Source organism: Lactuca saligna, chromosome 4 (genome assembly GCF_052625555.1).
Source record: "Lactuca saligna cultivar CGN05327 chromosome 4, ASM5262555v1, whole genome shotgun sequence".
NCBI lineage: Eukaryota > Viridiplantae > Streptophyta > Magnoliopsida > Asterales > Asteraceae > Lactuca > Lactuca saligna.
In genome coordinates, this window is record NC_136420.1 from 222,924,794 (window position 1) to 222,996,882 (window position 72,089).

The following is a 72,089-nucleotide window of genomic DNA, read 5'->3' on the forward strand; positions in this document are numbered from 1 at the left end:
TTCTCGGGCTATAAGATCTTAACTATGTACAACCATGATGCATACATTGAGAAACTACAGTAATGATGCCAATTTCATATAAGGAAACCCCTAGGCGACCAGGCATCAAATAATCAGGCAATTCTATCGTGCAATTCTTGAAGTTCCCTAGCCTAATACTAGCATGATGTTCTAACATATCTCAATATCAAATAAGTGCATCGTATTTTGGTGTTTACCTACTGCCTTTCGCTGATCGTACACTTTGGCTGATCGTACACTTTGCCAAGGCTCTTATATCAACTTATAACAACAATAAAAATGATGACAATTTTAAACTTTTTAAACACCTAGAAACCAATAGTTATTACCAATTTGATATCAAAATAGTTCTACATCAAAGTATCCTAGTACACAAAGTCATAAAAAGTGAGGAGTTGTACGATCACGAATTTGCTTTCCCGTGATTATCCAAGGTACCTAAAACCAAAACTGAAACAGTAAGCCCGAAGCTTAGTAAGTTCCCACAAAATACTGATACATAACAAATAATACACATAATAACAACATGTAATGGGTCTATAACTCTACAGACTGGATTTCCCCCTAGGCCTATAGTGTGAGTTTGGCTTGCCTTCCAGGCCCACAGCTCACATCTAGCTAGCCTCCAAGCCCACAACTTATGACTTGCTTGCCCCCCTTCATTCCTAAGACTAAAATATAGCTGATCAGCCCTCATTGCGAGTCTGGCATGCTCCCCTGCCCCTTAGCTCGCAATTGGAATGTTGCAATACCATTAAGCCCTCAGTACAAGTCTAACATACCACTTGGTCCTCATCTCGTATCTAGTATGCTAATGAGTTCTTAGTATGAGTCTGGTATGCCTTCCCGACCCTCAACTCATATCTGACATACCCCAGTGTTTGTTGGTCACCGAACGAAGCAGTGCAACCTCAACCCTACCCATACAACATGTCTACACATATAGCTAATTGCACATACAAATAATCAAATAGTAACACATGTAGTCCTACAAATCTACCAAATTGGCATAGCGAACTAGCATGTATAACTATTTCATACTGAACAAATCATCAACTATTGGGATATCAAATCCAATGGGCCATCATTGGTGCCTTTGACCCCTTAGAATAGCAAGGTTAACTCACCTCACGAGTAATGCTGAAATGAACTAGAAGTCTCTGATCACTGACTCACCGAACATCTAGAACTATCCAAAATAATAAATACTAAGTCAATACATGGGATATCAATCTTGACTAAGGGTCCACATAATCCGTTTTGTCTTTTCTCTCTATTGGGCCAAGGCCCAAATGCCCAATCCATGGTCTTAAAGTCCACATATCCAAAGCCCATCAATGGCCCAATTTTCTCAATTGGGCGCAACTTCCTAGTTAGGACTTTTTCCAGGACCCCTTATCAAAATTGGCCCAATCCACAATTATTCAGAGATCCTAGCAAGGCCCAAGTCCATTTAGTCCAAAAGCGACCTAATTCCAAAGCCCAATTTGTCAAAAGTCCAACAGAGGGCGTTCACGGGGGCGTACTCCTCTGGTAAGCTGGGCGTACTTCCATTTTGCATTAATCACCATCAGGGTGGTAGAGTTAGCACGTTGGGCATATAGAAACTACACGGGGCCTATGCAAGTTTTACCAAAACTCTAATAAGTGCTTAATGGCATAAGCACTTAAGCCCAAACTTCAGATCCATTGACCAAATATGCCTAAGAATCATAAAGTCTCGAACTTTAACACTTTAGAAATATAGAAAGTTCTTAATACATGGTCTTAATCCATTAAGACCTTTCTATTCCATGCATGAGACACATTTAACTATTGGGACATCATTTTTATCACTTAGGACCTCTTCAAAGGCCTGAAAGGACAGTTTATCTCATCCAAATCATATCATGCACTAATTTGGAGACTTTTGGGACAAGAAATGGTTCTATAAAGCTAGCATGGCAAGATCTATATCATACAAGCATAATGTTTGAAGCTTTTTACCTTCTGGGGATTCTAGGCCACAAAGCAACTTCAGATCTACAAGTTTGTTCCCCTTCTCCAACATCTTGATGCAACACTTTCTTCTCCAACTACTCAAAACAGAATCTATAAGCTCATACACTCAAGGAAAGGATTAGGGTTTGCAGAAAGTAGCTCAAAACTGTGGAGGCTGAGGTAAGGGACGGCTATGAGCTCATAAGGATGTTTATATAGCACTCAAACCATAAATATTAAGGTTTGCATCTGATGCGGGTACGCTTAGCGTACACAAGTGTACGCCCAGCGTACTAAGGCGCGCCTACTACACTTAGCATACCTTATGTACGATTAGCATACTAGTCTTGTTCTCAAAGTTGCAACTTTAGCCCTTAGACTTCTCATGGGTCGACTCTTCTAACCCCATGGACTACAAATGACAATATAATAATAGAAGAGAGGATTCGGAATACCTACAAAATCTTGGGATGTTACAAATTAGGTATGGGCCTTCCCATATTATTCTCAACTTTCCTTGTGGTTCTTATCTACTAGTTTCATTATTCCTTAATACCTTCTCTCCTATCTTGAAACATCTTCCCTTGACCCTTTTGGGTGTAATAACTTACCTTCTGTTTTTATAATGTTGCTATCATATTGTTGTTACTTCTCTTTGTTCCATGGAGAAATCTAGGTTTCCTGTCAAATCTTCATACTTGTTCTCCATATCTACATTCGATGTTCAGTTCTTTAGGACGATCAGTTCTAATGGTAGTACTCTGCTTTCAACCTATAGACTATGCTATAAGGTGTCTCCTTTGTCGTTGTACATGGTGTTACCCTATATGCCCATAACACACTTTATAACTCGCTAACCCATCATCCCTTATCTTCGTCTAGCCTGTTGCCAAACTGTGCACGATTGTTCTACTGGTGACCTTTGTTTTTCCGTTTTCCTCTGGGTATGCTACGAAAGTAAAATTTTTGTTAATTCTGATTCCTTAGCACCATTCTTGGAAAGAATTATTTGTGAATTCTGTGTCGTTATTGGAAATTAGTGTGTGTGGTATCTTGGTGCCTCTACGATAGGCCCTACTATATTTATACATAACTAAATGAAGGTCCAGGAGCTACTAATGCTAATCATTGGTGTAATTGATTTTCTTGGTATTGGTGCATGTTTTGGCATTTCTTGCATCTATAGATTATGCTTTTCGTGTCTTGATACATGGTTGGCCAATAGTATCCGCTCCTTGCTATTTTTCGTACTATGGTTCGTCCCTATTCGTTCACTCTGGAAACTCCTTCATGCATCTCTCTTATAAGGTATTCCGCTTCCTTACCATCCACGTAACACAAATGAGGTGTTAAGTAACCTTTTTATACAACACTCCATTATCTACTATCAAGGATGGTGCTTTAATTGGTAATTCCGTGGCCTGTTTATCGACATCATGTAACTTGCCTTTTATCAGGTATTCGATTATTGGTTTCCTCCAATCATTTGGGTCCGTTGTTACTAACATTACTTGTGTTTCTTCTATTAATTTTGTTCTTACTATTTCTACTAACACTTTCTTGGTCAGATGAGGGAAATTTTAAGATGCTAGTTTTCTTAATGCGTTCGCTCGTTTGTTCTTTCATTTTTGTACGTGTTCCAACCTGAAGCTTGTGAACTACTTTGTTAATGCCTTTCCTTTCTCTACATATTGCACTATATTTGTTTTCCTCAAATCTCATATAACCCATTTGTTTGGTTGGCTACTACCATTAAGTCTATAAAAGCATGTATGTCTTTGCATCCTTTTTTGATAGCTAGTGTAATCATGCAATGAGTGCTTCATACTCTGATTCCTTACTCAAAACCTAAAAATCGAATCTCAAAGTGTAAGTTACTTTTTCTCCTGATGGACTTGTTGTCACACCCCCAAACCAGAACGGCGGAAACGTTCGGGGGCGGAGGACGTCATATTCGGTATCATAACAGTTCATAGAAAGGAAAGTACACACCACCATATATATTAAAGTTTCCAAGATGTTTACATAGTTGTATTCATTACATGTTCAAAAGATAAATACATAAACATCATTCAAAAGAAGTAATTAACGCCAGCGCGTTAATCCCAAAAGTTGATTCCCAAACCTGCTTAGCGGTTCCCTGAGAATACAAGTTATTTCAAAGAAAAAGTGTCAACAATTAAGTTGGTGAGTTCATAAGTAGTTTAGAAAAACTGGATGCCATTCCAAAATGGGTGTATATTTTCCAGAAAACGCAGCATTTCAAATGTAAAGAGTTGTGATTTGTTGTGTTCAAAGTGAACGTATTAGATCCAGAAAATCCCATATTTTCCCTAATGGTTGAAATACGAGTTGTTGTGTTTTCCAAGAAAAACCCTTATTTTCTTATAAAAGCATGAAATGCATATAAATGTTCGTGTTATAAGTTGTAAATAATTGCACCAGGAAAATCCCTTATTTTCCTATTAGTTGTTTGGTTTGTATGCAGGAGAAACCCTTATTTTCCTAACATAAATGGCAGTCTCTAAGACCGAAAATCGCAAGAAACCGACGTTCTCAAAAGTTGTGTCAAAGTTTTATATAATAAAACTATACGAAGATCGCATTTGTTAGATGAAGAATAGTTTTAATAGCTACTCGTTCATAAAAGCATAATACCATAATAATTGTATATCCGATGAGTTTTATAACCATACTAAACATAATATGCATGTAAGGATGTTCTTCAGGCATCGCAGCGTTATGACAACTATCACCCCAAAAGATGGACTGTAGCTAACAGTCAGGGCGCGGGATCATGACTTCCCGTATAGATCTATACACATTTGACACGTTCTCCGAACGGGAGACTTTGGTTATAGACAGGACTTGCAGCATTACTTTCTAATAAAGAAAAGTAACGTTTGAAGATATACACGTCTCATGGATTCTCAATTAAGCCCGTATTAAAGTGATAGTTTTCTATGCAAAGTTTATCCTTTTTCACAATGTTTGACAAATCAAAATCATAAGTTTTTAGAATGTATAAAACGACTTAGCAATGAAAGGTACTTTGAAATCGTTATATACTTTGTATAAGTCTAATGCACACAAAGTATGACAAGAGTTTTCCATAATAGTAATGAGTTCCAAGTGATTTATTCGGTAAAACAAGCTAAGTGAAACTTTATAAAATACACGATAATAACCATATGTTTACTTGTATTCCCCCCCTAAAAGAGTATAAAAGCATTTGAAAATGTATTTAAAGTGTGTTTGAAAGGGGTATGAACTCACTTGAAAGCTTGAAGATAGCAAGATGGAAAACCGGGCAGAGTTTCATCTCGGGAAATGGATTTTTCTTGGAAATCTTGGGATCCCTCGGGAGAAAAATCGACCTTCGGGACTTGCACAAAATGACCAGGGCTTCGGGGTAGTGCGAGCACGGAAAACGAGGTAAAACGCAAGCAAAAGGAGAGAGAATGGGCCATTTTCCCGGGAACCCTCGCATGCTATTTATAGGGGGGCCTGAGAGGCCTCGTACGCGGGGCGTACGCTCGTACACAGCGCGTACGCGTACGTCATGCGTGACCGAAGCCTCGACTGCCTCGGCCTCGGATGGGACGGCTCAGGCAGTCGGGTCGGATGGGACGGCGGGTTGGACGGGCGGGTCGGATGCCTCGCATAGGGCGACATGGACGGTTTGAGGCCAAGTTCCTCGGGTATGCAGGGCGTACAGGGGTACGCAGCGCGTACCTCGGATGAGGACGCTGACTCCCCTTCGGATAATACCGAAGTTTTAATAAAAATATATATAAATTAATTATCAAACTTCGAAAATTCATATCTCCTTCATACGAACTCCGTTTTTGACGTTCTTTATATCCCCGCGAAGGTGAGACTACGATCTACAACTTTCATTTAGATTCCGTTGGCAAATTCCGGAATTATTTTTATTATTTATTTATTAAAATGACGTGATTAAGGAATTTCTTTAAAAATTTATAACTTATTCATACGATGTCCGATTTGAGCGTTCTTTTTATGCATGTTTGTAGTTTAACGATATCTACGACTTTCATTTAGACACCTAAGGTCGGAAAGTGTTTTATTGAAACTTTGCGTTTTTACGCAACTTCGTATTGCTGGTTTTTGTCGGAAAACTTAGAATGAGCATAACTTCTTCGTTATAACTCGGATTTTTGTGTTATTTATATGTTTGAAAACCTTAAAACGATAACTACCACATAGTGTATTCCAAATAGAGTTTTTGAATACTTCATTTTTCGATGATATTCTATTTCCTTTCTCAAAGAGGTTACAGGACTCGATTTTTACTGACTTGAAATAACGGGTTGTTACATCATCCCCCTGTTAGAGGGAATTTCATCCCGAAATTTCAATACAAAAGAAGAGTCTTAGGGGCTGGGGAAGAGATGTGGATACTTCTGTTGCATTTGATCTTCTCGTTTCCACGTGAACTCAGGTCCCCTCTTAGCATTCCATCGGACCTTTACTATTGGAATGCGACTCTGTTTAGTTCGTTTAACTTCCCTATCCATGATCTCGACGGGTTCTTCCACAAAGTTAAGATTTTCATTTAGTTCGATCTCATCGAGTGGAATTACAAGTGTTTCATCGGACAGACACTTCTTCAGGTTTGATACGTGGAATACTGGATGTACTTTGTTAAGCTCTATTGGAAGTCGGAGTTTGTAGGCTACTGGACCAACCCTTGAAATGATTTAGAAGGGTCCAATGTACCTAGGATTTAGCTTCCCACACTTTCCAAAGTGTATCATTCCCTTCCAGGGTGAGACCTTCAGTAGTACCCGATCACCAATCTGAAATTCCAAGGGTTTACGTCTTTTGTCGGCATAGCTCTTTTGCCTGTCCCTCGAGGATTTTAGTCGTTCTCGTATTTGCACGATCTTTTCAGTAGTTTCTCTGATGATCTCTGGACCAGTGAGGGTGCTATCAGGGACTAGACCTTTTGCTAGTTGTGTGTCGCCCACTTCCGTCCAGCACAGAGGTGATCTGTACTTACGACCGTAGAGGGATTCAAATGGAGCAGTATTGATACTAGTATGATAACTATTGTTATAAGAGAACTTAACCAAAGGTAAGTGAACATCCCATGCTTTACCAAAGTTGATTACACATGCTCGTAACATGTCTTCCAAGGTTTGGATCGTTCTTTCGCTCTGTCCGTCAGTTTGGGGGTGATAGGCTGTACTCATGTCCAATCTTGTTCCCATGGATTTTTGCAATGATTGCCAGAATCTAGACGTGAATCTGCTGTCTCTATCCGAGATGATAGACATTGGCACTCCATGGAGTCGTACGATCTCTCGGATGTAGATTCTCGATAGCTTTTCCATTTTATCAGTTTCCTTGATCGGTAGGAAATGAGCGGACTTGGTTAATCTATCGACGATTACCCAAATAGTATCTTGGCCACCCTGAGTTTTGGGCAGTTTCGTTATAGAGTCCATGGAAATCTACTCCCATTTCCACTCAGGAATTTCAGGTTGTTGGAGTAGTCCTGAGGGTTTCTGGTGTTCTATTTTGATCTTGGTGCAAGTCAAACATTTGCTCACATATGTAGCGATCTCTGCTTTCATGTTTGGCCACCAGTAGAGTTGTTTGAGATCTTGATACATCTTGTCTGACCCGGGGTGTACGGAGTATGGAGTCTTGTGTGCCTCGCTCATAACTACCTCTCTAAGTCCACCAAACATGGGCATCCATATTCGGTTCATGAGGTAGCGTGCTCCGTCACTATTGATTTCTAAATTCTTTTCCATTCCCCTAAGGGTCTCACCTGTCACGTTTTCGGGTTTCAGGGCCTCTATTTGAGCTTCCTTGACTTGTGTCGACAGGTGCGAATGGATTGACATGGCTAATGACTTCACTCTTCGGCCAGAGTACTCCTTATGACTAAGGGCATCTGCCACGACGTTAGCCTTTCCTGGATGATAGCGAATCTCACATTCGTAGTCGTTGAGCAATTCGACCCAACGTCGCTGTCTCATGTTCAACTCCTTCTGGTCGAAGATGTGTTGTAGGCTCTTGTGGTCTGTAAAGATAGTGCATTTGGTACCATATAGGTAGTGTCTCCAGATTTTAAGAGCAAAGACCACCACCCCAAGATCTAAATCATGAGTGGTGTAATTGACCTCATGCATTTTCAATTGTCGTGAGGCATATGCAATAACCTTTCCCCTCTGCATTAGTACACAGCCCAGCCCTTGCTTCGAAGCGTCGCAATACACCACAAAATCTTCGGTCACTTCTGGGAGAGAAAGGATGGGCGCACTGCAAAGGGCCTGTTTCAAAGTCTGAAATGCAGCATCTTGCTTTTCTCCCCAATTGTAGGTCACACCTTTTTGGGTTAAGGCGGTAAGAGGCTTTGCGATGCTGGAGAAATTCTGGATGAACCTTCGGTAATAACCAGCAAGACCTAGAAATTGGCAAATTTCTGTTGGTGTAGTTGGCGCAGTCCAGTTTTTGATAGCCTTGATTTTTGATGGATCCACGTGGATTCCTTCCTTGCTGACCACGTGACCGAGGAAGTCCACCTTTATAATCCAAAATTCACATTTTGAGAATTTTGCATACAGTCTCTCAGTCCATAACGTCTCTAAAACTTGCCTCAGATGTTGACCATGCTCTTCTTTATTCTTTGAATAAATGAGTATGTCGTCTATGAATACTATCACAAATTTATCCAAGAATGGACAACACACCCGATTCATTAGATCCATGAATACGGCCGGGGCATTGGTTAGTCCGAACGGCATCACTACGAACTCGTAATGTCCGTATCGTGTTCGGAAGGCCATCTTGGGAATATCACTCTCCAGGACTCGCAGCTGGTGATATCCTGACCTCAGATCGATCTTGGAGAAGTAGTTGGCTCCTTGGAGTTGGTCGAATAAGTCATCGATTCGGGGTAGGGGGTATCGGTTCTTGATGGTAAGTTTGTTGAGTTCTCGGTAGTCGATGCACATTCTGAATGATCCATCTTTCTTTTTCACGAACAGTACGGGTGCTCCCCATGGCGAGAAGCTCGGCCTGATGAATCCTTTTCCAAGTAGTTCATTCAGTTGGCTGGATAGCTCTTGCATCTCTACCGGGGCTAATCGATAGGGTGCTTTGGCTACTGGGGTAGCTCCAGGAACTAGATCGATTCGGAACTCAACTTGTCTCGCGGGTGGTATTCCTGGAAGGTCCTCGGGAAAAACATCGGGAAAATCGCGTACGTCGGGCACCCTCTTGATGTCTTGGACTTCGCGTTTCACATCTACAACATGTGCCAAGAATGCGTGACACTCCTTGCGTAGGCATTTCCGAGCTTGGATACTTGAGATGATATGAAGAGTGGTACTTGGTTTGTCACCCAAGACAATGAAAGTTTCGCCGGTTGGCAGATTAAGGAGAACGGCCTTATCGTAACATAGAATGTCCGCATGATGAGAACTCAGCCAATCCATGCCAATGATGACATCGAAACTCTTAATCAAGACTGGCATGAGGTTGATTGAAAAGGGATTATCGTTTAAAGTTAGGGTGCAGTTTAAGTATATCTCCTTAGTGCCTTCGGTTTTCCCGTTGGCCATTTCTACTATGAATGGTTCACTTAATGATTGTGGTATTGATTTTAGCAGGCTTTTAAAGTCGTGACTCACAAAACTCCTTTCCGCTCCACTATCAAACAAAATGCATGCATACGAGTTATTGAGAAGAAACGTACCCGTAACAACAGTAGGGTCCGCAATGGCTTCATCTTGTCCCATTGCGAAAACTCGGCCCCTTCTGCCGGTATTCCCGGTTGTTTGCCCTTGGGCAGTCCCTGAGGTAGTGCCCCGTGTCTCCGCACTCAAAGCAGGTGCGACTTACCCCGGTATTAGTAGTGGGGATGGATAGTTGGGTTGGCCCTTTGCAATAGCGGGCTGTATGTCCCTTCTTATTACACTTGGTGCATTGAAGATCAGGGCAAGGACTGTGGTGGTGGAAGCTGCATCGGTTTCATTTAGGAAGTTTCCCATTATATGAGCTTGTGGGGGCAGGGTTCACAGGTACAGTCATAGCGTGGATCGCTATTACTTGTTGTTTCTTGGGGTTTTCCTAGAGAGTTTGTCCCCTCCTTTTGTTCCAAGGCCTACTCTGGCCCTGAGCCTCCCTAGGTGGATTTGCGGTTGTTGAAATGATACTGGGTTTTACTCCATGGTCGATGAGTCGCTGAGCCAGGCGTTTAGCGCTGTTGTAGGTAACAGGGCCGGAAGCTAGGACATGCCCTTGAATCTGGGGTGACAACCCCCAAATGTACCTTTCAACCTTCTTTGATTCTGGGTTGACCATGGTAGGGCACAGTGCAGCGAGGTCGTTGAACCTAGCTGTGTAGATGACTAGGTCAGACCCAGTCATTTTCACATTCCGGAGCTCCTGCTCAAGCTTTTGCACTTCGCCCCTTGGGCAGTATTCTTCCAGTAGTAGAACCTTTAGATCATCCCAACTCATGGCGTTGGCGACAGTGAGCGTCACTGAATTCACATGGCTTTTCCACCAAGTGAGGGCTCGATCTACGAAAGTGCAAGCAGCGAACTTGACTTTGCTTGCTTCTAGGCATGAGCAGATCTCGAAGACCGTTTCGGTCTTCTCGAACCATTGCATTAGTGCAATGACTCCCCCAGTTCCATTAAAAGTTTTTGGCTTAGCGTTAGAGAACTCCTTGTAAGTACATTCTCTTCCTTGGCCATGACCAGTGCCATGATTTGGAGGATTCGTGCTGCTTCCCGCCCCTCCATTTCCGTGGGAGTTTATTTGCGAGAGGGCTGCAGTTACTGCTGCTGTGATAGAAGCCTGAACCATGGTTGGATCATAAGTTGGTGGTGGAGGTGGTGGTGGTACCGTGCCCGGCCTGGGCCTTAGGTTTGGACGAGGAGGCATCGTGCTGCCAAAAGAAAAAAATATGGAAAAATTTATAAGTTTTGGCAGTTCAGAGTTGAATGATATTGAGTTAACTTCTAATAGTTCTAAGAAGTTGGGTTTGACTGACACAATGTTTTGAGCTTGAAAGTAAAGTTTGAATAGATGTACCAATGAATCAAACGATTTGCGCATGATTAACAACAACAAGAAAAGGGGTATACCCTTATATATATTAAACATATAGTTGTGTTACAGCGGGGTCTAGACAAAATTTCTTGGCCTTTCTAAAGGCCTCCAATTACAGAAAAATTTAAAGAAAATAATACTTTTATCCGAAGTCCTAATTTATAACAAAATTTGAGAGTTGGGCAAGTACTACTTGCGGTGCGCTTTGCGTTTGGAGCTCAACTCCGTGTCGGACTGCTTCAACTCCATGAGGCGTCTATCAAACGCAGCTTGTTGTTCTCTTAATTCTGCGAAGGCCGCATTTGCTTGTGCTTGAAACGCTTCGGTGCGAATGTGGATGTCGTTCTGCAACAACTCTAGGCGGTTGATATCGGCCGTGTGGATTTGTACTTCCACATTGACCTCTCGGATTCGGTTAGCTTGCACTCCGGATTGATAGCACTGGTTGGTGAGTTCGCCAACCATGACCGGAAGTGCGCGGTCGGCTGATCCCTCGCCTCTCACCTCATAGAAGTCTCGGCACATGCCGTAAGGAGGGCGTAAGCTTTGTTGTTGGCTCCAATGATGGAGGTGACTTCCCCATACTGGAGTGGGTCCTTGGAAATTCCTCACGTGGACGGGAGATTGTGGGATTGGTGGATTTATAATTTCTGGCTCCGAATACGTGCCAGAGTCATCCCCTCCCTCCAACTCTATAGGCTCTTCGTGTTCTTCAGGATCTTCTTCGATCCACCCTCCATTACCTTGGTTGGGGTAGTAGGGGTCATTGGGGTGATAGAATCCCGCCATTTAGACTGTACGAGAATAGAGTTAAAAGTTTACTATAAGCTAGAGCACATGAAACTTACCCTTAAGTTTAATGGTTGATGCCACTCGAATACTCCCTCAATATTCTTTAGCGATATGCTTTTGGTAAGTTTTAAATTTGTTGTCCATTACAGACACTCCTTGGCATACGTTAGTCGGCTCTTGGACAAATATAGTTGATCAGGCTATATTCTTCCCAGTTTCGATTACATGTCCCAAGGCGTACCTGTGCTGCACAACTTATTTATAATACTTCTAAATTTATTTACTATAAAACTGTTATTAGTATAAAAATGAGTGCATCCTTACCTTAAAACTAATTAGATTTACTTTCAAAAGTATGAATTTTCCTCAGAGTGTTTTTGCCCAGTTGAGTTTATAGTTGTATATCAAAAAGGAATGGTTTTGATATACTAAATTCCCTATAAACAAAGCTCTGATACCAATCTGTCACACCCCCAAACCAGAATGGCGGAAACGTTCGTGGGCGGAGGACGTCATATTCGGTATCATAACAGTTCATAGAAAGGAAAGTACACACCACCATATATATTAAAGTTTCCAAGATGTTTACATAGTTGTATTCATTACATGTTCAAAAGATAAATACATAAACATCATTCAAAAGAAGTAATTAACGCCAGCGCGTTAATCCCAAAAGTTGATTCCCAAACCTGCTTAGCGGTTCCCTGAGAATACAAGTTATTTCAAAGAAAAAGTGTCAACAATTAAGTTGGTGAGTTCATAAGTAGTTTAGAAAATTCGATGCCATTCCAAAATGGGTGTATATTTTCCAGAAAACGCAGCATTTCAAATGTAAAGAGTTGTGATTTGTTGTGTTGAAAGTGAACGTATTAGATCCAGAAAATCTCATATTTTCCCTAATGGTTGAAATACGAGTTGTTGTGTTTTCCAAGAAAAACCCTTATTTTCTTATAAAAGCATGAAATGCATATAAATGTTCGTGTTATAAGTTGTAAATAATTGCACCAGGAAAATCCCTTATTTTCCTATTAGTTGTTTGGTTTGTATGCAGGAGAAACCCTTATTTTCCTAACATAAATGGCAGTCTCTAAGACCGAAAATCGCAAGAAACCGACGTTCTCAAAAGTTGTGTCATAGTTTTATATAATAAAACTATACGAAGATCGCATTTGTTAGATGAAGAATAGTTTTAATAGCTACTCGTTCATAAAAGCATAATACCATAATAATTGTATATCCGATGAGTTTTATAACCATACTAAACATAATATGCCTGTAACGACGTTCTTCAGGCGTCGCAGCGTTATGACAACTGTCACCCCAAAAGATGGACTGTAGCTAACAGTCAGGGCGCGGGATCATGACTTCCCGTATAGATCTATACACATTTGACATGTTCTCCGAACGGGAGACTCTGGTTATAGACAGGACTTGCAGCATTACTTTCTAATAAAGAAAAGTAACGTTTGAAGATATACACGTCTCATGGATTCTCAATTAAGCCCGTATTAAAGTGATAGTTTTCTATGCAAAGTTTATCCTTTTTCACAATGTTTGACAAATCAAAATCATAAGTTTTTAGAATGTATAAAACGACTTAGCAATGAAAGGTACTTTGAAATCGTTATATACTTTGTATAAGTCTAATGCACACAAAGTATGACAAGAGTTTTCCATAATAGTAATGAGTTCCAAGTGATTTATTCGGTAAAACAAGCTAAGTGAAACTTTATAAAATACACGATAATAACCGTATGTTTACTTGTATTCCCCCCCTAAAAGAGTATAAAAGCATTTGAAAATGTATTTAAAGTGTGTTTGAAAGGGGTATGAACTCACTTGAAAGCTTGAAGATAGCAAGATGGAAAACCGGGCAGAGTTTCGTCTCGGGAAATGGATTTTTCTCAGAAATCTCGGGATCCCTCGGGAGAAAAATCGACCTTTGGGACTTGCACAAAATGACCAGGGCTTCGGGGTAGTGCGAGCACGGAAAACAAGGTAAAACGCAAGCAAAAGGAGAGAGAATGGGCCATTTTCCCGGGAACCCTCGCATGCTATTTATAGGGGCGCCTGAGAGGCCTCGTACGTGGGGCGTACGCTCGTACGCAGCGCGTACGCGTACGTCATGCGTGACCGAAGCCTCGACTGCCTCGGCCTCGGATGGGACGGCGCAGGCAGTCGGGTCGGATGGGACGGCGGGTCGGACGGGCGGGTCGGATGCCTCGCATAGGGCAACGTGGACGGTTTGAGGCCAAGTTCCTCGGGTACACAGGGCGTACAGGGGTACGCAGCGCATACCTCGGATGAGGACGCTGACTCCCCTTCGGATAATACCGAAGTTTTAATAAAAATATATATAAATTAATTATCAAACTTCGAAAATTCATATCTCCTTCATACGAACTCCGTTTTTGACGTTCTTTATATCCCCGCGAAGGTGAGACTACGATCTACAACTTTCATTTAGATTCCGTTGGCAAATTCCGGAATTATTTTTATTATTTATTTATTAAAATGACGTGATTAAGGAATTTCTTTAAAAATTCATAACTTATTCATACGATGTCCGATTTGAGTGTTCTTTTTATGCATGTTTGTAGTTTAACGATATCTACGACTTTCATTTAGACACCTAAGGTCGGAAAGTGTTTTATTGAAACTTTGCGTCTTTACGCAACTTCGTATTGCTGGTTTTTGTCGGAAAACTTAGAATGAGCATAACTTCTTCGTTATAACTCGGATTTTTGTGTTATTTATATGTTTGGAAACCTTAAGATGATAACTACCACATAGTGTACTTCAAATAGAGTTTTTGAATACTTCATTTTTCGATAATATTCTATTTCCTTTCTCAAAGAGGTTACAGGACTCGATTTTTACTGAGTTGAAATAGCGGGTTGTTACACTTGTTAATATGAGTTCGGCTCCTGCTCCTTCTTTGCAAGAAGACCCATCCAAAAACTAACTCCATTGGTTTCCTGTGACCTGCTATTTCGGTAATGTAATATGATAATGCTTGTGCTTTTATGCTAGTTCATGGTTTGAAGACGATTTCATGTTCTCCCAATTCCATATCCCATTTTTCTAGTCTCCCAAATTTCTCTGGTTTTAGTAGCACATGTCGCAATGGTATGTTTATGAAGACTTTGATAGTGTGCGCTAAGAAGTACCTCTACAGCCGTCTTGGCTGTTGTTTTTTATGTTGCCAGGTATATTGTTAACACCTGACCTGGAATTGACGGTGTCAAGGTGGGTAGTTCGGCTAACACTATTTTGAGCTTTCTGAATGCATTTTCAACTTCCACGGTCCACCATAAAGTCTTTTAATCCAATACTCTTCTTAGTTTTTTGTAGAAAGGAAATGCTTTTACTGCGGATTTAGGCAAGAAACGTTGTAGTGCTCCCAGTTTGTTGGTTAATGCTTATACCTCTTTCACTATCTTCGGTGGATGTATTTCTCGCAATGACTCTATTTTTTAGGATTTGATTTTATTCCATCCTTCGTAATTATGTATCCTAAGAACCTTCCTTTTTCCATTCCAAAAATGCACTTCTTTGGATTTATTTTCATGTTTGCTGTTGTCACACCCCCAAACCGGAACGGCGGAAACGTTTGGGGTGGATGACGTCATGTACAATATCATAACAATTGTATAATAGTAATCAAAGTACGAAAACCATGCATTAATAAAGTATAATTTTTTACATATGTGTTCAAAGCATTGTATATTGAAACCAAAAATGTAATACAAAAGCAAAAGAGATGAGTCTATGAAGCTCCGTCTTCTCAAAACCTATGGATACCTAGTTACTGGTTTCCTGAGAATACATGTAGTTTTGAAAAGAGTGTCAACAATTAAGTTGGTGAGTTCATAAGCTTGTTTGTAACTGAAATCCGTTTTCTTATTCCTTCATAATGTAAATATGTTTTTCCCAGAAAATCCTATACTTTATGTTGTATTATTTGTAAGTAAAACATGTGAATGTTACTGTACTCTGAAGTAGTAAAATGTAGTTTAATTCGCATAAAACCACGGAAAGTATGTTTTCTCTGTATTGAAATAGTATTTTGTACTTGTACTTTTATGCAAACCATGAGTTTGTAATCGTCTAGTTTTACCAACTTACTTGTATAATATTGTATTATAGTTTTATTGTTAAATAAAACTATGTGAAGTTCTTTACTTATTTAAACAGTAATCATTTTGTTCAATACCAAATTGTGAGTTATTATAACCATGTTTGATGACCTAAGATGGCCTGAACACGACGTTCTTCAGGCATCGCAATCGATATGACATTTGTCACCACATGCCTGCTGGCCTAGCTATTGCAAGCAGCTCCGGTGCGGGATTGTCAGTCCCGTATATATCTATACACAAGTGTCACGCTCTCCCTCCAGAAGACTCTGGTTATAATTTCAGGACTTGGTTGGTAATTAGATATGTACTTGAAGTGTGTCTCACAAATGCTATATTGATAATTGCGCGTAGAATAATGAAAAGTTACTTTGTAATTAACAAACTGTATGTATGTTTCATAAACTATATTTAATATACTTTATATGTTTTTTTTGTAATGTACTTTGAATATATAAAGTAACGCATATGGTCCATAAACTATACCCATTATAGTTTATATGTTTGTTGTCTATTTTGTAATCTGAACCTTGAAAGCAATGTGTAAGTTTCATAAATTATACCCATTATAGTATATAAGTTCATGTTTTACTGTAACGAAAACCTTTGTCAAATTTGTAAAATATGTAATACGGCTGTTCCTTGAAATCCAATGTTTATATTCAAATAGTACTAAAACAGTTTGCCAAAAATTATGTTTTTGTTTAACAAGTTTGAAAATCATTTTATACTTATATAAATATAATATTTATATAATTATGATTAAATAGACGTTTGAATAAATAATTGTACCCTAAGCCCACAATCAAACAAGGAATAGGAAACGGAGTTAAATTACCAATTCTAAGCCTCTTGAATCCTAATTAATATATATATATATATATATATATATATATATATATATATATATATATATATATATATATATATATATATATATAATTTGGATAACGACAATAATTTAAAAACATTAAAAGCATTTAGATATCAACACAATTTTTATGGTGTTTCACTTGTATTTCCCCCCTAAAAACAGTTAAAATTTATGAAAACGTAGGGGTATGAACTCACATTTTATGTGAGTTCTTGACTACTTGTGTAGATTTTTTGGTTAGAACTCGTATTATAAACCGTATCCTAACAATATTTACACACAATATTGTATTTAAATCACATATAATAATTTAAATACTAAGTTTAAAGTGTTAAAAAACACTAAATTATTGTAAGAAAACTTACAATAAGCCTTTAATTAATTTGTAGGTTTTCTTCGTGTTCTTGGTGTGTTCTTTGTATAATTAAGGACATTAGGTGTTTTGGGTTGGAAGTTAAGGAGATTGGATGTTGTTTTCGGTTGATATTAAGAACACTTGAAGATTTCAAGTGCTATCCTATGAAGATTCAAAGGATGTTTGGTTAATACTTGAGAGAAAAGAGGTGTTTTCGGTTATGTTTTTGAGAGGATTTGAGATGATTTCGGTTGAAAGTGTAAGAATGAGGTTATATTTACAGTTACACACATACACACACGCACACACACACACACACACACACACACATATATATATATATATATATATATATATATATATATATATATATATATATATATATATATATATGAGTGAAAATATGTGGTGATTTAGTGGTTCTCGGTCAAGAACTCCTCCTGAGAAAAGTGTCTTCGGCCGTGAGTTCAAGTTGGTTTCACTAGTTTTCGGCCGAGAACCAAGGGGTTTTAGGTCCGAGGTAAGTTTGCTATCCGACGCATTTTCGGTGAAGAACTCATTTTCAGTCCGAAGGGAAGACATGGCTTGCGAAGGTTCTCGGTTAGGATTTTTTTTTCGCTCCGAGACTTAGAAGATACATACGAGGCTTCTCGGTTTTTGGACGATTTTACTTCTAATTCTTACAACACTTTAATAAATTATACATATCAAATTGTTTTATTTAATTTTAATAAATTAACAAAACAACTATTTTGACTTTTATTTGATATGTTTGACTTTGTTGACTTTTACAAGATTGAAAATTAACAGGTCATTATAACTGCTCTTAAACTATCAAAAGTTTCTACTATGTCCTATAGAAGGTGGTTGTAATTTTTTCTTTTGATGACCATGTCATCCATGTAGACTTCGATATTCCTACATATTTGCAGTTCGAAAACCTTGTTTGTTAATCTTTGCTATGTTTCCCCTACATTTCTTAATTAAGCAACATTTTTATGTAACAAAATGTTCCCTTGTTTGTGTGGAAAGAAATTTTTTCTTCATCCCCTTTGTGCATGTGTATCTAATGGTATCCTTTGTAGGCATCTAAGAAACTCTTCCACTTATGCCAATCTAAAGATTCTATCTTTTTGTCGATCAGTGGTAATGGGTACCAATACTTTTGGCATGCTTTGTTTACATTTGTAAAGTCTATACACATTCTCCATTGTCCATCTCCCTTTTTCACCAATACCGGGTTCTCCACCCAAGATGGGAAAAGTGATTCTTGAACTATGCTTTCCCTTACTAATTTATCTACTTCATCGTTTATTTATTTGTTCCCGTCTTTTGACTGTCCCCTCTTTTTTGGCCAAATTACTTTGGTTTCTAGTTTTTTGTTTAATTTGTGTTCGACTAAATGTTTTTGCACACAATCATGTCCGCTGCTTCCATGCGAATACATCAACAATTTGATTAACACCTCTTTTAGCTTGCTCAATAACTCAGCCCCGATCCATACTCCTTGATTTGTATATCTATTATTTATTATAACTTCCTTTGTATCGTTATTTTCTTGTTTCCCTCCTAGCATTGTCGTTTTCACTTCTTCTTCTACTACCATTTCCATGGGTGCTACTGATGGCTTGTTGTGGATTGTTTCATATCCGGCCAAGGTTCAGAACCAGACAATGCCATGAATTGTCAAAGCAATGGCTTCGAAATTCTTCATTCCACTTCTTCCAAATATTATATTCTATGACAACGTTGATATATAGGCCGCTCCACTAATTACTCATAAAGTATAATGTGCAATTTCATGGATTAGCATATAAATTCACATTTTTCTAAAGTAACTAAGAGTGAGATTTAAAATAGTTTAGTTACTTTATATATATATATGTGTGTGTGTATATATATATATATATATATATATATATATATATATATATATATATATATTAAAGTTTTAATAATATGTATAGTATAAGATGAATTTTAAAACATTTTAAAATACAATGGTTTAATCTTTTAATAAATTAAACTTTTAATTTAATTAAATTTAAACCAATTTATGGATTTATTAATTTTCCTTTAATTAATTACTTAATTAAATTAATAATAAGATCCATATGAATGTATTTTAAACTTTTTAAAATACTAATTATTATTTGATATTAATTATTTAATTCAATCAATATCTAGATTTATTTCTACACTTAAAATAATCTTATTAATCAATAAAAACAATTAATTAAGTCAAATATTTATCTCCTAACTTCTAGGCTTTTAATTTATCATCATAGATACATCGAAATCGGATTTAGAGGATAAGTATAGCAAGTAATTATCATATAAAAGCAGATAAGGCACAAAATTTCGAATCTGACAGCTCAACACGCAGTGTTTGATGATCACCACGCCATGTTGCTGGCCATGACGTCGTGTTGGAAGAACACAACAGTGTGTTTGAAGAACATAATGATGATTCTATTTTCTCCTCCTTGTTCAAGTTCGCCATTATATCAATTCAATAGAAATCAAAACCTACTCTCTGATACCACTGTTAGGTTATGAGCATATCAAACAAATCATATGTGTGCATGCATCCCAAAATAATTGATCTATGTTTTCTTTAATTGAACATACAACTTGAACAACAAAATAGAAAACCCTAGGATGCTACTATGTATTTCGAAATTCACAAATAGGGTTAGAAAAATCATACCTTGATCACTATATAGTAATAGCAATTCAAATCCTTGTGTTGTTGAAGCCTTGGGAGCAAGCATCATAAATGTCACGCCTCTAATGGTTCACACCCAACACTAGCTATGGAATAATGATTGAGAAAGAGGAGAAGACTACAAAGTTTCAACTAGATCTCTTCTAAAGAAGGGTTGGCCGAAAATTATAGGGTTATACCCCATTTATAGTGAAGTTGGGAAACCCTAGATAATACCAAATCCAAGATTATCCTAAATCGGGTAATTGTCCACTTTCTTTTTATCCACCAGGGATTATTCTAGAAACCCTTGGGCTCTAAGAAATCGTCCCCACATATGGATGGTTCTAGATTAACGCTTGTTCAACTATTGAACAATTACATTTGAAGCCCTGCAATTTTAATTAATTCTTTAATCCCGTAATTAATTCCAGTTAATTTCTGATTAAATATTAATTAAATATTACTATTTCTAATTAATGTATTATTCTCATAATATATTAACAAACAATTTATTCCAATTTATTAATCAAATAATAAATTCAATCTCTCTCTCCAAACTAATTTGTCCAATTGTTACTTTTGGGGGCAACCCAAAAGAACTGTACTACTATCAATTTAAGTATATATCAATTATATTTATCGACTTAGACACATAATACAATAGTATATTGGGGAAATCACTAAGATTTATGCTTACAGTTGTTGATTTATGTGTTTTAGGTACTTCTGAGGACCGCGGGAAGGTGAATGTCTGATTGTACACACTCGCTGGTAGGATTGTTACTAGAACAGTTTGAGAAACTCTAATATTTTGTTATAGCAGTTGTTTTTGATAATTATGTGTTTGATAACATGGTTTGTGAAACATTGACTTTGGTAAAGTAAAAATGAAAAAAAAATGGTCTAAGATTTGAGGTGTTACAATATAACTTCAAATGGACCTCAAGGATCTATAAAGTTGCCAACTTTATGGAATCCATTCCTTCAAACTCTAACTACATGAAGAAAAGGGACAAGAACCCTAGATATAGAAATACAAACTAGAAAAGCTTGGAACTTGAATACTCAAAAGGGTCCAAAATATGCTCAATATGGTGATGATGAAGTAGATTGCTAGATTAATGCACCAAAACACCTTCTTTTCTTCTTCACGGCATCAGGAATAAAAAAAATGAACAAAAACTCTCTAAGGGAGGCTAGAGTTTGAGGTAGAGGATTGGAGGCTGATGAACATGACTTAATCCTCTGGAAATGTTGCTTAAATATCGGAGGAAACCCTAAAAAATTTACGGGATTGGGATAGAACAGCTGCCACGTCGTGGCTAACCCATTATCACGTCTTGGCACTCATTAAATACATGCGTTCAATTTACTCCATACCACGTCCTGGGCATCCTTGCACCACGTCATGACAAAAAGTGTTTTTTTTTTTTCCCAAAACTCCATCCTTGGTCCCTGATAAATAGTCAGCTAAATCAATCTAGAACACGGGTGTTACACACACACACTCTTTCTCTCTCTCTCTTTATATATATATATATATATGTGTGTGTGTGTGTGTGTGTGTGTGTCTATATATATATATATATATATATATATATATATATATATATATATATATAGTTTCACCAGAAACCACCACTGCAGGAAGCCACCACCGTCGAAAACGCCCACCACCTCCAGAAACCACTACTTTCGGAAACCACCATCGCCACTAGAGTCTCCACCCTTTAATCTTTCTCTCTCATCCACTTTAGTTTTCATTAGGAAAACCCCTAACCCTAATTTCGTGTTTTCAAATCTTTGGTTCATTAGACCACTGACGACACCACCTTTATCAGTGATGACGACTTTTAGATCTGAGGGTTTTTCCAGATTGGAGGGTTAAGGTTTTCAACGCATAGATCTGAGGGAAATCTGACGTACTCCAATGTTAGCTAATCAAAACATTAAGGTTACGGTTCTCAGTGCAAAGGTGGTGGTGGCGGCGATAAAGGTTTGCCTAGGGTCATTGCAGTGCTGCCTATGTCTATGGGTCGAGTTTCCAACGACGTCGAGGGTTTGCAGATTCAAGCTAGGTTTGCAGATTCGAGATAGGGTTTTCATATTCGTCGAAGATCTGGAGCGTCGTTAATGAGATCTACAACAACGAGATAAGAAACTGACAAAATCGACACCATTCGCAACAGATCTACAAAGGAGGCAACAAAATGAGTGTCACCAGCAAAGTCGACACCGGAAAACGAGGGTTTTCATATTGTTGGTTTTACTGGAGATGGTGGTGGTATAGATTGGCAGTGTTTTCCGGCGGTGGTTATGTTTATATTTTCTAGTGACGTGGCAGTCCGGCTGACAGTGGTGTCCGGTTGGTGGTGGTGGTCCGATAAAGAGAATGAAAGAATTATTAATAGTGAGAAGTGAGAGAGTGGGTTAGTAACTAGTAGGGGTGAGTGTCCTTTTTTTTAATGTAGAAAATTATTAAATTAAATAAATGAAATAAAAAAATAAAACTATAAAGAACAAATTCATCATTTTAAAAAATATTCAAAATAAAATAAACCAAACTAGTAACAAAAAACTTATTTTCAACTAGTGGTGCAACTCCAAAACCTTTTGGACAAAAGTCTCACTTTTTGTCAAAGACAAAATTTGCAATTTTGTTAAAAAAAAAAAAGATAATTAGAAAACTAATCAACAAGAATTTGGTGTAACAAAGTTTAAGACTATTAGGTATAACTCCGTTTTGGTAGTGTTATAACAAGAAGCAACAAGAAGAGGGAGTGGTGTTCATGGTGTTATAACACCCTTTAAGATTAGAGAGATAGAGACAGAGATAATTTGACAGCCAATAGACGATATCGTTTCTTCTTGTCACTGAGACAACAAGAAGCAACACAACAAGATGCAACAAGAAAGGATGGTGGTTTTTTTATATTACCATGCCGTTATGGGCTGCCACATCAGCCTTAACGGCGTTGTGGTAACCCATACCACATGCTCTAAGTAAGGCTAAACGGTATGGAGGGTTGTTTACCGCCGCTAATCAAATGTGGCACCTTTTATTGACGGTGAACACCACACCACTCATTTCTTTTTACTGACGGTAGATTTCCACTGCTATCACTCTTCCTTTACCATTCAAACTCACTCACTTTCATTAGTCTTTACCCGTGTAATCCTAAACACCACCCTCTAAAGTCTAACCTATATTTAAAGTTGCAAAATCAAAAAAAAAGGTCCGTTCAGCCTAATATTATGCACACATATCATCATCGTCATGGAACCTATCATCTTGTGAATATGACTTATTAAGGTAATTAACTTTTCGGTATGTTTACATCTAGGTAACTATCTAATTTTTGTATACATCTAGGTAACAAATTTGTTGGAAGTGTTCACATATGGCCATTAGGACCTGCTATAGCAGGTTAAATCCTAGATGTGAACGCTTCCAACAAGTTCGTTACCTAGATGTGTAAAAAAAAATTACCCAAATATGAACAAAACGAAAAGTAAAAATTAAATTAAATAAATGGTCCCTATGGTTTGGGGATTTTTGCTTTTGGTCCCTAACTTAGTTTTTTAACTTGGATGGTCCTCAATGTTTATTTTTGTTGCACGTTTGGTCCATGTCTTACCTAAAAAGACTATTGTTCCCTTATTAATTTATTTTTGAATTGATTTTCTTATTTATGTATTTATTTTTTACATATTAAAAAAAATTAATAGACCACACATTTGTATCTTCTCGGATGATCTCTACTGTTTATTTTTTAATTAATTTATTTTTTTAACACGGATGGTTCCTACTGTTTAATTTTTGTTACGAGTTTGGTCTCTGGCTTACCTAAAAAGACTATTGTACCCTTATTAATTTAGTTTTTTAATTAATTTTCTTGTTTATGTACTTATGTTTTATATATTTAAGAAAAATTAGTAGACTAACATATTTGTATCTCCTCACCATCCCATCTCTCATCATTCTCAACTTCTATTTATTTTCCATCTTTTGTGATATCAATGTCGTCATCATTACTTCTTTTTTCGGTCCTTCAACTCCGACGAATCAACAGCACAACCCACTAAAGATGAAGAGACAGTAGGTTATGGTGTTGGTTCGCCAAAGTTGAACTACCAAAAAAAAGGAAGGATGGTGAAGACGTCGATGTTACTAAAGATGGAAAAGAAATAGAAGTTGAGGAGGATGAGAGATGGGATGGTGACCGGTAAGACCCAAATTAAATTTCTCACATATAGTTTCAGGTTTACGGTGAGGAGATACAGATATGTGGGGTATATTAATTTTTTAAATATATAAAAAATAAATACATAAATAACAAAATTAATATAAAAAAATTAATAAGAGAAAAATAGTCTTTTTAGGTAACATAAAGACCAAACGCGTAACAAAAATAAACTGTATGGACCATCCAAATTAAAAAAAAATTAAATTAAAAATAAACATTAGAGATAATCCGAGAAGATACAAATATGTGTGGTCTATTAATTTTTTTAAATATGTAAAAAATAAATACATAAATAAGAAAGTTAATTAAAAAATAAATTAATAAGGGCACAATAATCTTTTTAGGTAAGACAACACGAAACATGTAATAAAAATAAACAGTAGAAACCATCCAAATCAAAAAATAAGTTAGAGACTAAAATCATAAATTCCCCCAAACCACAGGGACTATTTGTGTAATTTAATTTTTATTGTTCATATTTGGTAACTATTTTTTTTTTATATATCTAAGTAATGAACTTGTTGAAAGTGTTCACATTTAAGTTTTAATCTGCTATAGCTGATCATAATGGTCATATGTAAACACTTCCAACAAATTTATTACCTAAATATTTAAAAATAAAAATAAAAATTACCCTGATATAAAGATAGATACGTTAATTACCTTAATAATCCCCACCACCTTTCTCATCCCCTTCCACCTCATTAAATTAATATACAAAATAAATAAATAAATAAAAACACCCTGTAATTTCAATTTCACAGCAATCTTTGCTTTAGTCACCATTATATGATAATACATCCATTCAATTTCCAGTTTTCATCACCACCATGACTTCTATGTTACAGAGGGAGAGATCTCTCCCTGTTTCTCAATCTCACAGCGCCTCTTCAAACGATCCATCTTCGGTGGTTGCCGGAATGCGCCGGAGACTCTCCTCCATGTCCTTACGGATCCAGCCCTCCTCCACCTCCGCCGCAACCGCATGGGCGATGCGCCGCTCCAAATCCGTTTCCTCAATGGGGGAATCCGCATCTACCTCAGTCAGGAACTGGTGGGATTGGGGATGGGGATGGATCCTGTCGAGGAAACCCGTATTCGCACATGATCTGGAGTTTAGTCAAGATGAAACCTCCGTTCTCAGATCCCATGATAAAGGAAGCTGGAGACACATCTTCTTCAAGGTTAGATCCGAGATCCGGAGAATCGTCAGATCTGATAATGTCGGCCTCCCTCAGACAGTTCGTTACAGCTCCCACAGTTACGCTCGCAATTTCGACGACGGCAGCAGTAAATTCCGAGCCTGATAAAATTGGTCTCTGATCTGAGCTACCCAAATTCGATGATCATACAGTTGCTCCGATTATGTTGTTGTATCAAATTCATTTTTTTGTTTAGATCATAGACAAGGTAAGATAAGGAAAGGAACGATGATGACAGCAATGGTGATACTCCGGTGGAAAGGAATGAAATATGAATGATCATGTCAGTTCCGGTGGTGCACTGTTCTCCGATGTGGTTGGATGTCGGTGGAATTGAAGATGCAAAGTAAAGTCGGCGACGGTGTAATTTAATTTGTATAATTTGTTGATTGTAATTTTCAATTATTGTTAATTTGTTATATATCAAACTATTTATTTAATTATAAAAACTACAACTATTTGATTATAGATAAATGCTATTTCGCCAAATAAAAGAAAGTGTTAACATAAAAAATAACGTTGTATTGTATAGAGTATAGACAGTATAGTATTAATAAATTAATGCACTTGATTGGCTGCCAAATGGATTAACAAGAAATTCCCTTTTAAAATAGAAGATTATTATAGATAGTAACTATTTTATTAAGATACTAATGCAATTGCATACAATCATAAAAAGAAAGATTAATAATCGAATAAAATGATTAAACATTATGTATAAGTATAACATTTTCGTCAGTAATTCAATATATAGATTAGAAAAACGTTCAAGAAACATTATCCTTTGTATATGTGTGTGAAGTTTAGATAATGATTAATTAGAATGTTCACTTTTAGAGGATCCAAAATAAGCCTTCTTCTTACCTTTCTTTCCATACTTTTGTGAACTAAGCTCCCCCTTATGTTGCATGTGATGTTCATCAACATCCAAATGGATCCCAGGATCATTGGTAGAGTAACTACCACCAACCATGATAGAATTGTTGATACCTTGGAAGTTGCCATTAAGGTAGGTTGTCAATGGGGTAAAAGACTCATCATTATGTTGTGTTGTACCTAATTTATGATTCTCCATACTCATCAAGTCAAGCTCTCCTCTCATAGTGGCTCCCTCATTGCTTCCAACCATAGTTATGATCCCAAAACCACCATTGACATCCTCCTCCTCTTGTTCATGATCATGGATGTTGCTTCCACCTCCTCTCTCATTGGGTTTCTTATGGAGATGAGCAAGGCGATGTGTGAGTTCATTCATCATGTCTCGAATCTCACGATCGAGTTGTTGCTTTTGTTGTTTTTCTCCTAACTCGGGAGTTCCCATGGTTGATTTCTAACTAGGTTGATTGTTTGAGAAAATAAAAAACATAGATGATGTTATGTTGAATGTATGTTGCAATTTAAATAGAGGTTACACAAACACAACTAGAATTGGAATTATGCAATGGTGGGAAATTCTTTTCTTTTGGAGCAATTCAAGCATAATATTGTGTAAATTAACCTTTAATTCATTGTAGAAAAAGAAGGATGGGATTGCTTGAGCTAAGGTTCAATATCTTGTTCTACCCACATAGTAATTGCATTTCTTCTAGCATCTTTTATTGTGGCTATAAATTTTTGTAGCATACATGTCAATTTTAAATAATAAATAAGTTCGTGAATTGACAATGAATTTTATTTATATAGAAGATGTTCTCTAAAACGAAAACATACCTAAATATGCATATTGCAGTACTGGTGAGATTATCATGACAACACATGTATGTTTAGTATATTCACCCTAAAGTTATGACGTTGTATACTTATTTTTATTATAATGATATGCTAACACTTTTCCACATGAATAATAAACCGACAAATTACTTTTTTGTTTTTTTACTTTTTTTTAATAAAAACATGACGACAATTAAAATGTAACAACAATAACAAAAGCCATACGTATTATAAAAGAAACACAAGGTATTCGTCTAAGTTTTATTGCATTAAATTATTGAAATAAGAACTGTGTGCATGTGTATATCGATGATTTAGTGTGGGGTGTCACCGACAAAACCATTGCTAACGCCAACTGGCTGAGCTTTCTACATGCTGCTTTCTCTTCCACAAGAAAACAATGATTTATTATTATTATTATTATTATTATTATTATTATTATTATTATTAATTGGGATGGAGGGTATCGATCGCGCGGCTTCCGGAAGTTAAGTGGTGGTGTCGTTGTTATCAATGAGTCATCAATTACGCCGGTCATGATTAGGTATCGTTAGGGATGCAAATGGGGACGCGACGGGATGGGGTGGTGTTGACAATACGTGTTCTCATCACCGAGTGTCTAATCTCGTCCATATTCTCATCCCCATCCCCGATGGATACGGGAATTGAGTCTTCTCCCCTTGATATTTTGGGTTTTTCCCCGGCCCATCCCGATTGAGGAATTTTGTATACGAACTCTCTCTCTCTCTCTCTCTCTCTCTCTCTCTCTCTCTCTCTCTCTCTCTCTCTCTCTCTCTCTCTCTCTCTCTCTCTCTCTCTCTCTCTCTCTCTCTCTCTCTCTCTCTCTCTCTCTCTCTCTCTCTCTCTCTCTCTCTCTCTCTCTCTCTCTCTCTCTCTCTCTCTCTCTGATGGTCTAATACAAATTAAGTAATATTTAGTGGAGAAGACTCGATTTTAAACTAATGGTGACGGGGTGGGTTGGGGAATGGTATATTCGGACCCATCCCCATCCCCGGTTTCAAACTAATGGTGATCGTTGTCCCTATATCCGCTACATGTTTTTTAGGGGAATATCGTCCTCGATTGGGACGGGTCAACCGGGTTCTCCACCTGGCCGAATGAAATTTTCGTTCCTGGGTATCGTGGCTTTTGTGTTTGGCATGTTTCTCAACCCGCTTATTTTCCCTTCCTTTTGTTTACTTTTGACTTGTCAAAAAGATTATTTTTAAATACCATTATAAAGAACCATAGAGGTGGATCCGGGCGCTTTCCTGGAGTCCTGAGCTAGTACTTAATTTCGACTTATTGTAAAAAATATATATAAAAAATGTGTATTAAGATGCAACAACTAATATAAATATATTTTGCGAATTAATAAAAAAAAATAAGGTGGTTCAATTGGTTAGTGCGTTGACTTTTTAACCTAATGTGTCGGGTTTGAAAAAAATTATGAGATTGTAGGTTCAATTCTCCTTCCTTACTCTTTGTTTTACTTTACCATGTTCACCCCTAGCAACTACTAGTATATATTGAGTTGAAAAAAGATTGGCGTCACTACTTCATGAATTCCTGATCCCACCACTGAATAATCATCTTCATCTTCTTTAATAATCATACATTCTTCAATTCCATTCCAAACTCATTTAACTCCATTGTTTTTCTCAGTATAATTTCATTCCATTAATCACCTTTTAACAAAATGAATCCAAATATCCGGAAAATAATAATGGAAGAAAATCCATATGGTTCAGCTTCATCTGACAATGAACATACCGATGTTAATCTATTATCATAATTATCTTGTACTAGATAATCTCTTGTTAAGAATATTGTCACTTTCAACACAACCACATGTCTGACATTATTTTGCTACTAAATAAACCTTTGCTAACGAGCAATTTCATAAAAGGTTCTGGATGATTAAATACTTGTTTATGCTTATTGTTGTTGTACTGAATATGAGTTATCCTTTTTTATCAAACAACATGGGATGAAAGACATCAAAGAAGTTTAAGTGCGCTACAAAAATGCACCTCAACATTAAGTGAAATAGCATATGGAAGCAACATAGACTCGGTACATGAGTATCTGAAGATGTCGGAAATAACTTCACGTGAAAGTCTTCAAAACTTATGGTATGATGTTGACCAATTGTATAAGGCTAGATATTTGAGTCGTATAACATCTACTAACATTCAACTTTTGTACCAAGCACACGAAGTCAGGCATAGATTCCCTAGAATGCTTGGTAGCACTTACTACACCAATTGGAATAGAAGGAATTACACAAAGGAATTGAAAGGCTAATACATAGGGTGATCATGAGTATCCAACCATGATACCAGAAGTAGTGACATAACAGGATTTATGGTTTTGGCATGCATTCTATAGTGTAGTTGGTGCGAATAATGATTTGATACCCCTCCACCAATCACCAATGTTTGGCGATAAATATCATGGAACACCTAGGTGCTCATTTAATCTAAAGAACGGACATTACAAGCATCGTTACTATCTTGTGGATGGAATATATCCAACTTGGATTGTATTTGTGAAGTTATACCTACATCCAATAAAAACAATTTAAGATGACACAAGAATTAGCAAGAAATGACATAGAACGTGATTTTGCAGTCCTTAAATCATGTTGGTACATATTAAAACAACAAGCATGATATATGCCGTTGAAGAGATTAAGAGACACAATGTACACTTGTGTTATACTAAACAAAATAACACAACAAGATGAGGGTACTACGTTATCTCCTGCATCAGCCTGATCCCCTTAATTATGGAGTCATTGACCCAAAAATACTACATGAATCGTGAAACGCTAAAACCCACCACCAACTTTGATCTAATATTTCTAATAACAGTGAACATGTTTACAATCCATCTTTGGATAACTATGTAACATCATATATATATATATATATATAATTTGCCCGAGCACGTGCTAGAAGTCGCGCTCAGGACACACTGATGATGCCCCAGCGCAAGCCTGCAGGTCAGGCTAGTCTCAACACAGCCGCCCGATGAAGTATCGCACTCGCGGTCTCCCCTCTAGAGCTGGGTGACCACGTAGAAGGCTCAACCCTCAGACTTGACGAAGTATCGCACTCGCCCGACGAAGTATCACGATTAACTAATCAAGGCATCATATCTTATCGGACTTGACGACCTTGTCCCCATACAGACTGGCAAGGAGGTCTCAGTATAAAATGCCTCCTCCCCTACCTCAAACGGTAAGTTTTTCTCTCCTTGCCCTCACTATACACTCTCAGTTCACCCACTAACTTGACCATCAGTGAAAATTCTTCGGGAGCTCCTCTCTGAGAACGGTTGATGGTCTCTTATTGTGACCTCGCAGGTCTTCCTATAGCACCCATTTTGTCATCTCTTCGTGATCAGAACTACCATTCGAGACAGTCCGGAGGACCAGGTCGCATCATTTAGTGCCATCTGGTGTGTGACCACAAGCAATCCGCAACCACACATCATCAACCTTGAGGACGATGACAGAAGACACCGGTGAGGCCAGTAAAACGTCGAGAAGCCTAGTCAGATCCATCATGTCGTTAGAGCCAGAAATCACTACCATTATTGCATCACACCCATCGACGACGATCACAACCAATACACCACAGTCTGGTGGTTTGATGACGGTTAGCACTCTGGTGAGCTGATTTTGGATGCCAACAATGGAGGGATCGATGCCTTTTCTCACCGCACCACCACAAACCTTTCCGTATAACATCTACCAGGCGACGTCGATATTCAGTAGCATGATGTCGCCGGTGGTGTCAACCGCTGATGGAGCATTCACCTTTACACAAACACCACCCCTATTAGTAAACCAAAATGTTGGTGAACAGGCTGCCACCCTCCATGCAACTCCATTCACAACAACCATTCTTGACGAATACACCGCTCATCATCCCGTTTCAACCCTAAAGTTTCTACGGACCGAATCCAACGCCTTTTTCAGCATACAAAAACATGTTGGAGAAATTGTATCTCATTATGCAACAGTTCCACCCTAGTCACATCCTCAAGATCCCAAACCAAAATTGTTTGTCAAGAATTGTAACATCACCCTTTGCAAAAGAATTTTTAGACTACGAAATACCGAATACTACAAAGTTTCCACACCTCAAGACTTAAAATGGAACTGTTGGATTAGTGTCTAAGTCCATAACTATTTTGGTATGTACTTGACCCGATGGTGCATGGTCCTTTTGGGTTGCCTTCACCAAAGCAACTTGATTGGAGAAATAAATAAAGAGAGAGAGGTTATTACGATTTATTAATATGTTATAAGAATAATATATTAAAGGAGAAATCAGTTTATTTAATTAATATTAGTCAAGAATTAATTAGTAATTAGTTTTGTGACTAAAAGAGATTAATTAAACTTAAGGGACTAGAATTGTAATTATAAGATAATTGCAATTTGGGCCATGGATTGCCTTATATAAAGGGATGGACGAATTCTAATGGGAAACCCATAAGGAAATCTTCCATGGGCTTAATTAAAGGAGTCTATGGATTGCTTAGGGCTTAAGCATCCATATTAGGGTTTCCATGTTAGATAACCTTAATAGCCCAACTATATAAAGACCCCTTAAGGCTCAAAAAAGTGGCTAAGCTTCTTGTTAGGGTTTCTACACGTTTTGGTAGCCTCCAACCTCTCTCCTCTTCATCCTCTTGCTTATGGTGTTTGTGAACCATTAGAGGAGTGACACTTGTGACTCTAAGCATTCCAAAGTCAATTCAAGGAAGAATTGGGATTATTATTGCTACATAACAATCAAGGTAACATTATAAACTCATTCTTATGTTAATATGATTACTTTCATGCTAGAATTAGGGTTTATAGTCTTGGATTCAAAGCATGTACAATAGAGAAACCTAGATCCAAGCATTAGGGTTTGTATGAGCACATAGGATGTCTTATGACCAAAACCCATCAGTGGTATCAGAGCCTTGATTGGTTTCTATTGTATTGTTGCTTGATATGTTTGCAAAATCGATTTTTGGGCTTTCTGGCTGAGGAACTTGGCGAGTACCACAGTGTACTCGGCGAGTAGACCTCAACTCGGTGAGTACAGTGTGGTACTCGGCGAGTTCGAGCGTCAGACAGAGATATATCCGGGATTTCTTGCTGTTTTTGCTTATGGATAGTTACCTTATCATATTAGATCAATATAAATCCGATTTTATGATATATATGACTATATTCTTGATCTAATTAAAGATAATTATCAATTAATAAAATATTTGTTTCCTTATGTGATAATTGATTGATTATTTTGATTAAATTGATAAATTGTTTTGCAAGAAATCATTAAATAAATCAAATATGGATAATTATGTGATTAAATGTTAATTTGAATTATTTGTTATTTGATCCTTGTTGTTATGAAAAGTTTCATATTTTGCCCTTTAGGTTTTATAGTTTAACTTTGAACCCAAAAGTTTTGTTGTTTTGAAATTTAAATAGTTGAAATCCTAATGTTTTGAAAAAGGTTTCAAAACTTGCCCTCAAGTTTTGGAATTTAAATTTTGATTAAATAGTTTAATTTTGATGTATATTTAAATTCTAAACCCAAATATTTTAAAATGTTTCAAAACTTGCCCTCAAGTTTTGGAATTTAAAAGTTGATTAAAAGTTAATTAGGAATGTTAAATTCTAAAACCCTAGTAATGTTTTGAAAAGTTCAAATACACCCTTATGGTTTTATTAATTAATTAAGGAGTATAATTAAAAGAGATTTAATAAATCCATAAAAGTTTAGGTTAACCATTTAATTGAATTAAAAGTGTAATTGTTAAAGTTAACCACATAGTATTTTAAAAGTGTAAAATGCACCCTATACTATATATAACATTAAAAGACTAACATTATATATATGTATAAGTTAAAAGTCAGTCTTATCGTTAGTAGGCCTTATTCACGAAGATGGTCTATAAGGGGTGTTTAAGGAAATTGCCTATAATATGGCAATTGAATGGGTATCCACTCTTACCCACCGCACTCTTGACTAGTGGAGGGTCGTTAGCCGAACGGGTAGGATAGGACGAAACCTTCCATTATAAGTATAATGAAATACAAAGTAACTAAATGTTTTGCAAATTCCCAATCTTAGTTACTTAGGCAAAAGTGAATTGATGCAATTCCATGAAATTACACTTTGTGCCCTTGCAAAGACGTTAGTGGAGCGTGTGTGGTTTACCGGCACACTAAATGGTTCTAAGCAAAAGTAGCAAAGGGTGACTCAATGTTTGTCATAGTTCGGTGGAGTGTGTGTGGTTTACCGGCACATCGAATAGGTGATTGTAACATGTGATGGCACCATGTAAGTTTGCATGGTTATTCACACCCGTTTTGTGATCCTCGGCATCCCAGTCACAAACAAGAGGGGCATATCGAGATTTAAACATGCCATTGAAATGTTCAATGAATCTCAAAGGATCTAGGAGTTTTCATAGATTTAAAACTTAAATTTCTTTTTCGTTTTTCATGGTGGAAATTAGTGAATCGTCATTCACTTACCTTCAAATATTCTGCAACTAGATTACGGCATCCCTTTTCTAGGTTGTAGCGTACTGTGTTGGGTCCTAGCCTTGGTATCTCATTTGGGTGATTTACTAAGGACTCAATCGATCAACTAACTTGAATTTGTTTTCTCCCGTTTTGTAGATGTCAAAGTTCAACAACTATGGTCTTCCCAAATCACGTGGAACAAGCATTCCACATGAAGATGATATTCCATGATTCGATCGAGGAACAAGAAATCATGCTTCACTTCCCCCTCCTCCTCCAATTATTCTCCCTAACCCACAAGATTGTAAAATTGAAAGGTTCAATATCACTCAAGCCCTTTTGGCAAGTAAACATAAAGAAGGAAAGTCGGTGTGTGCACACGTCTTAGAGATGAAGTCACACATTGATAGGTTAAGAATGATGGGATCCGTTATTGGTGAAGAGATGGCTGTTGATTGGGTTCTTCAGTCACTTCCTAACTCGTATAGTGAGTTCGTAAGAGAGTACTATATGAGGAACCACGATGTGACCCTTATTGATCTCACCTATATGCTTATTGCTGCTGAATCAACAATGGTTTGGCGTAATAGAAAAGCAAAGTTGATTGGTGAATCTGCCTTCAAGACCTCTATGGATATAGACAATGGCAATGAAAGACATGCAATGATCGAAAGTTTGATCATAAGAGAAAGGTGATGTCTGAAGTAGTTCCATGTGTTGTTCCAAAAGAGTCAATTTGCTTTTATTGCCAAGAGAAGAGGCATTGGAGACGAAGTTTCCCTATTTACCTAAGAGATCTAAGAGATGGGAGAGTCAAAAGTATGACTACACTTCAGGTAAAATCGACTATCTAACTCCGTTAAGTTCCTATTCATTGATTCTTAATACATGATGTGATAAGATTGCATTTGAATGTTTTGAAGGATCGGTGAAAAGAAAGGAAGCTTGATAAGAGAGCAAGATGAATCTAATCACAAGAGATGGATCTTGATCGCATGGACTTGAAGATTGGATTTTGAGCTTAGATAGTTATGATAGAGTTGTTAGAAATTTTCCTTTTACATAGTTTTCAATAGATTTTGCATTGTAAGGACAAATGTTTTTCCGCTGCTTTTATAAATAAAATAAATTTTGTTTGACTTATTTATTTATTTGTTTACTTCCTTGCAATGAAATCGTTATGAAAATTGATGTTTGCATATTTCTACAACGAATGGATATGATTCTTAGTTATGTTATTTACGTAAATGTCGAGAATTTACCAAATAGGGAGAGTTTCTCATCGCCCAAATTTCAATTGGACTGAAATTTGGAATCACGCAACTTGGTTGCATGATGAATGAGAAATTTCATATTTGGAAATTAGACAAATTCGTTGACAAAGTGTCAAGTGAAGGACTAGGAGATCAAGTACACAAAGTTGTGTGTTGATCAAGTTCACCATAAGAGTAACAAAGATATTCGTCATGATTTACTAAAGGTTTAGTAAATATGATTATACTTACAGGATTAAGTGTAATTCTGAATTGATTAAAGAGTTTAGATCAATAGTAGAACGAATAAGAAGAATCAAGTAGGTAGAAAAATAAAAGTTTCTCCATTCTAAGAAGAAGGGAGAGTAGCTTTTATGCTTTATGATAGATCTTAATGATTAAGAACCATATCTCAATTGATCCTCTAAGTGAGTCTTAGTACAATTGTATGTTTAAGAAGAGGAATCAAGAATTGAAGAAATGGTTAAATCAAAAGGTCAATCATACTTCGTTCCAATAGAAAGTCTTAGAGTTAAGATTGTGACAATGAGTGACAAGTATTAAAAAGGTTTATAACATTCATCAAATTTGGAAAGTTGTGATGTCTTGGATAAGACAAAGGCCAACTAGGACCAATTTATGAAGTGTTTTGATAAAAGCTACACTAACTCTTGAATATTTGGTTGTCAACAAATGTTTATTGACAAGAGAATCTTATATGTCAGGGAGTCAGTGGGAGTCTTAATGGTCTGGAAAGGTTTCAAGAACAAATCAAATAAACCTTATCGATCATCACTAACACAAGAGTTGAGGTTGACAACCTGTCGTGTTGAGAATATTTTGATTCTGTGCTGTTCCAATTGAGTTAATTATGCATGTGAGTCCTATGAGTTCTCATTTTGAATGCATAAAAGGCAAGGCACCTTGATCAATGAAAGGTACATTGATAGGAAAAGGTGAGCTGCTTAACTACTTGGAAGACGTGGTGGGCAGCTGTGCTACCATAAGGCAAGAAATCAAGATTAAGAAAGTTCGGTCCATATGAGTTTGAATTTGTCATAAACTTTATTTATAACAAATTCACATGGATAGGAACATATACACCATTAAAATCTAAGTGTCATAAGATTTCCTCCTTCATGAAAATGATTGTGAGGAAATGCTTTCACTAAGAAAGATTTTAAGAAGATAGTGATTGTAAAGTTGCATTCTCAAATTCAATTATGGTTACGGTATCCCTTTCCATGATTTGAATTGTGAAGCTTGGCAATTAGTCTTAATAGTTTAGACACAATATGAACTATCTAAAGCAAAGGTGCATAAGCTTAAGAGGCCTTGATAAAAGATTATCAAAGCATTAAGTATTAGAAACATGGACTTAAGAAATTCAATAGGTATTGTTTTCTGAAAGCTAAGATGTTTGTGAATACATGTCAAAGCTAGTGGGAGCATAAGTGTTATGTTTTATAATAATCATCATGATAGTGGGAGCATAAATGTTATGATTGTATGATTATTAAGGTATGTATTGCAAGTTGGCAATATTAATTATAGAAAACAAGAGTTATACCTTGCAAAGTCGTAAAGGTTGTAAAGTTGTTTTGCTATAATTAAAGGAGAGAATATTATGCTTTATTTCAAAATCTAAAGGCTTAGGTTGAGAAATGTTAATAAATTTAGTCCAAGGTACATCGTGTGTTCTTAAAATTTCGATTATGATTATGGAATTCCTTTTCACAATTCGAATTTTGAGAACATAGCAAATAAAACATTGTGCATCGTGTCCCATACGCTTCGGGTATAGGATCGATTGCAAATGCTTTAATGTTTGACCATTCTAAAAATTTTCCAAATGTCTAGGGAATTTAGAGGGAAAAGGGACTAGAATCGGTTTTGACTAAAATAATTAAACAACTATCAAAGAACAATCCAAAGTTCGACGAGGATTTGTTGCTTGTGAGTAGTTGGAAGCATGGTATTGAATGGACCATATCGACATTATTATGAATAGACAAGATTCTATTAAGAATGAGTTGTCATATGGGAAATATGGAAATGTATCCATATTGGGAAATTGAATATTGAAAAATCTATGACTAGATTAGAAACTTTTATGCAAAAGGGTGTTCAAAGGAATGTACTTTGAGTGAGAGACATCATATCTAAGGAATTGTCTTGTAACAATCTCCAATAGAAGATTTTGTAATATCATTGGCAATAGTCTTTGTGACTTTGGTGCAGTGACATTACGAAAGAATTATTGCATAAAATGTTAGAATCTAGCATATTCTATAAGTGGCAAGAATTTGATATTCTTAAGAATTGTGAAATGAGAATGATTGGAAATGTGTGCAATTTGTCTATTCCACAAAAGTAAGAACCATAGGTAAACATTGTGTGCATGCTAGGAGCATGGGACAAGTTTAATAATTCAAGTAAGAAGTTGATTACCCGAGACGAAAAATAATGAGTAATCGATATGGTGATAAATAAAAGGTGTTTTATTTATGCTCAAAGGGTTGAGGCCATATGGGATTAGTATTATTCTTGTGTTTCACTTTGCATGTTTTGACTTCCAGAATAATTGAGTTTATTAAGAATAATCGAATTATTCAAACGGGCCACAGTCGTTCATATGTTGGAAGTAGATATGAATGAAGACTGTCATGAATTGGTGTGTGGATTGTCTAAAAGAGTATTAGACATAAGCAAATGTTTGCTGCAACATTCATGAGTGCTTATGAATATGAATTTGAGCATTGGATTAAACCCACGCTCGCTTGGATCACTCCATGAATTGTATCACGAGTGATTGGTGAGACGATAACATCTTATATTCTTGAAACCGAGATGTGTGAGTTGTATCTTGCTAATCGGTTGCACATTGATAATATGTAAACGTACTAGTAACTTGGTGTTATAAAACATATTGTTGTGTGTGATTTGGTTAGTGAGTGAAAGCAAGCATTGTATCAAAGTTTATCCATTCCTTTTATCTAAAGAAGGATAAAAGCTATATCTTTTGGGCCCCTCGATGGTTTAGTGATGATAAACGTAAATGCTCGGCCGGGCTAGGGCTAATTTGATTTGTTCAATTAGTCTGTCTTCAGAAATCGGGAACTGAGAAATAGTACAAAGAGAATGATTAGAAATCGTGTCTCATACGATATCTAGAATGAAGGAATATATGATCCCTTATCTAAGGACATGCATATCTGATAGGATCAGAGTGGACAGTGGCTTTGGAAAGCTACGATTGCAGATCAGGATCTGAAGTCATACGCATAATAGTTATTAGACTTATCCAAGTGGGAGACTGTTGGATTAGTGTCTAAGTCCATAACTATTTTGGTATGTACTTGACCCGATGGTGCATGGTCCTTTTGGGTTGCCTTCACCAAAGCAACTTGATTGGAGAAATAAATAAAGAGAGAGAGGTTATTATGATTTATTAATATGTTATAAGAATAATATATTAAAGGAGAAATCATATTATTTAATTAATATTAGTTAAGAATTAATTAGTAATTAGTTTTGTGACTAAAAGAGATTAATTAAACTTAAGGGACTAGAATTGTAATTATAAGATAATTGCAATTTGGGCCATGGATTGCCTTATATTAAGGGATGGACGAATTCTAATGGGAAACCCATAAGGAAATCGTCCATGGGCTTAATTAAAGGAGTCTATGGATTGCTTAGGGCTTAAGCATCCATATTAGGGTTTCCTTGTTAGATAACCTTAATAGCCCAACTATATAAAGACCCCTTAAGGCTAAAAAACGTGGCTAAGCTTCTTGTTAGGGTTTCTACACGTTTTGGTAGCCTCTAACCTCTCTCCTCTTCATTCTCTTGCTTATGGTGTTTGTGAACCATTAGAGGAGTGACACTTGTGACTATAAGCATTCCAAAGTCAATTCAAGGAGGAATTGGGATTGTTATTGCTACATAACAATCAAGGTAACATTATAAACTCATTCTTATGTTAATATGATTACTTGCATGCTAGTATTAGGGTTTATAGTCTTGGATTCAAAGCATGCACAATAGAGAAACCTAGATCCAAGCATTAGGGTTTGTATGAGCACATAGGATGTCTTATGACCAAAACCCTTCAGGAACTACAAACCCAAATAGCCATATTAACACGTATGAGTGGACGATGACCTCCCTAAATCTAGATGAAAGGTTCTGGTTCATGTACTTTTCAATAAATCTAGATGGAAAGTAGGAACGTGGTTTAAGACTCTCCATCCTGGAAGTATATACAATTTTGGCCAACTGAATTATCTCTTCCTGCCGAACTTCATGCAACAGCTGAAGTACAAAGGGGACTCCCACTCTATTATTGGTTTTGAAACATCCCAAAATACCCAAAAATTTCATTTTTAATTTATAAATAAAACCATAGTAACCCAAGTCAAGTGATAGTATCTCAAAACATCATATCAAAACACCGTATCAAAATCACCTGTCCAAATATCAGAGTGAATCATCCCAGGCTAAAACATTGTGGTGTGTGCAATGCAGTCATCATGAGCTCTTACCCTTCCTAGCAGAAGTACCTTAAACCAAAACTGAAAACTGTAAGCACGAAGTTCAGTGAATCTCCCCAAACTACCACATACCATACACATAATCATATAAACACATAACTTGGGCCTAGCCCACTACATCGGGCCACGCCTAGCATCGAACCGAACTTCGACATTAGGATCCCGCACGACATCGAGCCTTGCCTAGCATCAAACCGAAATTTAACATTTGTCCCCTCCCGACATCGTGCAAAGCTCGATATACATAAGCATATCAACAAATACATACAAACATAAAAACTTAACATAAACATATAAACATTTCCTCGGGCTTGCCTCGACATCGGATCGATGTACAGAAACATTCAAACAGACACATGCAAGAATCACGAAGACATCAAGCATACAAACATTCCTCGGGCTCGCCCGGACATTGGACCGAAGTCTAGAAACATATAAACCTACATAGAGCACAACCCGACATCGGACCTTAGTCTGGCATATGCTAATATACATAAACTGGCCGACATTGGTGCCGTCGACTCATTCCTGCTAGAGGAAAACTCACCTCGCAAAGTTGACTGTGAAATCTCGCAGTGAGGAATCTCTAATGACTACTCCAACAACTCTCCGACTATCATTATCACAATAACACTTTATGAAAATCCAATAATCCTTCTTTGGGTAAAATAACCATTTTACCCCTATCAAAGTCAAAATTTTGGTCAAAGTCAACATTTTGGGTTGACTTTACTTGCCGAGTTGACCCATCAACTCGGCGAGTTCCATAAATCAGAAACCCTAAAATTGTGATCTAACTCGTCGAGATCTTCACGAACTCGTCGAGTTTACCTTGTCATCAGAATAGGGACTTTCCCGTTCCACTGGTCGAGTTCATCCTAAACTCGTCGAGTTTTTCCTTCTATGGGGTAAGGTATTTCGACTAAACACGTCGATTTCCTCTGTGGAATCGACAAGTTCTTCATCTTGTTAAGCCATCTTAATGGGTTAACTTCCTATTCTTCAGATCTAAGCTTCATACTTCCCATATACACTGAATATGTCATTTTAAGGGTAAAGTTTCCAACTTTACTTGTTAATACCCTCACTTAATGAGTTTAGCTCAAACCCTAACTCTTAGGAACTAGATCTTGACTCTAAAGCCATCAATACTCTAAACCAAGGCATATCAACTGAGATCTAGACCCTAGACACTACATAAACATGTAAAGCTTCCACCTTTCTCTCCATGTATGGCCTTTTGGATTTTAAAAATCCAAAATGACATCTAATAGCTTGCATAGGGCTTTAATGGCCATAAAGTTTGATCCTTTATGCTATGAAAGCCCTCCATAGTTCCAGATTTGGAAGTATACTCACTTGGGACGTCTATATCCCAAAGATCAAGCTTCTTGGACCAAAAACCCAATAAAATGATAATAAATAGATCAAAGAGGTTACTAATTAAATTTGAAATTTGCATACAAGAAAATGATGAGAATGAAATGAAGTCGCTGCATCTACTAGCTTCTTCTTGAATCCCTAAGCTTTCTTTTCCTTCACAAGCTTCAATACACACAGAGTTTCACTTAAAAATGTCTCACAAGCTCACAAATGCATTAGGGTTTCTGAATCTAAGGTTTGGGAGTTGGAGGCTGGAAGTGAAGCCATCATGTGGGGATTAAGATGCTTAAATATGGTACAAAACCCCGAAATTTGGGTTTCATTCTGGCAGTCCTACTCTTCGAGTTGAGGGCTCTCAACTCGTCAAGTAGGTTACTTAAAACCCACGTCGCTTCTAGTCTCTACTCGACGAGTTCGAGGCTCCCAACTCGTCGAATTGCTCTAAAAAATGAATAAATTATAATTTAAATGCGTACCACGAATGAGGCATTACAATTCTCCTCCACTTGTCTTAGACTTCGTCCTCGAAGTCTGCTGCATTGTGAAACAACTCCGGGTAGTGCTCCCTCATCTCCTCCTAGGGCTTCCAAGTCCACTCTGAGCCCTTGTAGTGCTGCCACTACACCTTCACCAGCTCCAACCTCTTGCTCCTCATCTCCTTTGTCTTCTTGTCGAGAATAGCTACTGGTCTCTTGATGTAATTTAGGTCGTCATCAACCTGAATATTCTCTAAAGGCATAAATGCTGAGTCATCCACTAAGCACTTCTGCAGCTGAGAACCATGGAAAGTGTTATGGATCTGCGTGAGCATTTCTGAAAGATCCAAATGGTAAGAAACCCGACGCACCCAAGCCAATACTCTGAACGGACCAATGTATATGAGGCCCAACATGCCCCATTTTATGAATTAGATGACACCTTTCCAAGTTGACACCTTCAGGAGGACCATGTCGCCTACCTAAAACTCTAAGTATGAACGACGCATGTCGCCATAGCTTTTCTGCTGACTTTAAGCAGTGTGGAGCCTGCTCCGGACCTACTGGATCCTCTCGGTGGTCTTAAATACTACCTCAATACTCCTCATGACCCTCTATCCGACCTTACCCCAACAGATTAGGTTCCTATTGTAACATCTGGATATCCAGGTTTGGAAATTTGAGTATTTTATTTTGGGATGTCAAGAGACTCGCGAGTTGACGACCCAACTTGTCGAGTAGGATCGCGTATTAGTGACTTGTTTAATGAAGGGACTCAACGAGTCGGGTATCTGGACTTGCCGAGTCAGCACTGTTAAGAAAAACCCTCATTGTCCGGGTTTGGGACTTATTTAAAGGTCCTTATGGCCTTTATTTGCAGCCATTACACCATCAGAAACCCTAGAGAGCAGAGAGGAAGCTTGGGGTGCATGAGGAAGGCTAATTCATCATCTTTTAGTGTGCTTTAGCAGAGGGAAGGATGGATTTCAAGCTACGCTGTCTTGTGGGACTTAAATCTTCCATCTTTTCGTTCAGAGCTGCTGTGGGAGGTAAGGATTCGTGCGCATCTTCGTTTGTGTCCTAGATTTCATTAATCTAGGGTTTCTTCTCTTCTTTTGGTAAGAGATCTAGAGTATGTGATGCCCCCTTGTGTCTATATCTTCAGATATGGACCTTGGAAGCCCCAGAGAGTCCCTATACCCCAACTGTATGCAAATCCTTTAAGAGTCATAAGCTTTGGTTACCATTTATGAGTGAATTCTCCATTTTGAGACTTATGAACATTGCATGTGTGTGAAGGTTGTGCCTTTACATATTTATTGAGTTTGGGAAGGACAGATCTATGGATTAGAGGAACAGATCTAGCCTCAGAAGGTCATTTGAGTATGATCTTGGATGCAACTCGCTGAGTTCATAATTGGACTCGACGAGTAGAGTCGGGGTTGCCCCCGCGATTCGTGCCAAATGTAACTCATCAAGCAAGGGGTTGACGCGATGTCTCAAGAGAGATGAGAAGGAGGATTCCATGGACATGTAGACTCGCCGAGTCGTCCATGTGCACTCGACGAGTCGGGTCAAAGTTTGACCATTGACTTTAGGGTTTTAGTCAAGACTAACTTAATAGAGTCCAGGGAGGGGTAGAATGGTCTTCTACCCAATCTTTAGAGATGAGACTATGAGAGAGTATTGACCGGGAATGTTATCTGAATAATAGGAGGAGGCTAGGTCGGGGCGATGAGCACGAGAGTTCATCCGACTACGTTTGAGGTGAGTCTTCTCACTATACTTTACCTTGAGTGGTAATTAGAGTTATGTGACAGAGTTATTGTATGCTATTTATGTGATGTGTTGCATTGCATTATTTCTAGGTGATTTATGCCTTGTGTATATCAGAGTATATCAGAGTTAGAACCGGAAGGTTCACAGAGTTAGGACCAGAAGGTCCATAGAGTTAGGGCGCAAGGGCCCACAGAGTTATAGCCTCGAGTGGCTAGTATGTGCTATGTGTGGTATTTTGGGGAACTCACTAAGCTTTGTGCTTACAGTGTTTTGTGTTATGTGTTTCAGGTACTAGTGAGGATCGCGTGAAGGCGCCGGCATGATCAGTACACACACGCGCATAGTTTTATTTATATGATATGATCTTGGGATTCTTGACTTATGTTTGAATATATGAAACAATGTGTTTTATAATATTTTGAGTTAAATGGTTTTTAAAATATGAAATTTTCTTTGAAATTTTTCGGTGTTACAAGTTGGTATCAGAGCCTTGGTTTGAGGGATTCAGACGCACGTTTGGGCGTATCTAAACTTAAAATGAGGATTTGAGGAAAATTTTTGATAATGAAATAACTTTCAAAGAGTAAAATAGTTTTGAGACAAACAGAGCAGAGCCGTGTGTACGATCAGCCAGCGCCCGAACGGTGATTTCCCAAAATACCCTTACTTCTGTGTTATGAGATATTTATATACATTTTATGAGATATTATGCATGCTAGAGACAGGCTAGGTACTTCATATCTTAGGACTAGAGTGACATGATTATGATGCCTTAGCCTGGGAGTTGTTGTTATATGTGACACGCTTTTGAATATATGCCGAGTAAGAGTATTCAGCTGGAATCTTGTTAGGGGATTTGAGTAGAGGAGTCATCTAGGAGAGATGCCTAGACGATTATTGTGGTGCTTATCGAAATAATAGTCATGACCCACAAGGGGTAGAGTTGCAGAGTTCGGTGGTATTTTTGAGAATGAGCAGAGCAAGTAGAGTTATCACCCAGAGTGAGTTCTATGTATTATTCGATGCTCGAATGCTGCTTGCTTCGTGCTTTGTGGAACTCTCGATGATGGGAGTCATCTACTAAGTGAATAGGATGATATTCAGGAGGTAGATGGCTGGCATCATTAGGAGCTCTTCAGCAGCTGGTGGCGGAGAAGTGGAAGGACCAAGGAAGAACCTAGAGAGTAACCTTAGTCATATGAGTAAGCTGGCAGAGTAGAGCATTTCGTTGAGAAGTGAGCACGCATGACAGAATTTGGTGAATGAGAAAATTGAGCAGCTACTTAGAAGTTCTGGGATGGTCCTTGTGGAAAGTATGGGTGGATGTGGCAGGTAGTATGGGCCCGTACTACCGAAAGCAGAGGACCCATACTCGAAATAAGGAGTATTCGGAAGGTTCTGAGTAGCAAATTGAGGAGTGATGTTATGGTTCGAGTACCATACATCGTAGCAGATTGAGGAGTGATGTTATGGTTTGAGTACCAGACATCAGAGCAGATTGAGGATTGATGTTATGGTTCGAGTACCATACACCATAGCAGATTGAGGAGTGATGTTATGGTTCGAATACCATACATCGGAGCAGATTGAGGAGTGATGTCATGGTTCAAGTATCATATATCGTAGCAGATTGAGGAGTGATGTTATGGTTTGAGTACCATGCATCGTAGCAGATTGAGGAATGATGTTATGGTTCGAGTACCATACATCGTAGAATACTGAGGAGTGATGTTATGGTTCGAGTACCATGCATCGTAGTAGATTAAGGAATGATGTTATGGTTCAAGTACCATACATCGTATCAAATTGAGGAGTGATGTTATGGTTTGAGTACCATGCATCGTAGCAGATTGAGGAATGATGTTATGGTTTGAGTAGCATGCATCATAGCAGATTGAGGAATGATGTTATGGTTCGAGTACCATGCATCATAGCAGACTGAGGAGTGATGTTATGGTTTAAGTACCATACATCAAAGCGGATTGAGAAGTGATGTTATGGTTCGAGTACCATATATTGTAGCAGATTGAGAAGAGATGTTGTGGGATGAGTATCATGATTTGTAGCGAATGATGCTTGTCGTTCTTCGGTTATCCGGTCGGGATTGATTAGTTGGAAATGGGATGCGATGAGGTTTTAAGCATGAGGGCCATGATTGAATTCGAAGAGGCATCCCTTGAGAGGGAGGTCGAGGGCATTTCAGAGTATTTTTGGGAAGATGCCAGATGTAGTCGCAAGACTCAGGGATTAGTAGAAAAGGAGTTTATGGGGGATTGCGGTCTGAGTGAGCAATCAGCCGATAAAGGAGATGCCACCTTCTGTGACCTGATGGGTGCTATTTATGTTTCCTGTGGGAAACAGGAGAGGCGTGATATTTTAGTTTGAAGTTTCGAAGTAAACCCTGCAGATTGTCATTGATGACGATTTTTCCCATCAGAATATCAGGCAGCGTGTCTGCCGCGAGGAAATGATTTACCATGAGCAGGTAGTCAATGGGGACTGAGATGGTCAAGGAACACATTTCACCCTAATTGAGTATGGTAGGGCTTGTGGTAGCGGGATCAGCGGGTAATTCAGACGAGTATTTCTGGGTGGTGGCTCTTCTGTCTTGATGGGTATTGAGGGTGGGAGTAGAGTCCCTGTTCTTGTGATGATTCATGTGTTGGAACGTGGGTTGAGAAGTCGAGATTGAGGAGTATGATGACTTATTGTTTCAGTCTAAAAGTCAGTAATATTACTGGACAGTTGAGACATTCGGTATCGGGGATGGTATGAGACTTGAACGACTAGAGGTAGCTGTGATGAGAAGTTCCTGAAGATTTCATCTGAGATTCAGAGTATTTGAGGTTGATTGATCTCTTTAAAAGAGATTATTGAGTGTTGCGTAGCACCTTCCAAGGACTGGGGCAATGTTGCTAGTGGAAACAGTTGGTGGGATGGCTTGTGTGCCAATTGGTGATGGTTCGAACCCTAAGTGGGGGAGAACCGGGTACTGTATTGAAGGGAACAGAGATTTGTTCAAGAGCGGTTGTAAAAAGTGGTATTTAGAGACTTGCGGTACGAATTCATGAAACTAGAGTTATTGATGACCGAGGAGAGGTGTAGAGCGAGATGATGAATGTGGATGAGTGTCTCCACGGTAGGTGGCCAATGGTCAGAAACCTGGTGGGGGTCATGGCTGTTCCAAGTGGGAGGCTCGTAATGATGGTATTGGTAGATAAGAACTTCTGAGTCAAAGTATTGATGATTTATGCCCTTTTGGGGTAGATAGAAGGGGATTGAGCAGCCAACTCGCGGGCCAGTATGTGTATTCTTGCTTGTATTTTGAGCAGTAGAGGAAAGATTTTCGGAAGATCATCAGCGTGTTTTGAAGCGTTAGCACTTTCCTTGTATTCCCATTTGAGTGTTTGGATACACCGAAGTTGTGCATTAGGTAAAATGAAGAATTAATTATGGGGTTCAGAGGGAGTGTGTTATTGTGTCTGTATGATGCTGGGAGTAGGAGATCAGTGGTTGAGGCAGGACATTGTGACGTTCCATGTTAGTTCTCTGAGGAATCCGAGTATAATGCCCTGGTTTCTGAATTATTTTAGAATCTTGAGTTGGAGACGGCAAGTGGTGTATTAAGTATCTGCAGTTCCAATGGGAGTCCTATGAGTATTGTCATCAAGAAGGATTAGTTAAGGAATGTGGATCTCAGCAGGGGAAGGTATTCTTATGGAGGATGCCGTCAGAGTTTATGATGCATATTGGGGTCGAGTGTGTGTAGCTATCTTTGATAGTCTGCGGAGCATGAGTTAGTGGATGTAGTGTGGTGTTGTAGTAAGAATGAGATTATGGGGTGAATAAAGAGGGAGTCGTGATACTACGAGGAGTCGTAGTACTCACTAGTCACAGGGTATTGTGATTCTACGGGGAGCCATAGTACTCACAAGTCAAAGAGAGGGAGTCGTGATACTACGGGGAGTCGTAGTACTCACTAGTTAGAGGATGTTGGGATGCTACGTGAAGCCGTAGTACTCACTAGTCAGAGGCTGTCGTGATGATGCAGTGAGCCATAGTTCTTGCTAGACGACAAGAGAGTGTGATGTAAAAGTACTCTCCGATCAGAGTATGATGCAGAAGAGTTTTGGGCTTTAGTAACCCTAGTATTGAGTTTTTGGAGGCTGATAGTTGAACCAGGGGCGAGACTAGGGTCTCCATCTTTGACAGGAATCATTAAATTTTGATTTGAGTGGTGATTGTCGCAACATAAGGGATTGGAAAGGTGGTATTTGCACGGGGCACAGGTTGAGTCATGAGATGAATGTTTCATTGGGACGCCAGGTTCCAACTTTGGAACACTCGAAACTCTGGAGTTGAGTTTGGCATTGATGGTGTGTGGGTAAATGAGATGAGATTCTAGAACTCTGAGGTGAATTCTTGGATGAGGGGTATTGTTGTCATCGGATATCTAAAACTTGTATAGGTTAGTACTCGGGTACGGGAGATACCGCGTGTTGCGCAGGAGATATCCGTAGCTGACATCAAAGGTCGGGGTAGAGTCAACCCTCAGTTGGATGATAGTTTTCGTATGAGGAAAAGAGGATTTCGTGACTTGTGTATCATTGGGCCGAGATAGTTGACGAAGGAGGTTAGTGAGATATTTTGGATCATGTTATAGGTGACCCTTGGAGGTTCAGCCGTGGAGTCAAAAGTTGACCTGGTGCTCAGTATCAATGAAGGATATGAGAAATGAACTAGAGCTTATTATGGTGATGTCTGAGGACACTCCTGAGCAAGCGTGGTTATTTCTTTTATGTCCAAGGGCAGAGTGTTGAGGATTCCTTGTTCGGGTGGGTTCTAATAGCAGTTTAGTGAATGTGCCTCGGTGGGGTTCGAGCCCTTTCGTTCCTGGGGCATGATTCGTATGGTTTATCATGACCAGTTGGGCAAGCAATAGCCAGTTGTTGGATTTGATCTTATGAGAATCAGAGAGCCAGTGAGTAATCAGGGTTGATATTCGAGGAGTGAATATCAGGGTGATCGCTTGAGTGAGCAGTCTGGTGGCGGGTCAGGTCACTAGAGTTTCCGAGTATTGGGAAGGAGTATTTTTAGAGACGAAGGTGTGGGTTAAAAATTTTCTTTCGGAAGTTTTATGAGGGTTCGGGTGTCCACAGAGAAAAATGTCGGTGTAATATAAAGATCATTTCAGTGTTGCCTTTCGAGTTGATAATTTCAATCTATAAATGGTCAAGGAGTGATTTCGAGGGCAAAATTTAATTCAAGTGGGGGAGAATTGTAACATCTGGATATCCAGGTTTGGAAATTTGAGTATTTTATTTTGGGATGTGAAGAGACTCGGCGAGTTGACGCCCCAACTCGTCGAGTAGGATCACATATTGGTGACTTGTTTAATGAGGGGACTCGACGAGTCGGGTATCTAGACTCTCCGAGTCAGCGCTGTTAAGAAAAACCCTAATTGTCTGGGTTTGGGACCTATTTAAAGGTCCTTATGGCCTTCATTTGCGGCCATTACACCCTGAGAAACCCTAGAGAGCAGAGAGGAAGATTATGGTGCATGAGGGAGGCTAATTCATCATCTTTTGGTGTGCTTTAGCAGAGGGAAGGATGGATTTCAAGCTAGGCTGTCTTGTGGGACTTAAATCTTCCATCTTTTCATTCAGAGCTGCTGTGGGAGGTACGGATTCGTGCCCATCTTCATTTGTGTGCTAGATTTCATGAATCTAGGGTTTCTTCTCTTCTTTTGGTAAGAGATCTAGAGTGTGTGATACCCCCTTGTGTCTATATCTTCAGATATGGACCTTGGAAGGTCCAGAGAGTCCCTATACCCTGGTTGTATGCAAATCCTTTAAGAGTCATAAGCTTTGGTCGCCATTTATGAGTGAATTCTCCATTTTGAGACTTATGAGCATTGCATGTGTATCAAGGTTGTGCCTTTACGTGTTTATTGAGTTTGGGAAGGACATATCTATGGATTAGAGGAACAGGTCTGGCCTCAGAAGGTCCTTTGAGTACGATCATGGATGCAACTCGCCGAGTTCATAATTGGACTCGACGAGTCGAGTTGGGGTTGGCCCCGCGATTCGTGCCAGATGTAAGTCGTCGATCAAGGGTTTGACTCGATGTGTCAAGAGAGGTGAGAAGGAGAATTCCGTGGATGTGTGGACTCGCCGAGTCGTCCATGTGCACTCAATGAGTCGGGTCAAAGTTTGATCGTTGACTTTTGTTGACTTTAGGGTTTTAGTCAAGGATGACTTAATAGAGTTTAGGGAGGGGTAGAATGGTCTTCTACCCAATCTTTAGAGATGAGAATATGAGAGAGTATTGACCGAGAATGTTAGCTGAATAATAGGGGGAGGCTAGGTCAGGGCGATGAGCACGAGAGTTCATCCGACTACGTTTGAGGTGAGTCTTCTCATTATACTTTACTTTGAGTGGTAATTAGAGTTATGTGACAAAGTTATTGTATGCTATTTATGTGATGTGTTGCACTGCATTATTTCTAGATGATTTATGCCATGTGTATATCAGAGTTAGAACAGGAAGGTTCACAGAGTTAGGACCAGAAGGTCCACAGAGTTAGGGCCCAAGGGCCCACAGAGTTATAGCATCGAGTGGCTAGTATGTGCTATGTGTGATATTTAGGGGAACTCACTAAGCTTCATGCTTACAATGTTTTGTGTTATGTGTTTCAGGTACTCGTGAGGATCTCAAGAAGGCGCCGGCATGATCAGTACACACACGTAGAGTTTTATTTATATGATATGATCTTGGGATTTTTGACTTATGTTTGAATATATGAAACAATGTGTTTTATAATATTGTGAATTAAATGGTTTTTAAAATATGAAAATTTGTTTGAAAATTTTTGGTGTTACACCTATACTTCCTCCCGTATAGCATCTTAAGAGGAGGTCGGTCTATGTTGGCGTGGTAACTGTTGTTATATGACTGCTTCTGGTCTTGTGGTCACTAGTGTTAGACCATGACTTTCCTTCACGTCAAGCACCGGTCTGCGTACCATGCTACGTCCCGCTTCATGCAGGGCCACAAATAATCAGGGAAAAGGTCCCGATACATCTTCATCACCCCGAGATAGATAGAGAACCTCGACTTGTGGGCCTCATCCATCAGATTATGTCATACTCTACCCCAATACAAAACCTAGACCCTCTCATGCAGTTTCAACAACCCACGATGCTCATAATCAAATGAGACCACCTGGCCTATGATCCTCTCGCACTTCTGGCGCTCCTCCTTAAGGCCCTCGACCTGTGCCTACCGAATCTGCTCTAGTAATAGAGTAATCATTGTCATCCTCAGACATATGTCATGAATCAGAGCCACCACTACCTTACGGCTCAAAGCAATGGCCACCACATTGGCCTTGCCCGGGTGGTAAAAGATCTCACAGTCGTAGTCCTTCACCACATCTAACCACCGACGCTGTCTCATGTTCAGATGCGGCTGATCCAGGAGGTACCTCAAACTCTTTTTGGTCTGTGTAAATGGTGTAACAGACCCCATATAGGTAATGCAGCCAAATCTTGAGTGCGAAGACAACAACCATGAGCTTTAAATCATGCGTCAGATAGTTAGCCTCGTGAGGCTTTAACTACCTCAAAGTGTAAGCTATCAAGTGACCCCGCTGCATCAATATCGCATCCATGCCCATGATCGAAGTGTCATAGTAAACTACAAGGTCATCGAAGCCCTCTAGCAAAGTTAGAATCGGTGCCTCGCATAGCCACTGTCTGAGAGTCTCGAAGGCCGCCTGCTGCTCAAGCCTCCAACGGAACGTCACCGACTTCTTCCTTAGTCGGGTCAAAGGAACAACGATCTTGGAGAAATCCAGGATAAATTTTTGATAATAACCTGCTAGACCAAGAAAACTCTGAATCTCAGTTGGAGACCTCGGAATCTCCCACTGCATCATGACCCCTCCCTTGTCCGGATCGACCAGAATACCTTTCTAGTTGACAAGGTTCCCCAGAAACAACACCTCACACAACCAGAACTCATACTTGGAGAACTTTGCGAAAAGTCTCTCCCTCCGAAGTGTCTCCAGCACCTCCCTGAGGTGCTCTTCATGCTGCTTTTGATTCTTGGAATAAACCAAGATGTCATCAATGAAGACTATCATAGATCGGTCTAGCATCAGTCTGCACACGTGGTTCATGAGGTCCATGAATGCGGTAGGAGCATTGGTGAGCCCAAATAGCATCACTGCAAACTCATAGTGACCATAGTGAGTCCAAAAGGATGTCTTTGACACGTCGTTGTCCCTGACTCGCATCTAGTGATATCCCGATCGCAAATCAATTTAGGAGAACCAATATGCACCCTGTATATGGTCAAAAAAGTCATCGATCCTTAGGAGGGGATAATGGTTCTTCACTGTTACCTTATTCAACTCCTAGTAGTCTATGCACATCTGATGTAACCCGTCCTTCTTCTTCACAAACAGGATCGGGGTTGCCCGTGGCGAACTGTTCGGCCTGATTAATCCCTTGTCTAAGAGCTCTTGTAGTTACGTAGACAATTCCTACATCTCGGGAGGAGCCAGCTGATATGGTGCCTTGGCTATTAGAGCTGTACTAGGGACTAGGTAAATCCTGAACTCATCCTGTCTCTTTGGAGGTATCGGTGGAAAATCCTTTGGGAATATGTCCGGGTACTCTGATATGATCGATATATCATCCGTTTTCACCTTATGTGACAACCGTCAAAATTCGAGTTAGTTCTAGATTTGAATAAACTTAGTTACACATATAGGCACTACACATATTAGACTTAGTAACTAGAAGCTAAGTTATAACCTAGTAGAATCTTGGAAACAGATAGAGACAATGGATAATGTGCTTAGATTTCACATTGATATGTGAATTCTACAACTACTTAACTTTAGTGACTATCGATATTCGGGTTGCTCTTTGAATCGAACACCTTTTTATGAATCATATACACACATCATGCACTTGACCTAGTGGTATAAATTAGGTCCGAGTCTCGTAGGAACTTAAGTCAAAGTTGAAGACTAGGACTAGTATACTTGATTCCTCAATTTAGCTTGAACCTCGGAATCACTACATAGAATGCCAATGAACCGATAAAAATAAATTATAAACATTATTTATAACTATAAAAGAGTTATAATACCATAAGACAATTTAAATTCTCAAATATTCAATCTATTTTGATATTCAAAGTTTATTAAACTCCAAAACCCTAAAAGCCCTAAAACCTAAATTTTATAAAATTTGATATCAAGTATTCTATAAAAATAGTTATGAAACTTATAATATTATCTTAAAACAATTAAATTCAGGGAAGTATAATCAAGGAAAATAAAAATTTAAGTCATTAACATTCATCCTTAATTTATAAGTCAAAAATCAAGGTTTCATGAATAAAAACTTGATTTTAGTGCACATTTTATATAAACTTTAGATATTTTATAAAATAACTTAAATTTTATAAAACAAAATGAATAAGAAAGGGTTATTATACTCAAAATTTCGGACCCCTCTCTTCCCATATATCTCTCTCACACTCTCACTCTCCAACACACACATATCTATCTTCTTTCTCTCTCTAGAAAACTCTCTCTACCTTCTCTCTAATTTTTTTTCTCCAAACACCACAACCACAGCCTCTTAACCACTAAATTATGGATATTCATAAGGTTTTTTCAAGACACAAATAAATTTAAGGGAAAGAACATACATCTCCTGAAGATCCACAACAATGATTTAAGCTATGCATGTGCATTTCACTTCAAAAACCGACTTCTACTTGTTCATATTCTTCAAACTTGTTTTCTTTTTGTTAAAATGGTTTTTATAACATCATGGATGTGTTCTAACACCATGCATGTATGATAAACAAGGTTGCATGTTCATGATCTTAGTGCAAAAATCGATTTTAAGGACTAAAACATCAAACTCAAGTTAAGAGTTTTTGAGAAATAAAATTTTGTTCATAAATGCATGTATACATTTTGATAAGTTTTAATCTTTTGATCTCTGAAAACATGACTAAAATATGAATTTATCATGATATATTTAAATTATTTCAAAAGAATTACTCAAGGAAATGATGAAAAAATCACTTTTCTAACCAATTATCATGCATGCAATCTGCCAGATTTCTTTACCTGAATTTAAACTGTCATATCTCACTCATTTCCTAACCAAAATTCATGATTCTTTTTCTGAAATATAAAATTTTGAGTTAACTTTCAAACTCAACTGGTCTCACTGTAAAATATTAAATATCCGATTTTTGGCATTTGTTACAAAATGATTGCGCAAACAACTCTTTTTCTGTGATCACCATTTTTGCCTTGTATGATCAATGGCCTTAAACCCAACCATAAATCTGGGGAAAAATACTTTAGAAACTTAACATATCCAGTGAATGATGGCTGAAATTGGGTGGCATAAAACCCTACTGAATGGGCTATACAAATTCATGAACTTCAGCCATATTTACATCTCATGCACCATTGCATGCAACATTTCTTAACTTGTTTGGGTTCAATACCCCTATTTCCCTTCTAAATAAATTTTGAACATTTTTCCTTTTGAAAGCCCTCACATGCATGTGATAATCTGTAAAATACAAAAAGCTTTTATTATTTATTTGATTTATTAAAATTATTGCTAGTAACCAAGGGCATAAATCACATAAAATACCTCCAGAGGTTAATTAATCCGGAAACAATTCATGGATGACCCTTATGGTGGATAATGACCCCTCATTAAGTTTCATCAATTTTTGTTGCTGTTTGGTATGATTTACGATTTTCTTTTCGTTTGGGTATAATAAATCATAAAACCACCTTAGAGAGTGTGAAAATTTTATCTAACAATTTTCGCAGCCCTTACCTATGGTGGGTAACTCAGAAAAATAATTTTAGAATTTTTCTTCATGCCTTACTATTTTTCCCGATTTTTAGTAATTATAATGGCCTAAAACTAGGAAAACTGGTTCTGTTTACCCAAAATTCATGAAAATTTACCATAACATCACGTTTTACACTAGAAGGTTACATAAAAAGTTTGGTGGTTTTTCTCTACTGTATACTATTTTTCTCCTATTTTCTAATGTTAGATACACTTAAATACACATAAATACCCAAAACCGGATTATACAAAATAAAAACCACTTTTGGTATTTTTCCCAGATTACTTACACTGTAAATGATGTTACAAAAATTTTTGGTAATTTATTTTAAGTGTTTATTATTTATTCTTCAATTTATGATTATTTAAGGGGATAAAACAAGGAAAAATAGAAATACCCACTGAAAAATATCTTTTATATTTTTCCCAGCCTATTTATGTATAAAAAAAGTTAAATAAAAAGTATGGGTAATTTTGGAAACTATTTTCTATTTATTTAAATTTTTATTGGAATAAATGCTCAAAAATCATAAAATATAATTAATCAGCTTGGAAATCCATTTTTATATTTTTTCCAGCTTAGAAATGTTTAATAACAGTAATATAAAAAGTTTGGAGAATTTTCTTAACTCATTGCTATTTTTCATGAATTTATGGTTATTCAAGAAACTAAAATGGTGAAAAATAGTTAGACAAATAAAAAATTCAAGAAAATTTATCTTGAGGTCTTTGACTTAAATTAAAACTTAAATGCAAAGTTTGGGATATTTTAGAACTAAATTGATTTAGTTTTGAATCTTTAATCATTGGAACGCCTCTTAAAATGTTAAATATTAACATTTCAATAGTGAGAAATTACACTTAAATTGTTATATAACAATTGATTCTTTGGAATTTAATTTGAACAGAAAAAAGTTTATAACTTATCAATATTAAATTTTGGCATACTATTGGCATAATTCTATTGTAGTAGTAAGTATACTAGTGTTAGATTTCGATTAGAGACTCACTAGCGAATACCATTATTGTAGGAATCGATAGTGGTACGAGTGGAGCATAGTCAAGGCACCATTTGCATCGTCTCAATGCATATTATGAGTATTCACGCACTCCCCTATTTTCGGTTTTTATGTTTTGGGGTGGAAAAGCATGTCCTAAACTATTTATGTTCGTTGTATTGATTTTGACTTGTATGAAACTTGGTTGCTATATTTCGTATGGATGTGTATGTTACTTTAATTCATGAGGACAGTATTGCGGTTAAGTCCCTGGAATATCTACACACAACTCATTAACTCTTTTGAGCCTATGGTTATTATGGATAGCGCTATCAGGAGGTAGACAACTCCTCAGTCGCACGATTCGCTTGAGTGCATTTTACCATTTTATACACTATGTTTGCGATACACATAGTAGTCAATAGGGCACGATTCAGTCATTAGGCTTGGGTTGTAAGCTCATGAATGGAAACTTGATGCACATACTATTCTTTATGCACATACGAAAATTGTATTCCCGTGTTAGCAACGACACTTGTATACTTATTTTAGCAATGAAACTTGAATACTTATTTTAGCAACGAAACTCGTTACTCATTATAGCAATAAACTTGTTTATTAATTATAGCAATGAACTTTGTTTCTCATTACAACAACGAACTTTTATTACTGAAAACTTATATACATGTTTAGCAATGAAATTGTTTGCTCACTGTAGCAACGAAATTGATTGCTCATTTTAGCAATGAAACTTGTTTACTCGTTTGAGTAACGAACTTTATCTTTCATGAGAATATGTATGTTGCATCTTATTCGGGCAACATACTTTATTTCTCATGATGACAACGAACTGTGTTTACAAGCTTATTTACTTCTTTTAGCAATATACTTTTATTATTGGAAACTTTTATCAAAACCTTGATTTCAACCCGTGGAACCAAGATTATTTTGTTTATTTGTGAGTACTCACCAACTATTTTTATAGTTGATGCTCGTTTTGCATGCTTTTTCAGGAATCATCGAGTAAGTGGCACTTAGGGACACTTCACTTTTAGGAGCATTTGCATGTGTTGTATTTTAATTTACATTGTAATTTCTTTTAAAAGTTGTTCAAACCCATTGTAAAATTGTAATGATTTTTAATACTATAGTTGGTGTTGTCTTTTAACTTTTGCTATGAAACCCTTTGTACTGCCACGCCTTGTGTTTCCGCTTTAGCGGGGTGTGATAGGAAATGGTATCAGAGCCGAAGGTTATAGAGAATACCGGTTTTCCTTTGGAGAACCAGAACTATAGCAAAAAAAAATCTAAACGTTTTTAAAATACTGAACATACTACTGGTATAGCTAATTCGAGTACACATTAATGGACTTTAATTAAGTATAGCCTGGCCAACTATGCTTAATTAAGGAAATTTAATGCAAGGCTTGAAACAGTTGTAGTAGAATTATGTTCAAAACGATTTTCAGCTTGAACTTTTGAAAAACAAAGTTTTTCGGTGTGCGTACGGGCATTGCATATTATAGGCATTCATCTAGATACACTTAGAAACTAAGTGCACTTTTATAACAATGCCTTTATTTAGAAATATTCTTACCCCTTATCAAGTGCTAGGTTAACCACTTAGGTTATATCACTAGCTGCTCTAGAAGCAATGCACATAGTACTAAGAATGGGTATTCCTTGGTAACTATTGACTTTAGATGTAAGATTAGTAGCTAGATATGCACTAGTAATAATCTTAAGTCGAAACCTATACCAATTATTCCTTAATACCTCTTCATCGTCTTCGTATTAGAGTTACAACTAGGAAAAAGCGTTTCGATATCGACACGAATAATAATTGGAGCATCGCGTAAGGAGATAGATGTGTCGCCACTAAGCAATCACTTGGATATCATTGGCGGGCATTCCGGATTCGACTCACAAGGAGACACGGAGGTTGAACCCAAACGTGAGACTTCTCTACTACGTTACGAATTTAGCTTTAGGTTGTTTCCTCCTTGAGCTTAAAACTTAACATATGATATCCCTTTGACCTCTATAAAAGGTCGGAAATTGCATTGACAATTTAAAACATCTTGCAAACAATTTTTCTTGTCCTTTATCTTGGGGAAAAAGACATCGGTACTCGCCTTATACTCGCCTTGTACTCGCCTTAGTATTTAGGTACGATTAGCTATACTAACATACTTGTTCGTTACTTCTTAATTTTCCATCGAAAAGTTACTTCGCTTCACCGGTTTTATTTATCATCGATAAAATACTTTAACCACTTCATACAACTTATTAGACCTTTTCTAACAATTTAAGTCATATTCTCGTTATAAATATTTTGATAACTTGCTTTAACATAACACTTTTATTCAAAACTCTATTTAACCAATATTGTTTTTAATCTTGCCATTTTTCATCTCAAATCTATTTCAATGGATAAATGTGATTTTAAGGACATATAAACTATTTTAAACATTTCTTACCATTTTGACACGTTTTCGAAAAACTTAGAAACAATTTCTTTTATAAAAGTGTTTAGACTCTATGCTATAAAACTTAAACATATGACTTTGAAGTTCATATTATGTGTAAAAGTTCCACTGGGTCTTTCAAACCACTTTTGTTTTGGTTGACGACTTCCTCATTTGGGCATTATGCTTTACTTAAAAGTGTTTTCTTGAAACCCAACATGATATTTTTACAACTTTCTAATCCAAATGTGTTTACAAGACATCACTGGTTCCTACATTTAAAAACACACCTTATTTGTTTATTTCATTTCAAATTAGTTTTATAATTTGTGTTTATAAAACTTACAACATTGCAAAACTTAGTGTTCACTTTTAAACTTCCAGTGACGTACTTTTGACAATGCACAATTATTCATCTAAATATGTTAAGTCTTTACCTTATCCGTTTTAACCATTGTTCGACCCCAGTCAAAAGATCAAAACTGTCAAATTTTCAATTACGAGTTTTAGGTGCTGTTTGTTTTTTTGAAGTCAAAATGTCTGCAGTCTGCGGACCACATCTGCAAGCCTTTGCGGCAGAAGAGGTGGACCAAATGTTTGCAGTCTGCAATAAGAAGACTGTTTGTTTTTAACGTCTGCGGGGTGTTAAAATAAATTGAATTTTTAAACTTAATTTCATGTCATAAACATTAAAAATGTATTTTTAACAAAAAAAAAGAAAGAAAAAAGAAACTGCACAGTGGCCCATATATATATATATATATATATTTTTTTTGGTTTAGATTAAAATGAGGTTTGAAGACCTTTGAAGATAGTGGCCCATGTCTGCGCCAGGAAGACCTCGCACAGACATTTTTTGATCTACGCACTTTCAAAAAACAAACAATCTGCGAGGGAATATGTCTGCGCGTTGTCTGCGCGGCGCAGACAAAAGTGGTTGCGCAGATCTTCACACAAAAAACAAACAGCCCCTTAGTGTTTCTTCTTTTTCACAAATGGAGTTTAACTTAATAGATAACTCGTGGATTTTTAGCAAAACTTAGAAAACACTTTAGAACTTCTACATTTCTATTTAGTCAACAATATACATCAAATATTAAAGTTTGAAATATATCTCAATGTGGTTTTAAATCTACATATAGGTATTGTTCTTATAATTTTAACAATAACAATCATTGTCGCTGCTACCTTCCTTTTTCTTTCCCCCAAACTTTATTTCTCGCTTTCCTTCTGATTTTAGATCTCACACACCATCATATTAACATAATACATTGTCTAACTTTGTTTCTGTCTATTTTGCTTCTCATGGTATCATGTTTGTATAGATAAAGACTAGAAGTCTACCCTTTCGTTTTGAGCGATTAATACGTGTATAGTCATGAGGCATACTTTAATTTTAGTCAACTTTGATATATTCAATTATGCCTTTTACCATATACATCTTGTTTTTATTTTGAAATCTACTATAAACAAGTGATCCTTATTTACATTTACTCTTTCGTTCTAAATTCAAAAACTTGATATAAAATGCAATCTTCATTGTATTTTTCCTTATAAGTAATACACAAGATGAATACATTTATGCTTATGATTTTGCTATATCTGAAAAATATATGTGAAGGATATGTATCCTTATGTTTCTTTTTTCTTTAAATACATCAAAAGTTTTGAATTTTACGATGATCTATTCTATAAATGATTGTTTTTGTAAAAACACTAAACTATGAATGCACTATTTTCAAAGATTGACATTTTTACACCTTTCTTAAAATAGTATTTTACTTTGCAATTTTCAGTGAGTTCCTAAAACTCTCAAACTTCTTTTCATAAGTATTCTGACTCGTCTTAAACTTGTATTTGTTTTGACTTAGACAATTAGTCAATTTTACAAAAAGCGTAATGTCAATATTTAAAAAAAAATCCCTTAATGACGACTTAAACATTTGACTTTAATTAATCTTTATATTATTTTACTACTTCGTTTGATCGCCACACATGTATTTTTATTATCTTAGAATTATTACATATTTTGATAATAGTGAGATTAATTATCATTTTTAAACACACATTTTGATAACAGTGAGATTTCTATCACTTCTAAACACTTAAAATGCTATCTACACAATGTGATTTAAAATATCATAAACTTTCACCGCTTTCATTAGAAACAATGAGTCTCTAATTATATATATTCTTCGAATATAGTTCCATTATTGTATGAGTAACTGTAGTAGTAATTACAGCCTCGGAGATCCTCAATCATTTCGTAATTCATTTTGTAGACGACACTTAAAATAGCCTTTACATTTGAAATGTACCAAAACTTCGTTGCCTACCCTTAGTACGTATTTTTAGTAACTTACCCTCGATCGGTTCCCTTTCATTCGTGCTACCCCTTCTTATTTTGGAATATATCTTTTCCAAATGTAATAGCCAACCTGGAAGTGAACAAATTGTTCCTAATCTCTTCTTTATCAAGAGACAAATTTACACTTAGTGCTAATTTAGAACATGACTTAAGGATCAATGCGGATTTAACGCTAAGTGCAGTTAGTGCTTCAGCAAAACTTATAGCTCTCTTAATTCAGTTAATATCTAACTAGATTATCTTTTTCGACTAGGTCGCCATGTTTGGATCATGATTTCCATGATCCTAATTTCGCGTAATCTAAATTGTAGAACTCGAATTAAGGAAACATTAATTTGACTATAGCTAAATAATTGGGTTCTTCCTATGAGGAAATAAACCCGAAATAATCAAAGAACACTGCAAGTCACCACCTCTCCAGATATACAATTGTATTCGGCTAAGTTCTAATAGAATGTGTCACGAATTGAATTTCGGGACGAAATTCTTTCAACCGGGGGAGACTGTGACAACCGTCAAAATTCGAGTTAGTTCTAGATTTGAATAAACTTAGTTACACATATAGGCATTACACATATTAGACTTAGTAACTAGAAGCTAAGTTATAACCTAGTAGAATCTTGGAAACAGATAGAGACAATGGATAATGTGCTTAGATTTCACATTGATATGTGAATTCTACAACTACTTAACTGTAGTGACTATCCATATTCGGATTGCTCTTTGAATCGAACACCTTTTTATGAATCATATACACACATCATGCACTTGACCTAGTGGTATAAATTAGGTCCGAGTCTCGTAGGAACTTAAGTCAAAGTTGAAGACTAGGACTAGTATACTTGATTCCTCAATTACGCTTGAATCTCGGAATCACTACATAGAATGCCAATGAACCGATAAAAATAAATTATAAACATTATTTATAGCTATAAAAGAGTTATAATACCATAAGACAATTTAAATTCTCAAATATTCAATCTATTTTGATATTCAAAGTTTATTAAACTCCAAAACCCTAAAAGCCCTAAAACCTAAATTTTATAAAATTTGATATCAAGTATTCTATAAAAATAGTTATGAAACTTATAATATTATCTTAAAGCAATTAAATTCAGGGAAGTATAATCAAGGAAAATAAAAATTTAAGTCATTAACATTCATCCTTAATTTATAAGTCAAAAATCAAGGTTTCATGAATAAAAACTTGATTTTAGTGCACATTTTATACAAACTTTAGATATTTTATAAAATAACTTAAATTTTATAAAACAAAATGAATAAGAAAGGGTTATTATACTCAAAATTTCGGACCCCTCTCTTCCCATATATCTCTCTCACACTCTCACTCTCCAACACACACATATTTATCTTATTTCTCTCTCTAGAAAACTCTCTCTACCTTCTCTCTAATTTTTTTTCACCAAACACCACAACCACAGCCTCTTAATCACTAAATTATGGATATTCATAAGGTTTTTTCAAGACACAAATAAATTTAAGGTAAAGAACATACATCTCCTGAAGATCCACAACAATGATTTAAGCTATGCATGTGCATTTCACTTCAAAAACTGACTTCTACTTGTTCATATTCTTCAAACTTGTTTTCTTTTTGTTAAAATGGTTTTTAGAATATCATGGATGTGTTCTAACACCATGCATGTATGATAAACAAGGTTGCATGTTCATGATCTTAGTGCAAAAATCGATTTTAAGGACTAAAACATCAAACTCAAGTTAAGAGTTTTTGAGAAATAAAATTTTGTTCATAAATGCATGTATACATTTTGATAAGTTTTAATCTTTTGATCTATGAAAACATGACTAAAACATGAATTTATCATAATATATTTAAATTATTTCAAAATAATTACTCAAGGAAATGATGAAAAAATCACTTTTCTAACCAATCATCATGCATGCAATCTGCCAGATTTCTTTACCTGACTTTAAACTGTCATATCTCACTCATTTCTTAACCAAAATTCATGATTCTTTTTCTGAAATATAATATTTTGAGTTAAATTTCAAACTCAACTGGTCTCACTGTAAAATATTAAATATCCGATTTTTGGAAATTGTTACAAAATGATTGTGCAAACAACTCTTTTTCTGTGATCACCATTTTTGCCTTGTATGATCAATGGCCTTAAACCCAACCATAAATCTGGGGTGTTAGTGTACAAAGTCATGCTTGGATGTATTGTTTTAGGCTTTCCTCCTTGTATGTGTAAATGGGTTGAGTCTTTTCCTATAAATAGGAAGTGAGTGACTCCCTTTATGTAAGAGTCCATTATGGAGTGTTAGACTAGAGAGAGAAATTGTATACAAGACCCATTTGTATAATCTTTTTAGATCTAATAAGAGCTTACAAAGATTTATTTACTCCTTGTGTTCTTGAATTTTTATAATGATTCACTAGATCTTTCTAATTCCGCACATGCCATCAAAATCAACACCACTAAAATTGGTATCAGAGTGGGTGTTCTTGATTTCATCTAGAATTGATCCTTGATGGCGATTTTGATTTGGTGATTCATTTTTTGATCATGGATCTTCGTGATTAGAGTGTTTTTGTGTTCTTGAAGTCGAATTTTTCCTTGATTTGATTCATAATTCGACTTTCTCTCTCTAGAATACTTGTTTGTATCACTTTCTCTCACTAGAATTTGATTCATATTCACTTTCTCTCTCTAGAAAACTTAAGTTCATATCGATTGATCAAAGATGGAAGAAACAATTTATGAAGTTTTTATGGAGGATTTTCCATGGCCATTTAGTTTTGAAGGAGTTCTCAATTTTTTTGTAACCGGATATTTCAAACAAAATACACTCATTTCTAGTATGAAATGTGAATGTGGAAAATTCATTGGTTATCCTATTGATCATGATCATCATAAGATGTTACTTAATCGTTTGGTAACAACTTATCATGAAAGAAGAAAGAAGAAGAGAGATGATGAAGTAATTGAAGGAATTCGTCTTGATGAATGCATATATGGTGATAATGCTCTTGCTTCTTACCCGGATGTTCTTGATGTTCAAGAAAAAGGAGTTCAAGTTGATTTTCAAGATGAAAAAGTTTTTTGCTCAATTGGAGTTCAAACCGATGATATTTTGGGTTCTTGTGATTCGTTTGAAGGAATGATTCCTTATCAGAAGCCGGTGATCCAAGAAATTCACAAGTATCAAAATCCAAAAGATTTGATTCAAATTCACAAAGTTGATATTGTGAAAAGTGAGTTTGTTCATGAAGTCAAATCTTCAAGATGCAAAAAGATGAGAAAGAAAAAGAAGAAGAAGATGAATCGGAAGAACAAGCGGGTTTACTCACAAAAATCGTCATATGTTGTGAAGCCAAAATCCGTGAAGCAAATTTGAGTTCCAAAGCAACAATCTCCAAAGGTTGCATTGAATTTGAAGTCAAAACCCAAAAGTGTTGGTGGTTCTTTTGAAGATGTTCATGGATCATTGAAGAACACGAAGAACGAGTTGTACATCTCACATGGTGGGTGGTACAATGTTCGATTTGGAGATTTTCTCATTCCGACAAAAGAACCGAGATCTTCCAAATTTGATTCGTTCGTTGAAAACGGAACTCGATTCGTTAAAAAGGTAACTCAAATTCTCAAATGGAATCCAAAACGTCCATGATTTCGATTCGTGCTTTGCATTTTTCATTTTTGATAGATTTGTCTCATTGGATCAAATCCGTTTCAATCTCATTGATTGATCCAATAATTTTTTTTAAGATCAATCCTCAAATTCGTTTAATGTTCATCAATTCGTATCCAATTGAATATCTACTTACTGTTCATGATTCACAAATTTAAGCCCAAAACTCCTTTTAGTTCAATATTCGAGAATACTTGAGCCCAAACGAATAGATCCAATACTGTTCACTTAATCAATTCCATTTATTCATTAAAAGCCGTTTAGGTGTTCGGAACTCAGATGTCGAATTCAACGTTACTCGTTAATCTCATTCTTGAGTTATGTGTTCATTCCATTGTTTCTAATAATCGAAGGTTGTTGTTTGTGAGAATCGATTTCAAATGATTTGTATATGATGAAATCAATTTGTTTCTTGTCATATAGTCGAAATTGATATTTGGATCTTGATTTTGATGAATCGAATCAAGAACACATCAGTATGTCAATGACTGATTTTGGATTTTGAATGCTATCGAAGGGCTATACTTGAATGTTGATCAATTTCGTTTGATTTCTTCATGTCGGTCTTATCTAATTTGATAGTCAATATATCATGAACGAATGTCAAAGTTTAAATGAATCGATGTTGATGAAATCGGTTTTTTATTGTCCATTTGCTGGGTTCACAAATGTTGGAATCATTAGAATGGATTTGTAATGTTTGGAGTCGATTATTAGCTGCGTTCATGATTTGAATGATAAATGCGAACTCTGAATATTGGATGATTCGAATGTCAAAGAACGACGTCTTGTTATTGGGTTGATTTTAAAATCGATTTTGGTGTCGATATCTCAAAGTTGATGGCCTCACTTAATGAATGGAGTCGCTTTTGGATGTCAAGTTGGAATGATCGGGATTGAAGAGCTAATTCAGAAAACTCGATTTTGGAGTCAAAATAAGAAGGGTCGATTTAAGCTTGTGTCGATTGGTATCGACTGCGAATTAGATTTTGAGTTTGATTAACTCGGAGTCGATATTGCGAAGGATATGTTGGAGTCGATGGTTTTATTGATTTGGTTTCAGTTCGCAAGATTGATTTCTGCAAGTTTATTTGGTGTCGATTGAAGTAATGAACGAACAGACTGATTTTAAAATCGCATCTGAGTCTCAATTTTGGATTCGATTTGTGAAGGGTTTATGGTTCGAAATTGGTTATTGGTCGATGAAATTGAAAAACTGGAGTCGATAGATGGGTTTATTGATTCACAAGCTTGGAGTCGAAGAACTGGAGTGTGTTCGTATTTTTTTTTGGATTAGTTCACAGTCAAACAAGATTCGCATCTTGATTTTTTGGTTCGCATATTAAGATGGGATATAGAGTTCGCATTTGGGAGTAGTTTCATATAAAAGAAAAATTAGGTTCGCATTTTCTTATACCCTTTGGATTCGCATTTGGTGTGATAAAGATGCGAAAATTGACTGGGTGTAAGATGCGAGGATTTTTACTGTGAAACATTAGTGAATTGGGGAAGACAATAGAAGTATCGAAAACAGTCCCTAGAGTTTCGCATTTTTGGAAATAAATACCCAAATTCGCAAATAGCAATAAAAGCTGAGAAATTTCAACATTTTCAGTTTTGGTCCCTACAATTGGTGCGAATTTACGCTTTATGCCCGGTTTCGCAAATGGGCTAAAGTTTCGCATATTTGACTGTTTTTGGTGCAACGGGTCCCTGCAAGTTTCAGAAAGTGACAATTTCTACCCGGATTTTGAAAAATCTTGCAACTTTCACCTAAAAAGTCAAAATTTTTCATTAATTGAAAATTTTTGTGGCTTTTTCGTGATTGTTTTTCCGTGCAAGATTTTTGGTGATTCATTTTTGGTACACATCAAGGGGGAGTATTGTGAAGATTATTCCTCGGGCGCTTCTCATCCTTAGTGGGTTTTATAATCATTTTTTGATTATAAAAAAGGGGAGAATATGTGGGTATTCGAAGCTTCTCGGGTTTTTCGAATATTCATTTGCGGATTTGAAGACCGGTGTTACTTCGAGGGGGAGTTTGGTCTTGATCGCGCTATCTCGTTAGAGATTAAAGCCGGACATCCAATCCTAACTTTGAGGGGGAGAATGTTAGTGTAAAAAGTCATGCTTGGATGACTGTTTTAGGCTTTCCTCTTTGTATGTGTAAATGGGTTGAGTCTTTTCCTATAAATAGGAAGTGAGTGACTCCCATTATGTAAGAGTCCATTATGGAGTGTTAGACTAGAGAGAGAAATTGTATACAAGATCCATTTGTATAATCTTTCTAGATCTAATAAGAGCTCACAAAGATTTATTTACTCCTTGTGTTCTTGAATTTGTATGATGATTCACTAGATCTTTCTAATTCCGCATATGCCATCAGAATCAACACCACTACATGGGGAAAAATACTTTAGAAACTTAACATATCCAGTGAATGATGGCTGAAATTGGGTGGCTTAAAACCCAACTGAATGGGCTATACAAATTCATGAACTTCAGCCACATTTACATCTCATGCACCATTGCATGCAACATTTGTTAACTTGTTTGGGTTTAATACCCCTATTTCCCTTCTGAATAAATTTTGAACACTTTTCCTTTTGAAAGCCCTCACATGCATGTGATAATCTGTAAAATACCAAAAGCTTTTATTATTTATTTGATTTATTAAAATTATTGCTAGTAACCAAGGGCATAAATCACATAAAATATTTCCAGAGGTCAATAAATCCGGAAAAAATTCATGGATGACCCTTATTGTGGATAATGACCCCTCATTAAATTTCATCAATTTTCTTTTCGTTTGGGTATAATAAATCACAAAACCACTTTAGAGAGTGTGAAAATTTTATCTAACAATTTTTGCAGCCCTTACCTGTGGTGGGTAACTTAGAAAAATAATTTTAGAATTTTTCTTCATGCCTTACTATTTTTCCCGATTTTTAGTAATTATAATGACCTAAAAATAGGAAAACTAGTTCCGATTATCCAAAATTCGTGAAAATTTACCATAACATCATGTTTTACACTAGAAGGTTGTATAAAAATTTTGGTGATTTTTCTCTACTATATACTATTTTTCTCCTATTTTCTAAGGTTAAATACACTTAAATACACATAAATACCCAAAACCAGATTATACAATATAAAAACCACTTTTGGTATTTTTCCCAGATTACTTACACTATAAATGATGTTACAAAAATTTTTGGTAATTTATTTTAAGTGTTTATTATTTATTCTTCAATTAATGATTATTTAAGGGGATAAAATAAGGAAAAATAGAAATACCCACTGAAAAATAACTTTTATATTTTTCCCAGCCTATATATGTATAATAAAAGTTAAATAAAAAGAATGGGTAATTTTGGAAACTATTTTCTATTTATTTAAATTTTTATTGGAATAAATGCTCAAAAATCAAAAAATATAATTAATCAACTTGGAAATCCATTTTTATATTTTTCCCAGCTTAGTAATGTTTAATAACAGTAATATAAAAAGTTTGGGGAATTTTCTTAACTCATTGTTATTTTTCATGAATTTATGGTTATTCAAGAAGCTAAAATGGTGAAAAATAGTTAGACAAATAAAAAATTCAAGAAAATTTATCTTGAGGTCTTTGACTTCAATTAAAACTGAAATACAAAGTTTGGGATATTTTAGAACTATATTGATTTAGTTTTGAATACTTAATCATTGGAACGCCTCTTAAAATGTTAAATATTAACATTTCAATAGTGAGAAATTACACTTAAATTGTTATATAACAATTGATTCATTGGAATTTAATTTTAACAGAAAAAAGTTTATAACTTATCAATATTAAATTTTGGCACACTATTGGCATAATTCTATTGTAGTAGTAAGTATACTAGTGTTAGATTTCGATTAGAGACTCACTAGCGAATACCATTATTGTAGGAATCGATAGTGGTACGAGTGGAGCATAGTCAAGGCACCATTTGCATCGTCTCAATGCATATTGTGAGTATTCACGCACTCCCCTATTTCCGTTTTTTATGTTTTGGGGTGGAAAAGCATGTCCTAAACTATTTATGTTCGTTGTATTGATTTTGACTTGTATGAAACTTGGTTGCTATATTTCGTATGGATGTGTATGTTACTTTAATTCATGAGGACAGTATCGCGGTTAAGTCCCTGGAATATCTACACACAACTCATTAACTCTTTTGAGCCTATGGTTATTATGGATAGCGCTATCAGGAGGTGGACAACTCCTCTGTCGCACGATTCGCTTGAGTGCATTTTACCATTTTATACACTATGTTTGCGATACACATAGTAGTCAATAGGGCACGATTCAGTCATTAGGCTTGGGTTGTGAGCTCATGAATGGAAACTTGATGCACATACTATTCTTTATGCACATACGAAAATTGTATTCCCGTGTTAGCAACGACACTTGTATACTTATTTTAGCAATGAAACTTGAATACTTATTTTAGCAACGAAACTCGTTACTCATTATAGCAATAAACTGGTTTATTAATTATAGAAATGAACTTTGTTTCTCATTAGAACAACGAAATTTTATTACTGAAAACTTATATACATGTTTTAGCAATGAAATTGTTTGCTCACTGTAGCAACGAAATTGATTGCTCATTTTAGCAATGAAACTTGTTTACTCGTTTGAGTAACGAACTTTATCTTTCATGAGAATATGTATGTTGCATCTTATTTGGGCAACATACTTTATTTCTCATGATGACAACGAACTGTGTTTACAAACTTATTTACTCCTTTTAGCAATATACTTTTATTATTGGAAACTTTTATCAAAACCTTGATTTCAACCCGTGGAACCAAGATTATTTTGTTTATTTGTGAGTACTCACCAACTATATTTATAGTTGACGCTCGTTTTACATGCTTTTTCAGGAATCATCGAGTAAGTGGCACTTAGGGACACTTCACTTTTAGGAGGATTCGAATGTGTTGTATTTTAATTTACATTGTAATTTCTTTTAAAAGTTGTTCAAACCCATTGTAAAATTGTAATGATTTTTAATACTATGGTTGGTGTTGTCTTTTAACTTTTGCTATGAAACCCTTTGTACTGCCACACCTTGTGTTTCTGCTTTAGCGGGGTGTGACACCTTACCCTTATCCTGGGTATCCATAACATAGGCGATATATGCGTAACCTTGCTGAAGGTAGTGCCTCGCTCTAGCTGTTGAACAAAAAGTTGGTCCACGATGTGGCCTCTCACCCTGAATCACTAACCCTCCCCCACTAGGAGTCCGAACTCTCACCAGCTACTGCTCGTAGTTGATCACTGCCCCATTGGGTCTCAACTAGTCCATTCCCATGATAACCTTATTCCCTTTCAAGGGAACGGCGACCAAATCCATGGAAAACTGCTTGTCGAATAATTGTAGTGTACATCCTCGATTAACCCTCGCAAACCTAACGGTCCTATCTTCTTCTATCTCCACATCAAGTGGGCACTCCAGCTCCCTCGGAGCCCCTATGAATCGCTTGCTGAGCGCAAGTGACACAGAAGATCGGGTAGCTCCCGAATCAAATAATATCAGAGCAGATATACCGTTCACAAGGAACTACCCTATAATAAAACACATAAACATAAGCAATAATCAATATAAGTAAAGAGATAAGGAGAAGATACATATCCTTCACTACGTCGGGAGTTGCACGTGCCTCCTCTACTATCAACTGAAAGGCCCTAATCCTCGTCAAAGGTGCCTCTGCCACGCCCTGACAGCCGTCTGTAATCCTCAACATAGCAGGAGCGGATGCTGCCACCTATCCTGCTGCTGCTAAAGTTGGGCACTGGGACTGCTTGTGTCCCATCAGATTACACTGAAAGCAAATCAAATATGTTACTGTTGTGGTGGTGATTGTAGAAGTACAATCCCTACTTATATGACCAGTACGTCCGCACTTGAAGCTGCCTAAACTCCTTTCCTTGCACGTCCCCTCGTGCAACTTATTGCATTTGCCACAACGGCTGCGACCCTGCTGGCTCCCAGATCTATGATCTGATACCTTGGGCTTCTTACCCGAACCCTGCATACTAGATGTTGCATTTGGTTTCCTCTTCCTCTTCCTCTTCCTCTCCATCTCTAAATCTCTCTCTCTCTCTCTCTATATATATATATATATATATATATATATATATATATATATATATATATATATATATCTCCATCTCTAAATCTCTCTCTCTCTCTCTCTCGCTCTATATATATATATATATATATATATATATATATATATATCTCCCTCCCCCCTCTCTCTCTCTCTAGCCCTAGTAATCATATCCTCCAGCATCTTGCAGCTGGATCAGCTCATGAACTGCTGAATATTGTCCCTCAACATATCATGATATCGGGCCTTTTTCATCTCCTCGCCTACCAGGTACTGCAGAACGAGAAGGGCCCTCTCCTTGAACATAGTGTGATCTCCGTTACTGTCTCATTCGTTTGTCGGAGATCCTGGAACTCCCTAGCAAGTTGATGCACCTCAATCACATGTGCAAACTAGACGCTGAACTTGGCTGAAAGTCACTCCAAGTCATCGCATCAAGAGCTGCATCATCTCTAATGGCATGTTTGACCTCCTCTCACCAGTCATGTGCCAAATCATTTTGAAGATTGGAAGCAAGTCGGACCTCATCCACCTCGAGAGATCGGCTCGTACGGAAGGTGTTGGCGACATCAGCCAACCACCTGCTACTAGAAATGGGATCCCGAGCCCCATGATAATTGGGTGCTCCACAAGCTCTGAACTTCCTGAATTTCAGCGTGCGCGGTCCCATCATGGCTGCCACCTCAGTGTGGAAGGCACTCAGTCTCTCATCTAAAAGCTACAAGATACCCTCCTTCATCGTACTAAAGATCACAGGAGTCAGGTCTAAAATATTGCATGTGACCTCAGATGAAATGAACTCTCTCGTCTGCTCATCGAGCTGCCTAGTTCTAGAGCCCGAGCATGATCCCTCATTGGCACCTGAACTACCAACTGGCCTAGTGCGTAACATCACCATACTAAAAATACACCATAACAAGCATCATTATATACATCATAACTCGAGGGATCTAACATATTACAAGCTACTTAGGTTCATCTCAACCTTCCTTTATTCGAGTATGGATCCTCTACTTTCAGTAGTGCGTAACCTCAGATGAAATGAACTCTCTCGTCTGCTCATCGAGCTGCCTAGTTCTAGAGCCCGAGCATGATCCCTCATTGGCACTTGAACTGCCAACTGGCCTAGTGCGTAACATCACCATACTGAAAATACACCATAACAAGCATCATTATATACATCATAACTCGAGGGATCTAGCATATTACAAGCTACCTAGGTTCATCTCAACCTTCCTTGATTCGAGTATGGATCCTCTACTTTCAGTAGTACGGGCGTATACTACCTTCCACATCTATCCATACTTTCCTCAAGAACTGCCTTGATTCCACCAAGTCCCTTCTACTGCTACTGATGTTCTTACGCTAATCTCATCCTAGGCTTTCCCTAGCGTAATCACCAACCGACTCTCTACCACCAGCTACATAAGAAGTCCCTGCTATCTCCCATAACTAGCTCGTGAATACCATTACATATCACTAAGACTAGATAATTCTTCGAACGTGAGGTCCTACCCTACAACAGGGTTGGACTCAAACAAGAGCTGCGAAATAGAGCTAAACCTAACCTTCTGAAATTATTTAGTCCTCACAATATGTAATTTAACATATTCTTTTACTAGTTATTTAGAGATAACTAGAACTCCTAAAATCACAAAGCAAGCAGCATTCGAGCATTGAGTAAACATAATCAAGCATCCTTTACTCAGGTTATCATGTCACTGACTAATCAGTACTAGCATGTAGTTCATAAAGTTCATACACATATAACAGGCACATAAGGCATCCTTCCTAGATGCTTAGCCCTAATCTAGCATGCAGTTCTCATACACATATAACAAGCATAAAAGGCATCATTCCTTGATATTTAGCCCTAATCTAGCATGCTATTTTCATAATCAAATCATAACATAAACTTGTATGTGTAATTAGGGAGTACTAACTTGAGCTCGGCTGATTGCATACACCACACTCTTTTTCTCTTATCAAAACTCTTTTTTTTTTTTTTTTTTTTTTTTTTTTTTTTTTTTTTTTTTGTAAAAATGATTTTTATTTAAAAATTTTATACCAAGTCCTCAGTTTGAGTTCGGACACACCCGACAGTTTTCCCGAATCCCTTAAACCAAGGCTCTGTTACCAACTTGAAACATCCTAAAAATACGGTCCAAAAATTTCATTTCTAATTTAGAACTAAACCCATAGTAACCCAAGTCATCTCATAAAAACATAAGTAATAGTATCTCAAAACATCATATCAAAACATTGTAGCAAAATCACATGTCCAAATATCACAGTAAATCATCCCGTACTAAAAGGTTATGGTGTGTGCAATACAGTCATCCCAAGCTCTTCCCCTTACTAGTAGAAGTACCTGAAAGTAAAATTGAAAATTGTAAGCACGAA

At 36.9% G+C, this 72,089-nt stretch overlaps 2 protein-coding genes across 2 annotated transcripts; one reads left to right on the top strand and one right to left on the bottom strand.

The window, feature by feature from the left end:
• Nucleotides 1-25,047: 25,047 nt before the first annotated feature.
• LOC145040490 (uncharacterized) lies at nucleotides 25,048-25,524 on the top strand. Its single transcript, XM_078988407.1, has one exon. The coding sequence runs from the start codon at nucleotides 25,048-25,050 to the stop codon at nucleotides 25,522-25,524; it is 477 nt and encodes a 158-aa protein (XP_078844533.1).
• A 709-nt stretch (nucleotides 25,525-26,233) lies between these two features.
• On the bottom strand, nucleotides 26,234-26,740 carry LOC145040491 (uncharacterized). Its single transcript, XM_078988408.1, has one exon. It carries the CDS (start codon nucleotides 26,738-26,740, stop codon nucleotides 26,234-26,236), a length of 507 nt encoding a protein of 168 aa, XP_078844534.1.
• Between the last annotated feature and the right edge of the window lie 45,349 nt (nucleotides 26,741-72,089).

Excerpts from the sequence above, each read along its gene's own strand:
- LOC145040490 (XM_078988407.1), top strand. The coding sequence starts at position 25,048 with ATGACTTCTATGTTACAGAGGGAGAGATCTCTCCCTGTTTCTCAATCT.
- LOC145040491 (XM_078988408.1), bottom strand. The coding sequence starts at position 26,740 with ATGGGAACTCCCGAGTTAGGAGAAAAACAACAAAAGCAACAACTCGAT.